Raw genomic sequence first — 60,948 nt, 5'->3', positions numbered from 1 at the left:
TGGTTTTCCTCTTGTTGCAGCAGAAGTACAGTACTGATTTACTACTTCTAGTGCTTGATATAGAAGAGTACTGTGAGACAAGGGGGGCTTTCTTTTCCTGAGGAGATAGATATATTATTATATTATATAGATATTATAATTATAATAAAGGAGATAGATATATTATTATAATTTCCATATTCTCCAGGCAACTTTTGGCAAATAAATAGAAGGAAAGAGCAAATTAGCTGGGTGGAAATAAAACTGTTTACTCCGCAAAGGTACAATAAGTGTTGGTGCAGAAGAAGCGTTTTGGAGCATGAGTGTTGTGTGGATGCTAAGATTTACTGCTCTCCCCATGTTTTAGCAGCTCAGTCTCTATTTGCAAGTTATTTGGATGCTCTGTTAAGAATAATCCATTGAAATAAAAAAAAAATACAGAAAATATTCCAGCTGTAAGCAGCAGGTGTTTTAGATACTCCTTAGTGGAATATTAGATACTCTGTGGTAGGATATTGGATTGGCTGCAGACCTGGTTGTGTGGGCTTTGTTTATACAGCAAGTTTAGACAAATTATCTGAACCTATCATGAGCTAGATGCTGATGCTGTAAGTGAGAGGAACCACATGGTGATCTGGCTCTGCCACCACTTACCTCACAGCCTCCTTTAATTCAGCCAAGCTTTCCTGAGCAGCCCTGTGCAGGTAAGTTTTTGCTATATTTGTGGCTATATACATATGTGAACTGCCACAAATTAGCTGTAGTTAAAAAAAACCAACAACAACGTTATTCTCATTTTTTTCTTCAAGTGGTCAGTTACTGAATAAAAGCTGCAAGAAGAGTAAGCTATTGAAGAGTGGTTTCTGAGACAAGGGAAAATAAATCCCCTTACCCTCATAAGCACCATTTCTTTTAAACCAACATACTGTTAATGTAGTGATCACACCTCTTGGTCTCTCTGTTTCATCTAAATGCTCAGAGTGTTTACTTCTTTCACAAGACTTCTTTACAGCCAAATCTCTTTAAATATTCCACTGCACTTAGTTCTTTTTCACCCATTATTTTTATCAGCAGTTTTGCATCTCTTCTTTTCTTACTGCCTAAGTATCCAGAAAAAAAAAAATCACTGAATGGCTTAAAAATACCTGTGCTCTTAGAAACATCTGAGTACAAAGTGTTGAGTAAAGCCCTGTAAGCTAATATTTGTTCTGTCCTACAGAGGACCTGGCTACTAAATGTTTACACCCATTCCATTGTATTTAGTCTTGCTTTATATGTTTAATTTAAAAGCTGTTAAAATGCTATCATTACTGCCTTGTGCATTTTGTCTTCCACAATGTTCTGTCAGTAGCAGAAGTCAGAGGATGTGTTGGTTGAGTGTGTGCATTGCTTCAGCTTTGGTAAAGCTGCTCTGGATGTTTGAGGTTGAGTCAGGATCAGACCAGAGCCGAAGAGAATAAAGATTTTTCTCTTCTTTTTTTAACCCCTGTCAGTATTGGATGATGTTGTCTTTAGAGAAATACTTTAGATAACATCATTAGGTGCTTTAGAGGGTGGTAGATATGAAGATGTGACAGTGAATTTGATGTGGAAGAGCTAGGCGTTCATTATTCCCTGTAACGGACTTTGCAGTGTGATGAGAGAACGTAAGAGATGTTGGGCTCTGTGTCCACAGGTTCTTCTTGAAGGGAGCAGGACGTTCCTTTCAAGTATAGTTGTGCTGGGCCACATCTGAGCAGTGCAGAACCGGGCACTTTCTTGGCAGAAACAAATTCTGCCAAGGAGAGCAAGGACAAATGGCAAAAGTGCTGATGGGCATAGAGTGACTCTGACAGATGAGTGGGAGGCACAGCCACAGGGATGAATGTAAAGGGCATAAATGGAAGTGTTTAGGGAGGGAGACAGAACTGTTTATTAGAAGTTGCAGAGTGGCAAAAACAAAGGTGTTTTGGATTGGCAACCAGGAAAGAAGACTACTGAGGCCCAGATCTGAGGTGGTAGAAGCATTAGCTGACAGGGCTTCCAGCAGCACTGTAACAGAAAGGGTGCACAGCAGGGTGAGAATGTGAAGCTAGCTGAGCAGAGAGACTGCAGGGTTGGTCTGGCCTTTCAGGCCTTTCCTCTGAAGCAAGCAGCTTCCAGCCTTAGGAAAAATCATGTAGCATGGTCCTGAAGAAGCAGTCTCTAATTTTTGCCATTGGACTGTGAGCCTCATGCAGACTTTTGCCCAATGTCAGCTCGCCCAGACACCAAGTCTCATGCTCTGTTTGGTACATAAGGGTGTATCCGTGTCATTATTTCTGTGGGCCAGTCTCCATTATCTGGTGTCTCAGCCAGGCCTGTTGTGATTGTATCCAGATGTGTAACTAATGTAATAATAGGTTGTTGTCTTCCACTGCTTGCTCAAATCATTGGACTTTTAAAATTCTTGTTTTTATCACAATGCAGCCAAGCGTCGTTTTGATGATCCATCTGCACTGAAATCCTGTATTCCAAGCCCTTTAAATAGCTTTCCTTTGCATAACATGTTGGCTCTCCATAGCACCTTTTCTGTGGCTAAGCAGGACAGTTTTATTAACATCAGCTTGAAATAAGCCTTTTCCCCATGTCTCCATCAGAACATCCTTTTTGGTAGGGTCCTGGCGGTCGCATCTGGCATATGCCCTCAGTAAAACATCCAGAGCACAGATTTCTGCAGCTTAACACCACAGCATTTGCTGACAGCAGTAATAAAATATACCAGCTGTTGGACTGTGTTACACTTACTCCCTTCTGACATGCTTCAGATTCACTTTTACCAAAGAATAATATACAATTTATTCACTGTAGCCCTCTTTACTTTTTGATTTTGCCTGCATTTATATTCTGCAGCTAACTGGTGATGCAAGCTTGGACTGAGGGCAGAACTTATAAAATGTGAAGCTAATTAGAAGGCCAAATTAATTGTTTTTCCAAAATATTCTATATGCTTATGGGCATATATCTGCAGATTGGAGTATATCCTAAACTGGGATGCTAACAAAGAAGATTATCTTAAGTCTTTTCACCCTCAGTCTGTGAAGTTTGGGCCAAGTGTGGCACTCTACAGGTATTTACTAATTAAATGTCCAAAGTATTTTTCCATTTGGAAGGGACCCATCTCTTCCTGATGTTATACAATCCAATCAGTTTGGTTTGGGTATGCTGCAGCTGCAGAAGCCTTTCACAGCTGGTTTCCTTAGAGTCAGCGTTCCAACACTTATTTCACTGGGTCTTAGACCTCTGACACTCTGAACTTCCTTCACAGAGATCAGAAATACCAGTAAGACTAAAACATTGTTTTCATCAGCTGTTTTAGTTTGAGAATTTCCAGTTAAATTTTTAAAGGTACAATAATTAAACCAGAGTGTGACAGTCCAAACCAAAATGCATTAGCTTGGACAGCAGAGTGTTCTAATGAGAGAGGGTAAAAAAATATTCTTGTGGAGAGCAAAGAAAGCACAGGCAAAATGGATCTGAGCTTTCCCTCATGAAAATTTTGCTGTGGACTTGTAGGGGTGGAGGATTCGGCCCCCTTATTTAAGCGCCTTTTGAGAGGTTCTGCAAGTGAGAACCTCATACTGCCAATAATTCATCCCTGGGTGCTTTAAGGGAAAAGAGTAACCAGCAGCACAACCACACATGGGCATCAGTTATGTTCCTTCTAGCATTCTTGTTTGGCTTTCCAGGATATTCATAGCCACATTCCAGAGAGCCCATCTGAGGCAGGCTCTACATGTCCCTTGGGCACTGTTTGGCAGATGCTGTATCACAGGCACTGCTCTGGCACCTCCAGGAGCGTTTCACCCTCTGGGAAGAGTGTAGGGCTGCTCTGTTACTGGAGTGGCACATTGGCTGCACAGTTCACTTACTGCAAACACTTGGAAAATGTGATAGATTGGTTTTCTGAAGTGTGAGATGGTTGGAAGAGCGAGCTCTTCAGTGGTGGTTGATACAATCAGCCATACTGTGCTGTAATTCCATTTTTTGATGGCTAGTTTGATGGCTCTTTTTTGATGTCCGTTATATTCCTGTCACAGAGTCTTGCTACACCCTCAATCAGTTTGGTTGTGAAATTGCTGATCTGTCTCTTCTTGTGTCACCTACCAGACTACTAATGTCCTTTGGCTAAGGCATGAGATAAGATACATCGGTCCACTTCAAACCCTTCCAGAGTGTACTATTCTGATAGTAGCTCATGTGGAGGTTGCATTCAAGCACAGGACACACAGCACATGCTGAATTTTGCATCTTGCTCCCCTGACAGGTTCAGAGATGGGGATGTATCCCTTCCATCCTCAGGTTGCTCATTTGTATCCTCTCAGTGCTTCTCTGTTCTCAGCTCCAAAATCTTTCTCTGCAGCTCCTGCAATTTGGAACAGCCTGCCTGTTCCTCTGTGTCTCATCAACTTTCCATTTATTTGCAGTTTTCAGCGGACAAAATGTTGCCTCTGTTGCTGATGTCTCTTAATTTCTTCCTCTCTGGTTGGCCTTACGACTAGATCTTGGCTTGTTTGAGCGTAATCGCACTGTTGGCTGTAATTGATAACATGTTGTCTTGAGTTATTGCCTGCTGGGATTAAGTGTCTGTAAGCGGCTGAAGGAGTCTCTCAGACTTCCAAGAGGACTGTTTGCACAAACATGTTACGCCCCTGTATTGCTGAGGGGGTGGGTGTGTTTGTCCCTGATAAAAGGTTGGCTTCTGCAGTTCAGCTTCACCAGCAGCGGGAGGAGGAGGGAGCTGGGACTCCCAGCAGCTTCTCCAGAACAAGGGAGAGGCCCATTTGCTGTTAGAAATGGGCAAACTGGACTTCAATTACATTTTTCTCACCATTTTTTGCACAATGGCTCTGAAGCTGAACTGTGTTAGCTCCATGACTGTGGCAGGGCTTGGATATGTTGTTACAGCAGCTGTTGTGCTTTCAGCTGTGGTAAGTGATTAACATTGTCATTAAACTTTGGAAACCTTTTGGGTTTTTAACTACTTGCAGGAGTCACTCTCTTTTTAACTCTCTGGAAGGAGATGGTCTGATTTTTTTAGTGGGCATTTGGGAGAAACTAAGTCAGGCTGACAGGAATCATGATGATTAAAGTAGTTATTTTGCATTTTTGATCTCTGATTGCAACTTCAGGATCAGCTCGGGAGCTAACTTGCTATTTTGCTTTCTAGTTTGTAACATTCTTTATTTCTGCCTTGAAAGCTGAGCTGTACTTCTGTCCATCGGCTCCTGTGAACTGTCTTCTTTGTCAAAATACTGACTTCTTGCAATGTAACATTTAATTTTTCCTTCCCTGTTATCTGATACAACTCAAAGGCATGCTGTGATACAGACAAATTTCCTTTGCCTATACAACAGAAATGTTTTATTTCTTTTCAGCATTTCCAAGGTGAATTCTTTTATAATACAGTTAAAGTGTTCTGTTTATTAAGAGAATGATTTGCATGTTGTGAATCCATTGCATAAGTATGACAATGCACATATTAAACCAAAATTGCTGTGTCTTTAGGTTGGGATGTTGTATGTATTATACAATGGTTTGTAAGGGAGCACTTACACAGAAGCACTGAAGTACAGACCAGATGAGTTGTAAGAAACTTGTTCATTATCTAACTCTTTAATGATATTCATAACATTTCCAGAAGAAGCTGGGTAAGATCACACAGGTTTTTAGGAACACTGTGAATAATGTATGTGCAAGATGTACAGCATGTATAGTTAAAAGAGGTTTATTTTCTGGAGTCATGAACATCATGCAGCATTTATAGGAAAGAACAGTCAGCAAGGGATTAGTCTTTCACTTTGAAAAGTTATAAATTAGTAAAGTGTTTAGTAGAGTAAAACTTGGAGAGGTAGACAGAGAACAGAGAAAAGAGGTTGTAGGACAGAGCAGGTTAGGAATAAACCAGAAAGTTGATTGGAAGTGAAAATTAACAGTGATCACTTCAAAGACATTTCTTCCCCCACCTCCTTTTTGTTTTTCTTTTTTTTTTTTTTTTTTAGTTTCCTCCTTCAAAAGTCACTGCAAAAGAAAAAAAGGAAGTTTTCCACTTGTGCCTGGAACAGGAGTTAAGATCAGAAGCAATATAATATAAACATGTGCTTCCTTGTGCTGTGCATATTGAACAACATTCTGTGTCTCACCCCTAGCCTGTCAGCATGGTGGAACACGCCGAGTTTTCGAAGGCTGGGAAGGAGCCTGGCCTTCAGATTTGGAGGGTCGAGAAATTTGATTTGGTCCCGGTGCCAAAAAATCTGTATGGAGACTTCTTCACAGGAGATTCCTATCTGGTGCTGAACACCATCAAACAGCGGAGTGGGAACCTGCAGTACGACCTGCACTTCTGGTTGGGTAAGTATGATGGGAGTGCCTCTGCTGAACTGGGAGCCCAGAGTGATCTCTGTTCCTCTCACTGCACCAGTCTTGTCCATAAGTGTTACCTAAGGAAATAAAAAGCAGAACTGGCAGCACTCTGAGAATGCAATTTTGGGTGCATATAGTGCTCTGTACCTTAAATATTGATGTGTTTTTTTGTAAACAGTGAGTACAGCCATCTCTGATACCTAGAAATAGCTTTTTTTCTGGTCAACAGAGGAAGTCCATGTTCTCTAGAGGCTTTTATCAGGCCTACAGAGAAGATGGAAGGGGCAGCTGAAATCCTTTCTGTTTGAACAGGTGGAGGTCTGTTATCCTCCTGAATCATGACTGGGTTTTTTCTTCCTGAAGTTCAGATCTCCTAGCTGGCCTTCTGCAATAAATGTCCCCAAGTAACATGGCAAGGCTTTCTCCACATCCTGCAAAACCAGAATTCTTAGACAATGCCGTAGTTAAAGCTATGCAAGATACTCACACAGTGACTTCTTGTATCTGCTATTTCTCAATAGATTTTCCACACCAGAGCTCCAGAGAGGCAAGCTCCTATGGAATTGGTGCTCCGCTAGTATCTATAGCCTTCATCCTGCAGATTCATCTCTTTGCTCCTTAGAAAGTGTCCTTCCAGGACAGGGGGAAGTGGCAAAAGTGAATGATAGCTATAAAGAGAGAGCTGTGAAGCAGTGGGGCTGCAGCAGTAAGGATGCTACTGTGAGCCTGCCACAAAAATAGACAATTTATACTGATGTTAGGAGTTATTAAGGGAAGTGTTTGGAATGGCTCTTCTGTAGACCTGGAAACTGAACTTCCTACTAATCTGCTTTCTCCCCAGTGTTTTTGCACAGTTAAATGCTGCAGAGAAAAAATGCATTCCCTACCAGTTGTTGCCTTTTCCTCTTTTAGGAGATGAAAGCTCTCAAGATGAGCGTGGGGCAGCTGCCATATTCACTGTCCAGATGGATGACCACCTTCAAGGGAAGGCTGTTCAGCATCGTGAAGTGCAAGGCCATGAGTCCCCAACTTTCCTGGGGTACTTCAAATCAGGCATCAAGTACAAGGTAGGTGATGACTAGGTTGTAGTACTACCAGGCTGAATGAAGCTAGGAAGAAATGTTGTCCTGCCCTCTGCCCAATTCTCAGAAGAATGAGAATTGCTGTTTTTCCAGCTGCTTATAAACCATTCTCAACCAGATGTTTTCAATGAGTTGGATCTGGCAGGGTGGAGAACAGCAGATCCCAGTGGAAGAGCTTTGGCTGAATGAATAATACACAAGCAAAGCCCCAGGAAATTTTAGGAATCAAGATTTTGTTTTTCTTTGAGAAGCAGAGGAAAGAACAGTCCCGAGATGTCTGGAATGAATTTAAGGAACATCATTCTGAGCTCATGGGAAATGCCTACCCAGTAGATTTGATTTCTCCTCACTTACATAACAGAGTTTGACTTTTCCAGTCTTTTTCTGTGCTTAGCCCACCTTGTTAGCACACATATTGTTTTGGTAGATGAATGGTAGTGGGATTTACTTTTCAGTGCCATTGCAGTAAAGTGGGATAGAAGAAGTAAAAACATACAGTCAAGAGCAGTTATGGTTGTTAGGAATCCAATGGCACAAGGGAAACAACATCAGGTCAAGTGCTTGCAAAGTGCTTACATTTCCTCTTGTCTTAAGACTTTCCTGGTCTTTGTGGTTTGCTTATTTCCCACTCTTGTTATTTTCATTCATTTTAATGTGGTTGTGTTTAATTGAAGATAAGTGATACTAGTCCTGTTGCCTACACTGATGAGTAATTCCAAGTATCTCTTTGCCAGCAGAGAAGGTCAGTCCTGAGGTTGGGATAATTGTCGGTAGGCAAGGACATATAACACACATGGAAACACACTCTTCATTCCACCAGTCAATATCCTTTTAATACCTCACTTACTGTGATCTTCAGAGCTGGAGATCTCCAGGTGTATAGTATCAGTGTCCTTGGATGCTATGATAGTGGAGCTGGGATGTATTGATAGATGCTGCAGAAAAGCCCATCCTGGGCAAGCTAAGTCTCTCTGCAAGCTGCTGCTGACCCTCTTTCCTGTGAGAGACAAAACCCACTGACTGATAGCAAATCAGCAGGATCTTCATGTTTTCTTGAAGCAACAGCACAAGTGAGTTGTTTTTCCCTTGTTTCCCTGCAGGCTGGTGGTGTGGCTTCTGGCTTCAAGCACGTGGTTCCCAATGAAGTTACTGTGCAGAGGCTTCTGCAGGTCAAAGGCAGGCGAACAGTCCGTGCAACAGAGGTTCCTGTGACCTGGGAGAGCTTCAACACAGGGGACTGCTTCATCCTTGACCTTGGCAGTGTAAGTTTAGCAGACTTCCAGGGGCAGGAGATGTCTGATCAGCTCACATAAGGGTTTTTCTCCTCCCCACTCTGTTGAAGGCATCTCAAGTGTTGAACATTCTGAATTAGCCAGTCTTTTAACAGTTTTCAATCCCAGCTGTACTGCTGTCCCAGCTAGAGAGCGGGTTGTGACACTGACAGCTGCATGGTCTTTCTGTCTCCCTCCAGAACATCTTCCAGTGGTGTGGCTCCAATAGCAACCGCCAAGAACGGCTGAAGGCCACTGTGCTGGCCAAGGGGATTCGGGACAATGAGCGTAATGGTCGTGCCAGGGTCTATGTTTCAGAGGAAGGAGCAGAGCGTGAGGAAATGCTTCAGGTTATTCACTTCATCCATTTCTCTGTGCTGGACTTGGGAGGAATGGATGGGATGGGTGCCTAGGCTCAGTAGTGTGTGTCTTGACTTATGAAGTATTAATGGTATCAACATATGATTCAGTGCAAACCTAGTCCTCCGCATCGCTGGGACCCCAGTGTATTTCCGCTGGGACCCCAGGGACCCCAGTGTATTTCTGCTGGGACCCCAGGGACCCCAGTGTATTTCCTCCAGGACACCACGGACCCTGTTGTATTTCCTCTGGGCCCCTGGTGTATTTCTGCCAGGGCTCCGGTGTATTCTCACTGTTGTTGGTCTAGAAGTTTCTTCTACTTGTTCTTGAGGCTGGAGCATCTGGGGAACAGAGATCCTCTTGGCCTGGCTAGTAATGTGTTTTTTGCTCTCTCTCACAGGTCCTGGGACCAAAGCCCAGTTTACCACCAGGAGTTTCTGATGAGACCAAAACTGATACAGCCAACAGAAAGCTGGCTAAGCTCTACAAGGTAACAAGAAACAGATGGACACTGACAAATAACCTCATGGGGAACAGAAAGATCTTTGCGCAATTAGATGAAGCTGGAATAGCAGAGAGGAGCTGAACTGATCCCAATCTTGCTTCTGCCTCACTCTGCAGTTAGCTGTGAACCTTGGTTGCTCACATTGCATACCCACATGCTTTACCACTTTTGACCATAGTGAAGCAGATGGGTCTTTCTGGGAATTTTTGAGGGAAAGGCAGAGTGTGAAATGAGTAGGGGAAAAAGCGATTTTTTTCTTTGTGTTATCAGGCATTGTGTTAGGAAGGTGACAGGAAAGAACTAGAAACAGGGAGCCTGAGAACCAGGATCTGCCCCTTTCAACATCCAGTGAGCAGTGTTTTAGAAGGTAACATTGTCCATCAGCTAGTATTACTGGGGAAAAATGTCCAAGACTTTTTGGGAGGAATCTTCTCTCCATCAGTCTCTGTAAATGATATGGTGAATGTCTGACAAGGTGGTTTCTTACTTGATACAGGAAGGCCAATTCACACATTCACAGTTACCAAGACTGTTCCCTCCAGTTCTTGAGTGCAGTTGGTGTGCTTCAGAAGCTATTTCTCAGCTGCTTGTCCACCAAGGATATTTACCATTTTGGATCAATCTTTCTTTGGTCCTAGCAGTATCTGCTTTGCTAGAAGCACTTGAGATCTTGAGAGTAAATATTACATTTTTGTCATACTCTTGCTGTGTCAAAGGTATCCTGTTTGAAAAACAATAGTGCCAGAAGCAGCCAATGCATTCTAAGTGATTTCCCTTCCACTCCCTGAGTTCTGGAGTATTGCCATGAACCTGGAGGGGAACAGGCAGTGCCTTATCTAATATCTGCACTGTGTTATCACAGGTCTCCAATGGGGCTGGGAACATGGCAGTCTCCATGGTGGCAGATGAGAACCCCTTCTCCCAGGCAGCCCTGAATACAGATGACTGCTTCATTCTGGACCATGGCACAGATGGAAAGATCTTTGTTTGGAAAGGTGAAGCTGATTATGTGTGCCTACAATCCTCATCCTGTTACGAGTCCCTTTTTCTTTCAAGCTGGGTAGGGGATGAAAACACCTAATGGTGATGGTGTTTTTCAGGGCATGAACAATCTCAGAAAAGCACTCATCTGAAATGTCAGGGTGTTTAGAGAATTGAAGGTAGGGTCCTGGGAACCAGGAAGAAAAAACTAAATATCATTAGTAGAGAGGCAGCTGTGTTCTCAGTCATCATGAAAGGCATAAAAGAAATCAAACAGCTGTCATTTGCTATTTGGCATCATCCAGCTGGTGGAAGGCTGGGCCCTTCTGCTGTGGGAAAAGGTGGAAGTACCTGAGACAGTTTCTTCTTGGGTATGCAGAATATTTTAAAGGTTGACCTCTTATTTTTTTGTTAAAGGCAAGAGTGCCAACTCTGAAGAGAAAAAGGCAGCACTGAAAACTGCTTCTGATTTCATTGATAAGATGGGTTATCCAAAACATACCCAGGTAAGGACGTGCAGCATGCCTGTGGCCAACCCCTGCACACCGCTGGGGTTACACAAGTCACTGTCTTCAGAGCACGGCTCATGCAAAGTGTCACTTGCAAGTGGCTCATGCAAAGTGTCACTTGCAAGTAGCTCATGCTTCAGGTGATCTGCTCTTCTGCAGGGAGATGCTGCTAACACTGGGCTAGCACTGCCCTTAAAATAGCATTTACCCCAACACAGCTAGGATTTAGCATCTCCTCAGGTACTTTCTTTACCCTTTCCATGACCTCTCTCCAAGGAGGTGTAGGTACACAGAGACTTGAAGATTCAATAGCACTGACTTGAAAGAAACAAATCCTGTCAAACTAGTGGTCACAAGCAGCAAACAGTTTATGATGTGTATTTTTTCTCCTGAAAAAGGCAGAAGTATGGTAATAGCTGGAGGTGCTCCTGATGGCTTTCTCTCTCTTTATGGTGTCAGTGAGGCCCAGCATTGCTCTTGGTACCACATCTTAGCACCAAGTGTTTCACTGCTCTCAGAGTTTTACCAGGCAATCCTGTGTCAGCCTGAAACCAAGGCCTAGATGAAGTAAGGAACAGCTGGAGCAGTGTGGGATATGGGACAAGGCTGCTCCTGACTCTTGCTCATTTGTTTCAGATCCAAGTCCTCCCTGAGAGTGGTGAGACACCATTGTTTAAGCAATTCTTCAAGAACTGGCGGGACAAGGACCAGACAGAAGGACTGGGACAGGCTTACATTTCTGGTCACATTGCCAAGATTGAGAAGGTGCCTTTTGATGCTGCCACTCTGCACACCTCCAGGGCCATGGCTGCCCAGCATGGTATGGAGGATGATGGCTCCGGCAAGAAACAGGTGAGCACTGGTCAGAATTCCTTTGGGAAGGGTTCCAGATTTTTTTTTTTTTTTTGCTACTTGATGGCATTCCTGCAAGAGCAGTGAGACAAATGGATGCCTGAGAGTCATCAACACTGGATACTGTAAATGCTAGAGGAATTTTTAACACCAGAAATACCAAGAGGGTCTGGTATCTCAGCAGTATAGATGAACTATTAATTTTGTTCCCCTGAGGGCAGTGCTTCACCCAGCATTGTGGACTCAAACTCCTTCCTTGTTTCTCCTCGTTATTGTAGCTGTTGTCATCACACATGATGGGTGACTGTCTCCTAGCACCTATCTCATGCACATGTACATTTATGCATAGAAGCAGTGGTAGAGGTGGGCTTGAAAGAGCCCACAGGGTCCCAAGCAAACCTTGGACCTTTTGAAAATTCCTAGTAAAGCCTAAAAGCTCTATTCCTGACAGAGAAATGGAAATGATCATGTCAGGTTTAAGATGGACACCTGTGCTGACAGTGCTAATAGTCTGACTTCTTCTTTCTCCAGTGCTTCTAGTTAAATCCGATCAAGGCTTGGGATAAGCTGCTACCTGTTCCTTGCTTACAGGCCTGGCTGCAGGCTCTGTGGAGTGCCAGGCTCTGAGCAGCGGTGCCCAGCAGGTGGAGCTGCAGGACTGCTAGTTCTGCCTCACATGAGGAAGGAAACGTACAGGCACCCTCGAGAAAGCCTGCTTGTGCTGCTGTCACCCTGATCTGAGAACATTTCCACTCCTCTCCTTTTCTAGATTTGGAGAATAGAAGGCTCAGAGAAGGTGCCAGTGAATCCTTCAATGTATGGCCAGTTCTACGGAGGGGACAGCTATATTATCCTGTACAACTACCAGCATGCTGGAAAACAGGGACAGATTATTTACATTTGGTAAGAAAATTTTCCTGGTACAGGTCAGGAAACACTGGGGCTTTGAGTCCACCTCTTAGAAAATGGATCACTGCTGGTTCTTACTTAGAGGATCTTGGTACATAAAATGTCACCTTGGATACCCTTCTATTGCAAACAAAACAATACCAAAGGTCTGGAATGTTTTGTTTGAAGTAGGAAGGTGAGGGCAATTATTGTGCTTGTTTTGTGGGTTTTTTTCCTCCCCTTCTTTGGATCAACCAGCATTTTATTGCAGAGTGCTTGCATCTTTTGAGACCACTGTAAGGTCCCCTCAGCTGGTGGCTTGTGACTGTCAGAGGTAACACACCATGCCCTTAGAGTGGAGTTTTTTCAGCAGGCAGTTTCACAGTGGTCTTCTTCCTGCTTGTCAGCAAGTGGAGAGGGTGCAGGCAAGGTAACTGTGATAGGGTGCTGCATGTGTAGTTCCTGATAACAGTACCAACAAGCATGTTTTTAAGTAGCTGCTAGACAGATAATGGGAGATAGGCAAGAAGATACTAAAGAATCTGTGCTTATCATCTAGAAAACATTATCTCCCTCTGTCATCACTGTTTTACAGTATAGCATAGTGAATTTCTCCTTTGTGTTGAGGTGCTGCAGAGATTTGGTAGCAAAGGTTTTCCTTGCCTCTCCATCTTTATAAGGGATGGGGAGGGGTGGGGGAAAGAGCTGAAAATAAACCTCTGGTTTTGCCTTGTCTTTCAGGCAGGGTGCTGATTCCACTCAAGATGAGATTGCAACCTCTGCATTTCTTGCAGTACAGCTGGATGAGGAGCTGGGTGGCAGCCCTGTGCAGGTAAAAAAACTAATCAACCAAACCCAACACTGCTGGAATAAATGAAATACGTGCAGTGGAAAAGTCCAGTCATGTAGCGTAGCCTCCAGGAGCTATGAAGAGGTTCTTGCCTAACCTACTCTCCAGTTATTTCACAGGAAAGTTTCACAAGCAGCCTGTTGAGATAGGAGGGATTTTACAACTGTTACTTGTTACCCTGTGCCAGCAGATCACTCACCAATCACAATGAAATGGCAGTTGTGAGAGCTCAGTTTAAGCACTGCTCTGGTTTTGTGCAGGAGGTGTTAGCTCAGCTCCTGTGACCAGCTGCAAAGAAATTGTTAAGGCTGTTTCTAGAATGCCTTGTGCTACTCTTCAGCAGCAGCTGAAAACTAACAGGTTTTGTATTTCTGCAGAAACGAGTAGTGCAAGGAAAAGAGCCACCTCACCTGATGAGTATGTTTGGTGGAAAGCCCTTGGTGGTTTACAAGGGTGGAACCTCTAGGGAAGGAGGCCAGACGGCACCTGCAGAAACACGGCTGTTCCAGGTCCGATCCAGCACCTCAGGAGCTACCAGAGCAGTAGAGGTATGTGGAAAGAGCCAACATTTGTGCTGTGTGCACAGGCTCTGATGGGAACATCAACCCTGGGAACAGAACTGAGTCAAACTGAGCTTTCTGATGTAAACTGAAACACACATTGGCCCTTAACAAGCTGTTAAAAGACTTCTCTTCTTCCAGGGATAGTTTATAACTAGCACCTTGAACACATCTAAACCACTTTTCCTTAAGTCCCCACTAGATGCAGCACCCTGTGTCAAACTGTTGAAAACAGGATCTGGCCATTGTGACTTGTTCTAAGCCTGTGTGAGGACAGTGCTGAAGGCAGAAAGTGCTAAATTCCATTGGTGCAAACAGAACTTGTGCCAGGACCTAGGTCAAGAGGGCCACTCCTTTGAAAGAAAATGCATACAAAGGAACCCCAGGTACAACAAAAGAGAGACTAAATCCTGGTCAATAGCTGCAGGTGAGGCAAGAGCACTGCTTTATGTCTGCAGAAACATCCCCAGTTTCTAGTTTCAAGCTGGACTGTCCTTGTTGACATAGAGCAAATTGTGTTAATGATCAGACTCTGCAGCAGGGATACTGCTGTGCAGTGGTGTCCCCAGCAAGTCCTTACATCCCCTGTCATAAAGAGTGGCACAATGACAGACTCCTGCCAAAGGTCATTACTTATCTATAGATCACACACATTTACTTACTCCTCTCATAAGACTAAATCCAACTTGTAGCTCAGACACAATGAATACCCAAGAGACTTTCCAGCCCTACATGCCTGTGTGGAAGCTCTTGTTTGCACTTCTTTCAACCTGCTGATTTTTACTGATTTCTTTTTTTTTTCTTTTTCAAGATGCTGATTTTTATTTTGAAGGCATGGGCCCTGTGTAGAGGGTAAATCCATCTGACATGTGTAATGTTCTTTCTTTTCAGTTGGATCCTACTGCCAGTCAGCTGAACTCCAATGATGCCTTTGTCCTGAAAACTCCCTCTGCTGCTTTCCTTTGGGTTGGTCAAGGAGCCAGTGATGCTGAGAAATCAGGAGCACAAGAGGTGCTGAAGATACTGGGAGCTCGCCCAGTCCAGGTTTCTGAGGGCAGAGAGCCAGGTGAGGAGGAGGCACAGTGGAGTCTGAGATCATTTCTGTGTTGCTGCACATTCCCAGTAATTATTTCATTGGTATTTTGTCTCCCAGAACTTGGAAATGTGGACACAGGCACAGAGGGGCTTCTCTGAAGTATCTTCCTTAGGTTTAACAGCACACTGATGTTCTCAGGCCTTTGAGACTTTCTGACACAGAGTGCTTCAAGTCCTACCCAACCCATGCTGCTCCTGTGCTTTCCCTGTGAGCTGAAGCATCAGTATCTCTCTGTCTTTCTCAGATAATTTCTGGGCAGCTCTGGGTGGCAAAGCTCCCTACCGCACCTCTCCCCGGCTGAAGGACAGGAAGATGGACATTCACCCCCCGCGGCTCTTTGCGTGCTCCAACAAGAGTGGACGCTTCACCGTGAGTGTCTAAGAAGAGTCAAATGAGTTCAGTATCCATCTGACAGAGCTGGGAGAAACTCAGTCCCAGCCTGCTCTGAGCCAGCCAACAGGCTGTTACACCTCTTCCTTGGTGGTGTTGCCTGCAGGAGGCTTTCAAAGCACCAGCAGCATTTTTCTGCGGACAGCACTCATTCTACTGCGCTGTTGTGTCCGCAAAGCAACTTTCTGGGGCATCAAAATGGTCCTCCCCAGGTTAACAACTAGCATTCAGACTCCTCCATTTGTAACTCATGGACCTTTCAAGTGAAAAGAGGCTGCATTACAAGTCTTGGGCGTGAGTGAGACAGCTTCTCTAGGCAGAGAGATTGATTTGTTTGGTTTTGTGTTCTGTGGTCTGACAGAGTGTGTGCTGCATGGTCAAATACCATGTCAGTGTCTAGCATAATGCATCTCACTGATGCATTATGAACCTGTGTGAGTAGGGTTTCTTCTGTAAATGGTGTTTGAAGTATGTGCTCATCTAATGTTTTCCAGATTGAAGAAGTTCCTGGAGATCTGACTCAGGATGACCTTGCTACAGATGATGTTATGCTCCTTGACACATGGGATCAGGTATGCACCATTTGCCTGGTGAAGAGAAGAGCAAAGAGCAGGCACAAGCTGACTTTAGATGGAAACTCAAATTACAGTAGCTGAAGAGCTGTTTAATGTGTTAGAATCCTTTCATGTTCAGGCCTGAGAACAAATCACCTCACTAGTGCTACTGAAGAGAACTTACACCTGGAATCTGAGAAAAGAGTTAGTGTCCTGCTGCTTCTTTGGTTAGCTTAAGGGCTGTTGTATTGTGTGTAGTCCCCAACCTGTTCACTGCTGGAGGCGACTGTGAGCCACCATTAAGATTCAGATACTGACACATTTTCTGTTACTATTCACTAACACACTGAATAAATCAGCCAAAAGGCAATTTACTTGTATGTTTCATGTAAAAATGCTCCAACATCTGATACTTTTTCTGATGTTGAGCTAGTGTACAATTTGCTCATGTATCTAGAATTCATGAGAGGCTTTTTGACTGTTTTATCTATATGATCTTCCAGTAGCTTTAGTCACACAGGTCAACAAGCCAGATATCTTCTTGTTCTGTGTCACACTGTTCACTGAGACTTTGTCTAAGTTACCTTTTTTTCATAAAGAGATTGATTGTTGCTGAAATAATTAATATGGAGTGTTTTTATCTTTAGGTCTTTGTATGGATTGGGAAAGATGCCCAAGAAGAAGAAAAGACTGAGGCACTGAAATCTGGTAATGTCACTATTTTCCCACTACGTGATCACAGGGCAGGCAATCTGATATATTGAGAAATTTATCTTAATAAAATTCAATGTTGTGAGCAACAAGATCTCTCTCTCAAGAAAGAAGGATCCCTAAGATCAGCATGAGGAGCTGGAGTAGTCAGACAGGCTATGATCAGCCCCCAGCAGTGTAGAAGCGTGCTTGTGTGGGTACACAGGTGCAGGCTGCCATGGTGTTACAGTCCTTTGTAATCCTAATGGCAGTCTGTATGAGATGTAGATAAAACCATAGAGTGGAAACTTTTGGGTTTTGTTTAAATGAAGTCTGAAATTGTATGTCTAGCATCCATTTAGCTACCATGAAGCTGTTTCAGCTGCTGCTGGGTAAGACTTGTACTCTATGAAGCTTCCTTTGGCTTGTGTCCTCAGCTAAGCGGTACATCGAAACGGACCCAGCCAGCCGTGACAAGAGAACTCCAGTGACAGTGGTCAAACAGGGCTTTGAGCCACCAACCTTCTCTGGCTGGTTCCTGGGCTGGGATGATGACTACTGGGCTGTGGATCCTCTACAGCGAGCAATGGCAGATGTGGATGTCTGAGTAATGAGTTCTTTTTTTGAGTGGAGCAAGTTTAGTGCCTTCAATGCCTTCAAGAGCTACTTCCTCCTGCAGGATGCATGTTAACAAGGCAATGATGTTAATAGCCAATTAGCTGTGCAATAATTACAGACAACAATCATGACCAGTCATTGACCCTACTCCTTGCTTTGGTTATATTTAATACAATAAAGCTTGTATGAAATATGTGAATAGAAACAGTGTGGTTTGTTACAAGGAAGAAAACATTAAACAGAAGCTGTACCTCCCAGGTTTGACCTTGCTTGAAACAAACGTACCCTTAGAGAACTCCACCTGCCTTGAGCCATCTTTTGCACAAACAGTTTTTTACTAACTGGTTACAGAAATTACTTTTGGGATTTTTTTACCTTCCCCTCCCCAGACCTATTAGGATTAAAGACCCTGACAGTAAAAAAAAACCACTTTCAGAAAGTCACTCAGTACTAAACAGCATGTGTTTTTTATTCAGGATGAGAGCAAAAGCATGTTCTGGATGTTCTGGTGTCAACAAGAATTCCCAGGAGTAGCCATCTACAGCAGCAGCAGTGGGAGTTACAGATTCACCTTCCCCAAGGATTAACCTCGAGCTGTGCAGTTACTGTTTGCCACTGCAAGCCTGAGCACAGCAAAGCTCATGACTGCAGCTTTGTTAACCATGTGTCTCCCCTCTCTCCCAGCAGAAATGGAAGTTCAGCTTACACTGACTGACCAACTGCCAAACACACAGAGAGGTGCATTGCTTTGATGATGTAGAGGAGGGAAAAAGTTCATAGCAAGCATGCAGAAGAGAAACAGCTGCAGTTAGCTCAAACCCCAACAGCACCTGGGTATCTTTCCTAACAGTGAAAAAGGCACAGAGTATCAAGGCACAGGTAAACAATCCTTGTCCTTGCTAAAATACCTGTAAGTACAGAACTGATGGCAGCAGAACAGTGATAAAACACAAGGCAGGAATTTTATGCTGGGGCACTTTTATCAGTGGTCACAGCTTTTTGTTTTTAAGACTAGGTGCCAAACTCAGTGATGGTGGAAGCCTAAAGAGCCTCCCCCCTGTCAGACTCTCAATTTATCTTTTTAATCTGTAATTACATCTTCTGAACAGGTCCAAAATACAAATGCAGTATAACAGACTCACAGCTCAAGGGTACATGAACACAAGATTACATGCTTTTGGTACTGAGTATAAGCTCTTAGTATCACAACAGCTACTACAACTCTGCCCAGAAGCAGCATCAGCAGGTAAATCACTAACTTGTTACAATAGAACTATAAACAGTACAGCACCTGTTAAACATCACCAGCACCTGCTAATTACAGAGATCTTACTTCCTAGAGAAGCAGTTTTTTTAGACCTGCATAGAATGCATGAGTCACTGCTTTGGCTTTTAAAAATCGTTTTTAAGAGAGACAGATAAAGGCAGGCCCAGCAGCTTCCCACTGCCTTGAAGCATAAATCCATACAGGCACAGCACCAGCCCAGCCCCTCAGTGAACACAAGTTATTGTATCCAGAACCACAGCACATTGATGTCATTTCTGTGGGAGAACAGCGATGGAAAGTTCCACTAACACCATGAATGGGGGACTGTTCTTAGATAAGGGCATGATCCTGATTTTCCTCCTCTAAGCTAGAGCTCCAATCCCCATGACAGCAGAAAATACAGTTTGGGCTGTTTCACCTCCCCTGCAGGACTACTGCAGACCCATTTGCTAAAAGGAATACTTGTCTTTGCAAGTATTGGATCATCTCATCTCCACCACAAATGCTTTTATATACTATTTGAAAATGGGAGGCTATTAATTAAAGCTGTCCCCTCCAGGACAGCATAGATACATCCTTAATTAAGATCACAATCTGCTTGTCCTCGTTTCGAGAGGTTTTCAATTTCAAAGATTTTGATCGTCCATACTCACAAACATTACAGAAGTTTTATAACACACTTAGTATAACTGGTAACAGGGCTAGAAGCTCTCACACACAGGTAACTCAGTGTTGCAGATGTTCACTGGAGCAAAAAAGACCCCACCCCAATCTCTCTGCCCCAACCCAGCCTAGCGACTGATGCCTGTGAATCCCTGCAGCATATTGATGGGCAATGGGAAGACGATGGTGGAGTTCTTCTCTGCAGCAATGGTAGTCAAGGTCTGCAAGTAACGAAGCTGAAGAGCAGCAGGGGACTCTGTAATAACCATGGATGCCTCTTTCAGGGCCCTGGAAGCATTCATTTCACCTTCAGCTGCAATTACCTGGGGAAGCAAAATGAAGAAAATTGAATTCATTCTGGCAGAGTAATAAACGAGGAAGCTGTGGGATGACTTCAGCCTTAAGTCATAAACCAGACACTGCTCATCCCTTTGATCAAGTGACTTCTCCATACTGCATTCTTCACCAGTTCTGCCTTTTCTCCTGCTCAGACATAAGCTGCTTCTGTCTACTCTCAAGGCCCTGTGTGTCTGCTCTCCAATTCAGCATCAAGATGTCAGATCACAAAAGCTGGCACCATGTCTTGGAAATGCAGTGAGAGCATTTGTTCTGTTTTCAAAACCTTCTTCTGTGCTTCTTTCAGCACTGCCTCCCAAAACCAGAAGGCACTCCCCATATCTATCTGAAAACACTTTTTACTTAAAAGCTGTAATATTTTGTCCCTACATGGACGTCGCAGGTGAATGGTATGCTTCTTACTGGTCCAGGGTGATAAAACCAAGTATCACAGCTGGTATCTTTCACAGCTGGTTTGTTTCTCATATGAGCTAAACAGGCAAAAAAAAGGATTTGCCTAAAATCAAGGCCAGTCAGGAAAAGTCTGGAACACTGGCGTTTAATTCACTGCAGGGTCCAGCTAATGTCATGAGGAAACAGAGCAAGCAACAAGGCACAAACCTGCAACCCCCCTGCCCTCTTATTTGCTACAACACAGTCTGAGAATCTTCATCTTCACCATGTAATTCACGAAGAAAAAAATGCGAATAAATAAATCCAAACCCCACACGTTGATGTTCTTACCTTAGCTCTTGCCTCCCGGGCAGCTTCTGCCTCTGCAGCCATTGCTCTCTGCAGCTGGACAGGTAATTTCACATCCTTGATCTCCACACGTTCCACCTTAATGCCCCAGTGATCTGTTGCCTCATCAAGTGTGGCCTACATAAGGCAGGACAATTAAGTTAAGCCTGTTAAGTTAACCTGGCTGCAAACAAATGTCCACGTTGAAGAATGACCAATAAACCAAATCAGTTATCTTAGTAAGTATTTGATAATTATACAACAGTTATGGGTTTATAATTACAACTCCCCCCAGGGCTTGATTAATATATTGAAGGAATTCTGTGTCATGATTCCCTTCAACAGCAGAGTACTGACATAATGATCCAGGGAAGGCCTCCTGTCCCAAATCCCTCATTCCCACTGGTCCATTACTTTTATTACACAGAATGCCATCCCAAGAGCTGTTGACTGAGTTCTGCCTAAAGCTCCGTATCACACCTTGGCTTATCACTGAGAAGGCAAAATTAATTCTGACCTGTAAATTAGCCATGGGATTGCTGCTTAATGGATTGTTTGATGGACTGTTTAGGTAAAGCTGCTCATACCTGCATGCTGTGTGCAATCTCTTCACGATCAGAAAGAATCTGAGAAAGGTTTTTGGTCCCCAGGACATTCCTCAAAGTGGTCTGTGCAAGAAGGCGTGTGGCCGAGTCAGCATTTGTGATGTTTGCTACAGCAAGGGTGGCGTTCTGAACGCGGTAATAAACCACTCCATCTACATTAACGGTCACAGAGTCCTTGGTCAGGATCTGCAAAGCAATGGGGAAAGCACAGAATCATTAAACATGTATTTATTACATTGAATGGTAATTCTATGTTTGTTTTACTCGATAAACCCCTGGCTTTTCCAGGTGTGGCAGTTCAGAAAAGAGCTAAACCAGGCAACCTGTTTCTAAAGCAGGCAAGGGAAGAGGCAGCGTATTTCAGCCAGGAAACATCCCCAGTGAGACCCTCCCATATTGCAGGTATGACTGGAGCTGAAGGCAGTTTCTTCCAGATCATAGAAATGGCCAACGCTAGAGGCACAGCAGTGGTGTGGAAGTGACTTTATAGAGATGCAGAAGCTTTGTAAAGAAGGATGTCAGTATAGAGTGAAGCCTAGAGAAACAGACCTTCCCTTTTCTGGAGAAGCTTTCACTGAGGTATGTCTAGCTACTTAGAAAAATGGTTTTGCCTGTCCCAACAGCCTGATGTATTTCAGCTGCATGAGTGTCAGCCTTACTTCACCATTTAATTAGCAATATCTCTGTTACTATGTAGCAGTTCATTGTGCTTCTTGGAGGAACTTGATTGAAATGCCACCTAGTGCTACTAAATGAGTATGTGGTGAATTCTAGACAGGTTGCAGAGGAAATCCAATTTGTGAACATCCTCAGAGCAAGATGCAAGCGATTTACTGAATTTAACACTTGCTTGTTAAGCAAAACATGTACTTGTAAAGATAAAGACATTCTTGAAGATTTAGAAGAGGGTACACTACACAAACATTAATATTCAGTATATTTTAAAGTTGAAAAGAGATTAAAATATGCCCCATGGCCACAAGAAGGGGTGTCCCAATTCCACGTTAGACAATCACTGTTGCGTTATCTGACAAGAAGGAAGTGAGTTACTTAATGTCAAGACCTACCTGCTCTGTCCTTCCTCAAACTACCCATTTCAGCAGGCTTTTCACAATAGCAGAAGACACACAAAGAACAAGAAGCATGCACAGAAATCATGTTGTACAACTGAAAATTTCTGCTTTGATCTGCTGAGGACAAACCAACCTCAATCCATAACTACAATGTAATCAAGCCAAAAGAAAAGCTGTAGAACTGATGGCTTCACTCACTAATGGCCCATCAGCAGCTGCAAGAACATTTTGCCTGCCAGTGATTAGGTTTCTACCAATTACCCTTTAGAATGTAGCATGGCAGTTGCCATTTGTCTAAATCTACAACTAATGATGAGCAATAAAGTGGCTAGCAGATATGACAGGAAACAGATGCACCAGGCAGGCTGCAGAGAGCATCTTTGTCTTGCACAACACAGCAGATACATGAGGGATATTGTTATCGCTGACATACAATTTTTCACTGACTTATTTTTACAGGGGTAGTTGTTTTTTATTCTTTTGTTATCCACTGAGTTGCCATCAGCTTAATGCTGCAGAGAGATTCAGCTGAAAAATTAACATGCCCAAGGAAAAACACACCAGAAATAGAAGTCTTTCCTTGCTGTTGTTCTTTAGGACCTACACACTGAAAGGCATCAGGTGGCATTAGGGGTGGAATACCTTCATAATGCTCCTGTGCACTGCAGGACACAGGAGCAATGTGGACACAATTTTCCCACATAGGGGAGTGGACCGTGACCCTGAGTTCCTATTAATAGCATTTGATGTATGTAAGAATCTAATCCCATTATTTTATATATCATTTATATATCTAGATAAATTGGTTAGGAAAGATCACTGCTGCTTCTGGAAATCTTCCAGATGTCCCAGAAACAATTAGAGAAGAAGAAGAATTACATGAAGCCCAGCAGTCTCCATTCCAACCCCCTCCTATTCTAGCTCTTAGGCAGTATTAAGTTATTTTATTTGGCCCTTAGAGAACAGCATCATTTGTTTTCTTTCAGAAATCTTCTTTTGTTGAATGCTGCTACCAGAGGCTGGCTGTGTTCTTCACAATGCATTGAACCTGCACAAGAAATCTACATTTAAACTCCATGCTACCCAATACTGAGATGGGGGAAGGAAAACAAAGTGCAAAAAAATTCTGCCGACACTTTAGCAGGTAAAGGCAAATACAAACTCACTTCTTGGGGAGGAATATCAAAGGAGATTGTCCTCATATCAACTTTGATGAAGCTGTCTGTGCAGGGCAGGACAAAAAACAAACCTGTAAAAAAAGAGAAAATAAAACAAGAAAATAAAAAAAGAAATCCATAAAAGAAAACCGCATCCAGGATGTGATAATGGGTCACAACCACAGACTGAACTTGCTACTGAAATGAGTTTAAATCCAACCACTGTGGCTGCACAGCCCTATTTGTAACAAGCTCAGCAGCATGTTTGTGACTTTCAAGGCAAGAAGATTTTTGAAAGTGTACACTGAGAAACTTCAATTAATTCAGGTCTAACTTGTTTAGAAATCTTTAATATCTGGGGAAGGAAAAAAAAAAAAACCCAAACAAACAAAAAAAACCCACCAAAAAAACAAACAACCAACAGCCCAGAACTGTTAACAGCTACTTCTACAGATTTGTACCCTACAGTTACTTCTGGGACCTAATTCTGGCCAGCAGAAATGATCAACCTCCTTTTGTTCTGGTGGATTACTGTAATTCTTCAACTCTAAAGCAACGTGGTAAGTATTGTAAATCTGGATGAAAATGAAGGAAGAAGCCATTTCCCCTTCCTGTCACTCTGAGCAGCAGGGGTAACAGCTGATAATAGCATTTATTTGGATCTCATCAAAATTTCTAACATGCACAGGAAACTTTTCAAAGCTATCAAATACTTTAATTGCTTCTATTTCTCCTGTAGAACATCAAGGCTTTCAGACCATCTGGGTGTTAACTGGCATACTGAACTTCTTCAAAATGGCACATTTGATGCCATTGCTCCTTCCTCCACATTCTGTGCTGCTGACCCTATCTGAAGCTCAGGCACTAACTCAGGGGACATGGGTAAAGCTCACAGATAATTTCTTTACTGTCTTCTCCATTTAAAGATATCACAGAATTGCTTAGATTGGAAAAGACCTTTAACATGATCAAGTCCAATCATTAGCCTAACACTTAAGTCCTTGACTAAACCCTATAGACATAAGTATTATGTTTACTGGACTCTCAAATACCTCCAGGGATGGGGAATTCACCACCTCCCTGGGCAGCCTGTCCCAATGCCTGAGAATCCTTTCAGTAAAAAAATTATTCCTAATCAATCTAACCTTCCCTTGGCACAACTTGAGGCCATTTCCTCTTTTCCCATCACTTTTTGCTTGGTTGAACAGAGCGACCTCCACCTCTCTACAGCTTCCTTTTAGATAGTTGTAGAGAGCCTTCTTCTTACTGGAAGTTACAAACTTCTTGAGCAATCCATTTGCCAGTCTGATGCAATGTCTCTAGACAGCCATTATTCTGCTGATGGCTTCATCATAACAACTATTAAGAGTGCTCTCCAGAACATACCTGGTCCCTTTGCTCCTCCTTTTAAGATGCGCCCTAGTCTGAAGATGATGGCTCGCTCATATTCCTTTATAATCTGCAACAAACAGCTGGATGTCAGGCAAGGGTTTCCAGAGCCAGGTGATGGATTCCAAACTATGCATACACAAGTCTAAGACAGTCTGATTTAACATACACTGCATTTTATTTCTATACTGGCTGCTATTGAGAACTTTAGCCTAAACTTCATGGTCAAAAAGCAAACAGCACAAGGAACAATCAGGGCAATACTGCACAAGAAACATTCTCCAGTCTGTGGCACCATCTATCCACAGCAGAAGCAACTGCACAACATCTGGCAGGACCAACACTAGAAGCAGCCATTGGGAATTATCCCAGCAACAACAAAATAAAGTGCAGTAGATGAGACCCAGCAGAGATTTTTCCAGCTCTAATTCTGATGGAGTCTGTTAGCCAAAACAAAGCAGGAGTTGTTTCCTCTGGTCTAGAAACTGAAAACATCAAGCTCAAAGTGATCACAGATAACACAGTCTCTAGAAATCTGTCAGATACAGCCACCCAGATGTATGCACTTAGATATTTACATACACAGAATTTGTATTTACACACATACATATAAAGGGAGAGATCTCCTTAAAAAGAACATAAACATTAAATCCTCGGTCCTCCAAGTATAATTAGCATTCTTGCAATTATTCTGATCTTCCAAACTAGCTTATATACTAATAACATCTGGGTGGATGTAGTAAAGATGACAACATAAATATCATTTTGACCAAATCCTGTAAGTGCTAGAGTTCAAGAAAGAACAGTTAGATTAGAATAAATAGAGAACAATAACCACTAGAAAACACCTGCAGTGCTTAAAGTTTTAAGCCAAATTAGCAGTGAATGATTTTACCTTTATGCACATCCAAATTGATACAGGAAACGTAATAATAGTGAAAAACAGAGAAGTGATCACCAGGATCCATCCACAAAAACCAAGGCCAGAATCAACATTATCTGCAAGAAAAGAGCAGACATCTTCAGGTTTTCAAAGCCACAAGTGCCTGTTAAAGCAAATGCCTACTACGTAGGTTGATTATTCCTTGAAATAAGCCACTGTTAACACCACTTATCTGGCCAAACTCATCAGATTTAGAAGAGAAGTCAAATTAAAAGCCAAATTCTGCTTTCATTTTCACTAGTCTCCAGAAGATGCCCCAGCTGAGGGCAGGATGCAGTTCAAGTACCATTTGTACAGAATCAAGTATGGTAACATTCAAGTACAGTCTCTCAGGCACCTCCTTCTTCTCCAGTTTTCTCTAGTAGAATGATCAATTTGCAGCAGCAGAAATCCTGTTCTGTTATTGTCTGAGGAAGTTAGAGCAACAAGTGCTTAAGGAGTGAAATGCAAAGGCCCCACAACTTATCAACTCCAGTGCCAGGATATTGAGAATTTAGGTTATGTCCCAGCTGCCATAGGTGCAGATCTAAGAAAAGCACAGTTCTCAGAACTGTTGTATCTAGGAAGTAGGTTAAGATGCAGTGCAAGATTTAGCTGGACATGAAATAAAGTCTCTATAAAGCAGTTCTTGGCCAAAGACTCTTCATGCTTAGAAAACAAACCTGATGGTTCTCTGTCACAGAACAACATCAAGTGAAGGTATTTCCAGAATCAGCAAATAACAAGAGGTAGTGGTTTCAAATACTACACAGCTAAAAACAACCATGCACCATGATGAGCTGTGGACGTGCTGGGAAGCATTCAGAAAGCTACAGGAAGTTTCTGATCCTGCCAGCTAAGCCTCCTTAATGGGCTGCCAGGAGCCCACTGCCAAGTGGGGATATCCTAGAGTGAAACCCAGCACTCACAACCACCATCTTCCTGCTGTGGAGCTACTGATTCAACTTTCTCATTCCATCCTGTAAAAAGCCAAAAGCACCCACTGCCAAAAGTACTCAGAAAGCTGAGAAAAACACAGTTCTCACAGGTAAAAGGATGTTGCTTTGGGGCCACACTTCCCAATTTTGCTAACTGTAAAAACCCTTACAGTGATGCAAATACACAAAACTTGTCCTAACTTGGTCAGTGCTCCAGAAACTTGAAGGACTTGAGTCCTCTTATCTCACGGACTGCACTCAGCAGCTTGTTTTGAAAGAAAAAACATAGAAGCTTTAGTTTAGTTCTACCTGGAATTATACAATAAATTGTCTGTGTTCACCAAACACAACTACAACATAATTTCTACAACTGGCCAGTTACAAGAAGTCAGTCTCCAAGCCTCTACCACAACAGTTATTTTAAGTAGAACCCATTTTATTATAAAGCAAAATCTTGATTTTGAAAATGACACATTGATTTTAACAACTCCAGATACATGAGTAAGGATTTTATTGTGCCCACAAGTGAGATCTGCATTGGGAGGATATGCAATGGGTAGAGGGAAGTGAGACAGATCAGTCATTAGGTACCACTAGCCTTGGACACCAGGAAGAGCAAGTACAGTATATGCTTTACATTTTTAGACCCATATTTGACTGAAGTCACAGAAGTCAGCAAAATCCCTGGGAACCAATATTGACATTTCCAGTCTCTTTTCACTGGCTGTACATCTCAGCACTACACCTTCAAGGTGAGATGGAATATAGAGGTGGTGGAAACTAAGGCCATTTTTGTCTCACACATTTTTGTCTCGAGCTTTATGAAGTTACTCAAAGCTTCTGAAGCCATTGCCCATCTTATCTATAATTTGTATCCCTGTCACATGCCAGTGCAATAACCCTCAAGGATGAGTCATTTACATGTGTCACTTTAAAGTTCATCTATGGAAAATTATCTAAAGGTATCCCCACTCCCAGGTTTATTACTAGAGAAATAGCAGATAAAATGAGTAATTTCCAGGCTGCCTGTGAAAGTCAAGGAAATGCATTACTTGCACGTGTCACTATGAAGCAACATCTGTAAACTCATTAGTGACAGGAACATTACCTTTCATTTCCCAACATGGTATTAGTCAACCTAAAACCGTAAGAAGCATTCACAATCTACACTGACAGGGATAAAAAAAGGCTCCCTCTCTTTTACATAGTAACTTAAAGGAGCTGAGGGTCCTGCTTCAGCCCTGCTCAACAGTTTACCATCAAGTCTTTGCTACCAACCAGCTATCTGCTCTTACCAGAGCTACAGCGTGGGCAAAAAAATTATACATTTTGACATGGATAATTCATGTTTAATTTCCCTGTTGAATGTGAAGGCAGAAGTCACAACCCGGTGTAAAATTCCAAGATTGAGTGAGATCACACTTCATTTAGCAACACCAATTGTCCCATCATGTGGTGTATTTCACAATGGAAAAAGCCAGAGAGATGCTGTCCTGTGAAGAGCTGTAGGAAATCCAAGAAACATCCTTGGCATTTATGGAAAGAACTTCCTTACTGCAAGTTTTGAACATCTCATTTAAGGGACTTGGATAACTTCATTAACAGGCCATTCTTGCCAGGTTTCTCAGCCAGGCTCACTGATAACTGGATTCTAAACAGCAGCCAGTTCCACAGCACTGTAATGACACTGACAGAGGGGGGTACAGGTGGAACAAGCAGCCTCAGATGCAGCTCTTGCAGATGAGGTACAACCCTGCCTACCCAATGGGCTGAAAAAAAGATTTTACACCACACTAAGTGCTGGCTACAGCAGACCACCTCCCAGCCCTCCTCACCCATCACATATGTGCACTTTTTAACACAGATAAAACTTATCTTTGGGCAGGCAGCATCAAGGAACAGCTCTAGAAGATATTATTTTCACTAGCTCTCCACAAAACAACTGCAGGACTACCTAAAAGAGACTTCCACTGTATTTTGTGATCTAGATGCAAAGTGAGAAGTTTGTTTTTTCTTAGCTGCATCTGCAGCATTTAAGATTAGCTAAAGAGAATATAATATTAAGAAATAATGCAAAATGGTTTTGTAGTGCAGAGTTCTGCCTGGGAGAAACCAGAGTTTGCTTCTCTCTAAGTCAGACCCCCCCATGTGACATTTCTGACTCTTGTATGAACAAACTCAAAAAGGAGAAAAGCAATTTACTGCTCCCAAACCAAAACCAAAACAAAATCTTGCTCATCCCACAGATGCCTGATCATTAACTGCTGGGAATTTATATTTAAATAATAATATACTTTAATGTACACAGCTGCTGGAAAAGCAACGAGAAAAACAATGTAATGGCTTGAAAAAGGGATGCCACCAACAACTCTGAGGACATTGAAAACACACAGGAAATGCTGCATTTTGTCCACTGTTATTGCTGTTGAGGCCTGACCATCATTTTACAGGCGCTGTGACCTGCAGAGACAAAGCCTAGAAGATACAGTCATGAAAGCAAGACAATTGAATAACAGCTGTAAGAATGAACTGTAGGGCAGTTATTAATCATAGGACTAATTTACATTAAGAAATAATATTATTTAATGACTAAGACATGACCTCCACTTCAGTTACTCTGTTAGCCATGAAAAAGTTGCCCCACATGCCAGAACAAGCTCAACACCACCATCTTTACCCATTCCATCAGAATTTTCATATAAGGTAAAGGAGAGCTAAGCCCACACCTTGAATTCTATCAGACTGTTGGTGTGCAAATCAAGGCAACCTATCAAAAATGAAACAATTCTTGAGCTGTTGTGCAACTTGAAGGTTTCTTCACTGCAGCACAGTTGCTTCTTTAGCACTTCTGCTTAACTTCTTGTGTGACCTTTGGTATTTAAAGCTGTATGTATCAATTTAAAAAGAAAGACATTTCCTGGTTTATTTCCTTCCCTTGTAGAAAAACATCTATTGTTTCATTACAAGATGGACCTCCACCCATCTTGTTCCTTCAGCAGCTCACACATGTTCTGTGGCACTGACTGCCATATGCAGTAACTCCAGATACTCCTCTTTGTTCCCTCTCCATTGATTTCCTAAAGAACCAAACTCTTTAGAATCTCTCTTATATCTCTCAGTCTCTCTTCTTGAGATATTCTTGTTCATTTAGTATCACACTATTAACACCTCACACCTGGAATTTAATTAGAGTAGTCTCACTTGGGGACAGTCGCCAACAGATTGCATACCTCTTTAAGAAATAAACATGGAGAAAGAACATTAAAAAAACATCTAATTGAATCAGCCTTCCATCCCTTTAAGGGATGGACTGGAATTCAGCAAGAAATTATCATTTAAATCCTCAAACACTATTAACAATTCATAAACAGTGCTGGAGGGAAAGCTCTCATTACTGCTTGGGGTGCGGCATGCACTTCACTTACGATTTATTTTCTTCTGCAAAGCCTACACAACCTGAACAAGGACATCACTGTCAAAGTGCAAAACCATGTCAGACTCCTTGGTACCACGAGAGAAGGGGATATGCCTCCCTAGCTGTGCCAACAACCTGCCAGATTTGAACCAAAATGCATGTGGGAGATCAACTGGACTGAGCATAAGGCAAGCAGTCCGGAGATCTCCACTTTCACACTACTTGGTCAAATTGGACAGTCTGAAAATGACTAAAGGGTGTTACTCTACCACAGTTATTCAACTGCTTGCTAATTAGCAAACAATCAAGGATAAACAGGAATACTATTTTCAGGGAGAACTCAATGTCTTTTTAGACGCCTCTGAAAGCATTTCACATGGGAAACAGCCAAATTTATTAGATCTAATAACCAAAAATCATGTCTAATGCCATTTACTCTGTAAATACTTTATTATGAAATACATAGCCAGGTTTAGCCTCCAAATCAACACATCTCAAAGAAAGTACAGAAGAAACAACCTCCTGGGCATGTAGAGTGAAAGGCTCACTAAGTCCCAGAGAAGGTTAATGCTGGAGTGAGCACTGTAAAGTATTAATGACTAACACAGAATGAAATGGAGATCCTCTCCAAGGATATAAGATTTAGCATGTGCCATGAGGCCCAAATAGATCTACAGTTATTTATACTCCCACTCCAATTACCTAGCCAAAGCCTTTGTATATAGTGATCGTATAAATACATTGCCTTCTCAAGTTGCAAATGATGAAAACCTAAAATAAATCATGGCTTTTCTGCAGCCTGCTTCTGAACAACACAGTTCAGAGCAAAGCACTCCAGCTCCCTGGGACAGAATATCAGTTTCAGGGCATCACCTCCTAAGCTTGCTGATCCGGGTTACACTCACACCTCCCAAAAAGGCCAAAACGATACCAAGGAGTGAAACTAACTACAACTTCCTTGTCCCATTCGAAGAAATACTGCTGATATTGGTCACTTCCTCCAGTCGCACCTATCTAAGCTCAAAAGCACCAGTAGGGCAAACAACCAGTCCCCAGCTTCGCTTTGTTCTCCTTTACTGATGCGGTGCCTCCGGCATTACTTCTGTTGACTGCTCGTAACTACTGATGTAGCTTTCCCCTTAGCGACCCAAGTTACCGCACAGGGAAACAAAACACACATAAAAACCCCAAGTTACGCAAGCGGGGCCAGCTCCCAGCGCCGTTCTCATGTCCCCGAGCACGGTTTTCCCGAGCTACGAAGAGGGACAGGCGGCTGCGGGGCTACGCCACCTCCCACTCCCCTTCTCGCCGCCCTTAGCCTGGGACGCCGCCGAGGGGCTGGCTGGGGCCGCACCGGGGGTAAAGGGTGTGGGGGGGCGGGACTCGCGGTGCTGCTGGGGGCTGCGGGAGGCGGCAAGATAGAACCGCATCCCGCTCCTTCCGACGGACTGACTTTGGTGAAGGATCCGCAAACTTTCCTCAGCGACTAAATACAAGAATGATCAAAACCGAAAGAGAAAACCGGAGAGCGGCAGGGAAACGCCCCGGGCTCGGAACCGGTGGGGAGCGACCGCCTGAGGGGCCACATCCCAGCTGTCACTTGAGGAAAGGCCCCTCCGCTCCCCCAGTCTCCCGTACCGCGGTTACCTTGGGCCCGCCGGTCCTTCGCCGGCATCCCCGCTTCGTGATCCGCCATGGTCGCTGCCGCCGTGCCCTGGCTACTGCCTGCCCACCAGCCCGCGGCCCTCAGCCCCGCGCGCCCGCCCCGCCCCGCCCCGCCCCGCCCCGCCCAGCCCAGCCCCTCGAGGCTCCGCCCCGCGCGGCCGGGTTACGCCCGCGGCCCTCGCGTGCTCCCCTCGCCCTCAGGGGTTCGCGGACTGGTTTAGACTGGAAGGGGCTCTAAAGATCATCTGGTTCCAACCCCCCTGCCATGAGCAGGGGCACTTTCCACTAGCCCAGGTTGCTCAAAGCCTCATGCAACCTGGCCTTGAACACCTCCAGGGAGAGGGCATCCACAGCCTCCCTGGGTAACCCGTTCCAGTGTCTTACCACCCTCGCTATAAAGAATTTCTTCCTAATCTCCAGTCTAAATCTCCCCTCTTCAAGCTTAAAGCAGTTCCCTCTTGTCCTGTCACTACAAGACCTTGCAAAAAGTCCCTTTAGAGAGCAGAGCAGAGGGGCAGAATCAGCTCCCTCGTCCTGCTGGGTCGCTCTTCTTTTGATGCAGCCCTGCACACAGCTGCCTTCTTTGCTGCCAGCAACCATTGCCAGAACACGGTGAGTTTTTTATCAACTGAGACCCCCAAGTCCTCCTTTTCAAGACTGCTCTTGAACCACTCCTTGCCCAGCCTATATTTGTGCTTGGGGTTGCCCTGACCCAGGTTCTGGACCTTTCACTTGGCCTTGCTTCAACATGGCATGGCCCCACCTCACAAGTCTGTCCAAGTACCTCTGGATAAATCCCTTCACTCCAGCATGTCAACCAGACCATCCAGCTTGATGTCATCCACAGACTTGCTGAGGGTGCCTCAATCCCACTGTCCATATCACTGACAAAGATGTTAAGCAGCACTGGTCCCAGTGCTGACCCCTGAGGGATGCCACTTGTCACTGGTCTGCACTGGGACATTGAACTATTGATCTCAAGTCTCTGAGTGCAGCCATCCAGCCAATTCCTTATCCAGAAAGTGGATAAGGAATCCTGAAGGAAAAAGCCCTGCTGTTCAGAAATTCCTCAACAGTTTCAGCAAAGTTTCACTTTGCTTCCTGACCTGTTGCAGGACACTCAAGCCTTTTTGAGGATACCAAAGCTGTGATCTCTGCTGCTTTTCTACAAGGTTCATCCCTCAGAAACAAGGTGTGCGTAGAAGCATATCCTTACATGTGCAGTCATTACATACCAGGTGTCCTAAGGATTGCCATATCTGAATAAAGTTCCAAGGTTGAATTCCATGTGAGGCTGGATTAGGAGGATTAGAGATGATTTATGGCTGTTCTTTTATTAGTGCAGGAGGGGTTAGTAATTAATGAGCAGGTAAAGAGGCACATGCAAACTCATTTACCATGTTAAATTGCTGTGCTGATAGTGTGCAATTGCTGGCTTCTTTGTAAAACGTATTGCAGCCCATGAATGAAAAATGGTATCAGACTGGTAGAATACACAGGGACTTACTTTCAATGTTGGTATTATTCTGTGGTTAGACTCCTCCTTGGAGATAGTCTGAATTTTGCTTTTCATTATGTACCAAGAGGAGCAAACTTTTTGATGAAGCAGCATGATCCAACCTGGTTGATTCTATGATTCTATGATTGACTGAGAAGAATATATGTGTGAGTGGAGTGCTGAATGTTGAAATGTAGACCTGTTTCTTGAAGTCTCCAAGCGATATGAGGAACATAAGCTGCTATTAATACATTTATGAGGACTGAGACCTGATTTTAGTAACTCCTCAATATGTTTTGTTCTAATTTTGTGTGAATTTACCCATACTCTTGCATAGTGAATCTAAACATCTTTGTAGGCCATGTCTTTATTGACTGAGCAGGTACAGTGGTCCCACCAGCAGCAGTTTTACTACCCTGCTTGAAATGTCTTAAGCATGAGCAGTTCAATTGATAATGGGTATAAAGTGATTTGATTGATAGCTTCTCTGAAACTCATCATGTCTCTTTCCATTTCCCTACCAGGCAAAACATTCGTAAGAAAGGCAGAAGAAAATACAGTAGTGTCCAAAACTGCTGTGTAAATTTCACAGGAGGGGCTACTCTGAAACATGTAAGTGGAAGTGAGAACCTTTGAGCTCTCCAAATGAGAACTGATGAGGAAATGTTCTTACACAGGCTCAAGCTGTCATCCCAGTACAGTTCTCCAATACCATGAGGCAGCTTGCAAGGTAACTCTGAGTAGCAAATATCATGATGTAATTAAATTAAAATTAATGGGATTCCAGACCTTAGGGTCTTCTGGAAGTTACACTGCTTAGAAAGCTTGGTGGAAGGAAGCATGTGCTTATAAATGGGAGCAAGAGGTTCTGTGAAATCAAGGGTGGATAAGCTATAGTGAACCCTTGTCACCCATAAGAAATTTGGCACTAGAAAAACCTAAGATGGTGCCAATAATGAGTGCTTTAAAAATGAATATGAATCGAGCATTCAAAAAGGTACTGCATTGGTTTACCTTTTTTCAGCAAAGAGGAAGAGGAACCTGTTTATTTAAGTAAAAAAATAAGGCAGTCAAGACCTTTATCATCCAAAGCTGCAGTATCTCAGCTGTGTACTTCTGTACAAATGTATGATGTATGATGGCATTTTACTGAAAAAGGAGGCGGCCTTCTATCTAATTTTAGATGGGCCCTCATTCCATTTATTTTTCCGGGTTTGGGTATTTGCCAGTAGAGCTGGAAAAGCCCCGGGGCAGGGTGGGCAGGGAGCTCCTTCTGCGGATTCTTGCTGCCATCTACTGTTCCCTATTGGGTGCTTCGCACAGGTCATTCCGAGGACGTCAACCAGCCCCTTCTCCTTTCAACTACGTGAACTGAGTGATGGTATCGTATTATTTTAGTACAATTTTACTTTTTCCTTAAATACTGACATTAAGAAAGGCGTCGGAATTAGTAAGAGGTCGCTGTTATAACTCAGAAATTGCCACCCAGCGTGCCCTGCCTCTGTGAGTCTGAGTTAATTAAGTCAGATGCATTCTGCAGTCTGTGAAGGCTTCAGAAACACTAACAGATTGAGTATGAAAGGAGAAAAAATTAATATATAATTTTTATTGAATAATAATATCTGAGTGTCCTCTCATTCTAATCTTAGTTTAATAAAAAGGAATGAAAATTTTATTTTTGTCTGGCTAGATGATAACAGTGAGTTTGAAAATTGATTTATTAACCTCTAGGCCCTATGAAGAGAAACAACTCATTGGGTTTTGCCTTTATCGCTTACATAAGTCAGTTTGATTTTAAATATTTAAGCTCTGGTCGACAAGAACTCCTCAGTATCACTCTGTAGTAAAGCCTGAGTTTATTTCCTTAACTTCTGATGTGTCTGGTAGGCAGTTTTGGAGATTTGTGTGAAGTGTATCAGCCCTGAAAACTGCTGTTCTGTTTCTTTTGTGGGCAGTAGCTTCCTGTTACCTCTTAAAAGGCAACCAGTTTACTGCCAACGTAGTTATTTCCTATGTGTTCCTATCAACCTGTGGTATTTTAATGTGAAGTAGCTGTGAGTAGTATCCAGCGCTGCCATTAGATGTCAGCACGATGTTAACCACGAGGACTAGCAGGGACAGTCTCGTTTGAGGCATACGATTTTTGTCACCTCAGTCTTTGTTTGAAACCCCTTTCTCATACATAATTACTTTGCAGTCCATAATGATTATAGAATAATATCAAGGCTATTCCTGAAACTGTCTTTGCCTTAAACTGCTGTTCCCTTAAAAAGTGCTGGGTGTGGACTGTTTGGTTTCTGAATCCTGTTTGGAGCTGCTTGTAGTGTACTGAATTTGATGTGGAACTTCAGCTGCACACAAGCTCTTCTAAACTCCCACTCAGTCAGCTTCCCACAGGAGTTCAGTGTGACAGTTTGGTCACAAGATGTGTTATTGTGCTTTATTTTATTGTGCTTTTCACAATTTACAATAAACTTCAAGAGACTCTTACAGACCAGAGAAGACTCAAGGGTGACATTAGAGCTGCTTTCCAGTACCTGAAGAGATACCCCAGGAAGGCTGCAGAGGGATTTTTCGTAGGGATGTCTAGCAGTAGGACAAGGGTGAATGGTTTGAAGCTGAGGGAGAGAAGGGTTAGACTGGATCTTAGGAAAAAGTTCTTCAGTACGAGGGTGGTGAGACTCTGGAATAGGCTGCCCAGGGAGGTTGTGGATGCTTTCTCACTGGGGGTGTTTAAGGCCAGGTTGGATGAGGCCTTGAGCAGCCAAATCTGGTTGAGAGGCATCCCTGCCCATAGTGGGGAGGTTGGAGTAGATGATCTCTGAGGTCCCTTCCAACCTAAGCCATTCTGATTCTATTTTCCAGTGCAGTTTACCATCCAGAACTTTAAGGGTGAACTTAATTTTGTTAGGACATCCACTATATTCTTACTATATATATATATGTATATTTTGTTGAATTTTGAACTGGAGCTAGGTCTCTGGAGGACTGGCTTACTTAACATTATACATTTGCAGTAGGTCTGTCTGTATATTTTTTAGTTTTAGTCTGAAAAACAGGGCTTTGAATCAGTTTCTCCTAAAACATCTCAGAGTAATCAAAACCAGAATGCTAGTTCAGCAAACATTTCCCACGTTAGGGAAGTCTGCATTTCATTGAGTTGCCTATTTTTATTTCATGGGATTATTTGCTTTCAGTGGAAAAAAGAAGTATTGGAATTGGTAATCCCCAAAATGGGAATGTTTTAAAAGCAGGTTTCTTTGCATCCTTTACAGAATAGTTTCTCCCACATTAAGATGCATTGTTTAAAATGTCTTTGAGTCTGGGAGGTTCATTATTTTTAAGTTGTTTACACTTACAAAAAACATATAAAAGACCTGTCAGAGCAAAGCCTGTCCTAATGGAAGCCCAAGTCCTTGTGTTTGCTGTATAAGGAGCAGGGCTCCACAGCAGGCTCTCTCTCCAGTGGGTTGCTGCTGCTGGGGATATCTGAGCTTTGAATCAAATAAGTATGTAAGATAATATACATACTGTTTTTTCCCCCCCTGACCTAGCATGCTTCTGATATTAAAAATAGAAAGAAAATCTGGTCCAATTTTCAGCAAATTATTTTACTGCCAACTCTGTACAAGCATTGGATGTATTTTTAAAATCTAGCAAATTCTACAGAACTAACTCCTTTAAATTCTCCCATACATGCTGTTAGGGGATATTAAGGTCCACAAACACAAATCAAAGTCAAATTAAACTGTCTTTGCTGCTGATATTTGCCTATAAGCAATATTTTTCTGAAGTATTTCTTATGATTCAGGGAGGGAGAGGAGTGGGTTCTCAGGACTTGTTAGCAGTCTAAGATCTCCTGTCAGGGCCCTGGAACCAAGTTAGGGCAATCTGGTGCTTCTCATGCCACACTCTTCCTTTGGCTGGATGTTGTGGGGAGAGGGATGCGGGAAGCAGCTTGGTTGGCGTTGTGTTGAACTTCCCCTTCAGAAGGAGCTGCCAGGAAAAAAAAAAAAAGAAAAACAGCAAATGGAGAAATGGATGTAACAGTTGCAAATTTCCCAGTGCTCTCAGATAAGTTTCTCATGAACCCTTTTTGCTATTCCCTCTGCCATTTCATATGCTAGTCATGTGCACAAAGGTTTTACTTGCTGTTCCTGGTCTTACCCAGAATCCATCTGGCCAGGCAGTGCTCTTTTTGATTTTTCAATATAATGATTTCCTTGCTTCTGTAGATTTGGCAGAAGAGAAAATTTGTGTTTAACAAAACAGAATAAGCCTTGGGTAATGATAAAAAAAAAAATAGACCTACTAGAACAAGTCAAAGTCATCAAGGTGATTTAAAGCAGCAAGGGAATGTCACTTTACTGTTCTAGAAGAAATCCTCCTGTCCTGTTGTCACAGAAATTACAAGTTTGTTTCACTCCTGGGTAGCCTGGAGGTTTTAGCACTTGTAATGACTGCATTCCAAGAATCTAGGAGCAGAATGGCATTCCAGAACAGTGGCATGCTTGAGAAAATTAGTTGCAGAATAAGAGATTACATTACTGGAGGAAAAAACCAAACCAAACCAAAAAACCATATATATTAAAATGCTGCAGATTTCTCTGTATTTGTGTATTTAATAGTTCTGCATTTTCAAATAGAATAACTGTGTAAGATACTGAAAGCATCACAGGACAAACAGTGTAATCTAAATCTGATGACAAAAATGACAAAGCCTCTGAGGATGTTTTCTGATGCAAATACATTTCTGGCAGCAGTGATTTGACTACACTGAATTCATGAAAGAGCTAAAGGAAACTCTAAGGAAATAAAGACAAACATTTGTATTGTTTCACGTGTTACTGACAACGAAATTGACTCTGAGCTGGGGGTGCCTGGTAGCAGAGTGTGGCAAGTGGCATTAGTCACATTAATAGCCTGCAAAGCAGTGCTCGTGGTGGGATTTATCTTCCATGCTGCCACAAGCCTCACCACTGACATGCAGGGAAAGTGCCAGGTCAGCTGTGGAGCTCATTCAGTGTTGTTGTTATTATTATTTCTGAGCCTGTTGCCTGCTGGAAGGTGGCCTGTGAAATGCTTGTAAATCATCCATGGATCATGCAGGTGCCCATGGATATGCAGAATGAGAGAACTGTGGTGAGCCAAAACATGGATTCCATAATATTTGTGTGCTTTTCTAGAAGGAAACACCTGTGGCAACAGCAAGGAAAATGGAGTTTTGCAAAGGTTAGGTAGTCCTTGGGTTTAAAATGCAGATTGGGTTTATAGCTTTGGTAAACACAGCGTCGTTCTTTGTTTATGTATAAACATATATCTTCAGAAATATATTCTAACTATGTTTTTAACCCAACTATGCTTGTGTCAGAATGTTAATGAAATGTCCCACACCTGTGTCATCATTTGCATGGCTTTGTTTTTTCACAGTCAGGGTTCATGTAAGGCTCAGATATCTATAAGAACTTTTGACAAGACATTTGAAGTGCAATCGGAACTTGACTGACAGATTTTACTAGATTACCAAAAATGTTATTTTCCCTGATGCTCCCCCATCCCTTGCAGCTTTTGTTCTTCTCTTGCCCTTTTCTTTTCTCAGTCTGTTTCAATCAGTGAGGCTAACCTGTGCCTTGGAGTCATCTTGCAATTAGAAATAGTCACACAGGTTTTCACAAAAAAAAAAAAAAAAAAAAAAAGCCTGCATCTCACTAAGATGATGACAAAGTTCAAATGCTGTCCTTTGACTTCAGGGAACATTAATTTTGCTGTGACAGGCTGCGTGTGGGCGAAGGAAATCACTGCCCCTTTTCTCTTTCTTTACCACTTTTCCACCTTGGAGATGCACTGTAATGACGAAGTTGAAAGCAAGATGCTCCATGTAACAGCAACACGTCTAGCTGGGCTTCCTTTATTTAACACAAGCACAAAAGACTGGAAGAGCAGTCAGTAATCAAAGAGCTAATTGATGGTTTTGATAATCTAGCATTAAGTAAAGCTGAAAGTTTATGAACAGGTTTGATAGAGAAACGGAGAGACCCATGATGTGTTTCTATGGAAACTACAGTTTAAGGTTTTATCTGATGAGATTCTAAAACAGTATAATCTGCCTCTTTTTTTTTTCTTTTCTTCTTTTTTATTCTTCTTTTTTTCTGATTTGGGTAGGCAGAGGATAAATACAGCAAAGTCAGGATTGCAGAGCGATCTTTGGAAAGATAGTTAATGAAGTGCTTCAGGATGAAAACTGCTGTAGAAATGTAAGGTGACATTTCTGTCTTAGTCACTGCCTTTAAAGATGAGATTTTTAGGACAGATTGCTGGTAAGAAGCTGCGGCTCAGCAATCAGTGTATGGGTACGTGTTTCCATTCAGCTGCTGCTGGAATATTTAGTTATTTGTACTTATTCTGAATGTGAGAGTGTGACACCTTGCTTGGAGCTGGTCAGAAGTTGTGAAAATCTCCTGTGCACACCTCTAGTGATTTCCAGTCCTGACTCATCCTATTTCTGCTTTCCTCATTCTGCCTGGTCACCTGCTGGTAGGTATCTCTCCTGCCTTCCTGATCCATGTTTCCCCAGTCCCAAATTCCCACAGCTCTGGCAGTGGCCTCCAGAGCGTCTGCAGAGCTGAGGCTGGTTTGTGTGCTGAGCTGTGCTTTGTGTGGATGCTGTGGTGTGGCTGCAGAGCTGTGATGATGAGGCAGGGTCTGCAGGATTTATTCCTCATAGCACAAGTGAAACGTGCAGGTCAGAGATGAAAGCCACGATTCACTGAGCCACTGTGCTATTTCTGTCCCTGCTTTTATTCACTTTGATTTCACTTTCTTAATCAACATAGATCAGTTCACAGCCTCAGAATTCATTATGTACAATCTATTCAGCCTCACTTTCTACCAGATCTTTCAGCAGTTCACAACAGAGACTGATCCTCACTTCATCAAGTTTTTGTTCAGAAGTCAGTGGCACCTCATGCTAGCTGTGATTAATTCCTTCACAACTCCATGGGCCATACAAATCACTTCATTATGAAAGTAGCACATGGTCATGTTTAAAATTGGTAGAGGCTGAGACATTTTCATCTTTGACAGTCCCTAATATTGACTGTCAGAGGAAATGAAATAGCATACATATTTCTACTTTCATTCCAAGGAGGAAAAATACTGAATTAAGGCTACCTGAATAGTAATAAATGCTGGCTCTCTTCTCACACAAAAGGAATCACATCCTCTGCACAATGGTGGTTCCTCACAAAGCAACAGATGGCTCCAGCAGTCATGAACAAAAGCTCTGGGACTTGACTCTCACCTTTTATATATGTTGCACCTTCTGTATGTACTGTAAGAGCTCAGTACAGCAAGGTGTTTGTAGAGATTACAGCAGTGGAATAAAGACCTTTGGCATGCAGTCTGGGTGTCCAGAAAACAGCTTGCTTCACTGTATTCCCCTTGTATAGATATGGATAAATTATAAAAAAAATAACAGCCTGACCCAAAATGTGAGAGAAACCTTTTTAAATAAAGCATAAATTTAACGTGTACCCCCCCTCAAATAAAGAAATAAGAACATACTACACACACAACAAGATTATGTTTGTCTGTAGGCAAATGGAATACTCAGAATTTTAGAAGAACTCTTCTTGAGACCATTGTTACCAATCTGGAATGCTGTAGGGAGTTTTGGAAGGCACTTTCAGAGGCTGTGTGTCCGTGATTTGTCATTTGTTTATTACTGAGATAATTAAAGTCACTATTGTACCCACACACCGGGTCAGTAACCACTTAGACTGTCTCACACTAAGTATAGATTCTCTTCTGAATTGGTGCTAAAAGCAATATAGAAAACAGTAGAAATTTGTTTCAAATTTAAGGATTTTTTTTTCTTCCCACCTCTTCAGAAAACTCAGAGGTACCTGCAGAATATTTCCCTACTGCTTTGGCTCTTCATCTTTTATTGAACTATTTCACATTTGCTGCTAGTTTCCTGTGGGGGATGCATGAAATACTGTTTCACAAGTATAATGTGGAAAATAATGTAGAGAGCACTGTTTCCAGCAGCAGCTACCAAGCAACTATGAAGTTCAGGATTTTTCATTCTGACACAACTTCTTGATACTAGAAATGAAATACTTTTGCTTTGACTAGTCTGATGTGTTATTTGAAATGGATTGAGGACCATGTACTAGGTGTTTAGAGCTCTAGCACAAAAGAAAAGGAGTCGTTTAAATGAGTTTAGATCATCTTAAAAATAGCGACAGTGATTTAATAGGAGAGAAATTTACTGTCCCCATTGCACAAAATCAAACAGAAATAAGCTGGTGCCAGCAGTTAAGTAATTATAAAATAATGACATCACTTTAGCTCTATGAGACTGTTTAAGATAACTGACTGGAAGTGTCCCAGTGGCATATTCACAGTTCAGAAGGGGAAAATGAACCCGCAAGTATCCTGCATTTGTGCCCTTCACAATTCCCCTCTCGTTTCACTTCTGTATGCATTCTCCCCAGAATTTTGAATACAATGCAGAATTCTAGAAAGCTAAATTGCTGGTAGAGGGCTTGAAAAGGATTAATTATCACCATGCCAAGTTTTTCTTTCCCTGATTTGTAACCTGATTGCAGAGACAGAGAGCTTAATCAGGACAGCATCCGATACGGTCGTGATGCCACTGAAGACTCCAGTAATTCTCAGGAAAGAAGAAAGCCAATTGCTAAGCTAGAAAGTATTGAAATCTGACCTAGCTAGACCATGGACAGTCCCCAAAATGTTTGTATTCTGCCACCCTCCTTTTCTTCCCATATCCTGTACCTACAAGAAACTGTACCAGTTTATAAACATTCCCCTTTCCAGAGTCTGTCTGCTAAGTCTTTCTCTGCAAGGTTAATGTCCTTGATATGTTAAGATAGAGGGAAAAATCTGTCCCGTGAGGCAGTTGCTTTTCCAAAGTAATTTGCTCCATTACTTCTGCCAAATCAGTGAAAAAACTTAATTAGACCAGAAGTGAGTTATTTCATGGGAACTGGAGGAAGCATGAAGGCAAATGGACAAGAGCAGCAAACAGCAGAACAGCTGATTGAGGTACAGTGAGATGTTTCAAAGAGCAACAAATCTCTTTAATTGAGCTTTATCCAGCCTGCATGAGGATACATCCTGTATCAGAGGATGCACACCTGTTGAGAGAACCTGAGCAGGAAACCTGACATTTGTAGGAAAAGGACTTTTCTGTTAAATAAGAATTTGGAAGCTAGTCACTAAGGGCTTTTTCTTCTGGCAGTTCCAAGGGCTTTGTAGCTCTCCTATGGAAGAGAAGCCAGTGACAGATTGCTTAAGGGGAAAAGAAAAATGGGGAGTCCTAAAACTCATTAAAATGCTGTGGCTCATTCCAGCATTTAAATAATCATTGAAGCAAATTTAAATTACTTTAAGCAAGAGGAAATGCTCTGAATAATTATCTTTGACCTCCTAACTTGGTAGGGGAGAAAAGGGAGTGGATGCTTCTAGGCAAAGTACAGATACAAAATGAAGAGCCTCCCTCAAAGTCCTGCAGAGTTATGACTTTTGCAAAAGTCTGAGTTACCTGCATCCACTGTTCAGTCACTGCTGGGGAGGCTGCCCACTGATTTAGGCAGTGGGAAGGGAGACAGTCCAAAGGGGGCTGAAGATATCACCTGTTTTATACATACCTGTTCATTTTACAGCTTCATCTGAACTAGGAAAGGAGCAGAATGTGCCTGTTTGTTGCGGTGGCAGTGGTTCTCCCCACCCAGGTTGAGCCAGCAAGGCATGGATGCAGCAGTGTGGAACAAAGCCCTTTTCAGTCAGGGAGTGGAGCTTTTTGCTTTGGTCATTATTCACCATGTTCTGGGATTTCTGAGGCTAAGCAAAGTCTCCTGCATCCCCAGAGAGGTCAGCTTTATTATGCCCATTTTACAGGTGGTTAAAGAAGGAATTTGCATCGATTTCAGGCACGTACTACAAATTACTACCAAGGTTGAATTAAGAGGAGGGTCACTGATTTTAATGATCCCTCGTGCTTTACAACTAGCACCTCAGAGTCTGCCTTGGGAGGGAGGATGGGATTCCTTAACATGTAAATCTTCTGGTTTTACCTCTATGTTTTAGGAATTGTATCCACACTATCAATATGGTTAACTACAAGTCCTGACTGAGCTGAAATTGCGACAGTAATTCCAAGTATATTATGTGCAGTATTACATAGTACAACAGGAGAGTTAGAAGACAATGCTTAACCCCATAGGGCCAGCAGTAACAGTATTTAGAAGGAAAACAGAAATAATTAAACCATTAGGGCCTCTGACTATCTAACTTGGTTGACAAGGTCTAACTGGTTGGAAGATTAGATCGATTTGATGGCTATGTTTAAATTCCTACATACAGTGATAAACTTTTTAAGAGGATGTTGATATATTTCATAAACTTCTCTAATAAAGCTTTTACTCAAGCTTTCTTTAGAGCTGTCAAGACAGCTCTTTAGTCAATGACTTTTATTGCTTGCCTCTCTGCAATGTTTGTTGAGCAGCTGATTGTCTATAATAGAACAGTTTCTGGTATGCCATGCAAAAGAACTATTTTACTTTTATTTTTACTGCTTTAGCTTCCTATTGGATGTATCTATTCTTATTAGTCATAGCTAAAGTAACATGAGGGAGCCCCAAGAAGCTATATAGATTTTGTTTTGAAGTTTTTGACAGATCTATTGCTTTACGACTTCCCACTGGCCTGATATTTGCCATATTTTGAAACTGAGTTAGCAGGAAGCATCTTTTAGGATTATTACTGTTAATTATTTTATTTACAGTAACAAGATATTTTTTCATTTACAACATGAGAGAATTCTGGTGTATACATAAACCACAACAGTCTGACTTCAGTGCTATTTTGGTATCTCATTTAGTTTATTTTTCAGTTGAACTAGATGAAATAGGAGCAATTATTTTGTGTATAACATGCAGTGTGGATGTTCCTGGTTTTCTGTGTATGGTCTCTTTCCTTGTATTTAACTTGCATCAGTTTCCTCTTACTGGGCAAGACCTGATTGCAGGAAGACATCTCTAAGGACCAGCAGAGGCCAGGAGGGAATGGGGCTGTGATTTCCATAACTGCAAGTGTAGTAGTCAATATAGAGCCACAGTTGAAATAATCAGAGTGGAAGCATAAAATAATCCCTGACACCTTCAACATCCTGTGACATCTCTTTCTAAACCACTGGCCTTTGTCTTGCCTGTGTTCTAGTCATGAATGGTTCCACTGTGCCTCACTGAGTTATCTTCTTGTTTCAAAGGTTTGATCTGCCTGTGCTCTGGGTAGGAATATGACTCTCAGTGACATGCCTGTGCCCAGAACACAGAATCTTGAGTTAATAGTGAGATATATTAAGTTAATATGACTAACAGGGGCAATAGAGCTCTCTTAATGCATTTGGGTTTATCAGTGCCTCATGTCCCTTGGATAGAGTGATTTTACTACAGGCATTGTTACTACTTGCTAAGCAGTTGCTGCAGTGTGCCCTAGAGGTGGATGAAATTATTCCACTGGAGCTCCTGTGTTGCAATAAATCTGCAAAATACTGCTGTGTTCTCTGGCTGGCAGTGTGCTACTACATCAGGTTGTATATTTACTTTACTATGTGCATACCCACTGGAATGGTGGTGTCATTGGCAGTATGGCATCTCACCAGCTCACTGCTTCTCTACCAGGCTGCACACAGAAACCTGCATGCTCCTAGCAAAAGTCCATTCAGTTGCTAAATGGTCATCCCTTACTGATGTTCCACTTACTTTTGTTCTGTTTTGATGCCCTGTATTTAGGGAGTGGACTCTGCTATGAACATCTCTTACACAGCAGCTAAAAATTCATTGCCTTCTAAGCCTGCAATCTATTTCCTAAATGACTGTTTTTGTTTAATTTGCAAAAGACCTGAGGCCTTGTTCCTTGTTGTTAGTAAAGCTCCCTCTGACTTTGGTTAGAAGGAAATCAGCAGGGACAATGGATGAAATACCACTGCTTGTCTCTCCTTTCATCTAAAGGACTGTGCCTTAATGGGTTCCAAGCTTTCTCAGCCGAAGTCATCTAGCATTTGGAAGGGATTTATGTTTCTATTTCTTGCTGTATAGATTTCTTTCTTTGACTTTTTCATGTAAGTTTAAAATACCCTAGAAGTGGCTGAACAGTCTGTCCACAGAGATGCCTGCTACACTGAAGTAATTAAAGCTGTGCCAGTGTTTCCACTATAAAATGCATTTCTCCCAAGTTTTATTACACAGCTTCAGTAGTTTGTTCTTGTAAACAAAATGTACATTCAGACACAAATTGTTTTGAAACGTGTTTTAAGTGTCTGTTTGCAAATTTTTGAGCTATAAGACACCGGGGAGAGACCCGAGCAGTCATCTGGCTTCTGGCTTTCATAAATCACCAAGAAATGTACTATTTTTCTTAGTCAAATGGTGCAACTTGTACCTAATGAGCCTCACTGCCAGTGGGGATGTTAGGCTTAATATCTCTTTCTATTGTGATTGCAGAGAAACATAAAAAATGAGAAACCTTCACGTGGACTTTCAGCCCTTGTGCCTCCTGAAGCGATAGACGTACCAGGAGGTACTTTGAACTACCTTATGAGTTTCTTTCCCTTAACATACTCAAAATCAGAGTTCAATACACGTTTTCCAGTTCAGATTTTGCAGCTGATGTTTTTTGCTTTGCTGATGGTGCAATCAAATTTTCAACTACTTCCTTCCAGCAATCTGCAGAAGGTCTAACAATCCCCACCCAGGATTAAATGTGCCCAATTCCTATTCAGTAAAGCGCTTACAAGGAACATATTCCTACCACTATGAAAAGCTCTCTTGGCTCTGGGCATTTCTGCAGGGAGCTATTTTGCCCTGCTTGAGTGAGAGCAGTTCCTCTTTACCACTGGCTACACACATCTGTGCTCCAAACTGTACTGGCAGTCTCCTTATATGGTTTGTCAAGTACTCTAACCTATGACAAGAAATCACTGTGTACTTATTCCTTCTTTGCTGGAGTTCCACAACAGTTTGGTTCCATTCATGCATTCAACTTTTACTGTTATGCAATGGTTAAAAATTATATCTAGGCTTAGTCCCTGTGGAGCATGGGACCAGCTGATCAGAAGTTAGACAGATCTGATATAATTTTCAAATGGAGAGTTCAGCATTTCTTTAGTTATTTAAAAGAAGCATAAAATAGATGCTCCATGTTTGCATCTGGCATTCAGCAGTTCCAGTCTTCAAGTTTTCATTACTCACATGTTGTGAGACAAGGTTTTCACCTGTGGCACAGGCAGACTGCTGGGACACACTGATAAGCTGCTGTTCCCCAGGACTGCAGGACACACTTCCATGTGAATTTCTCACATTCTGTCCAACACCACTAGCTCCTCAGAGGCAGACATTGGGTTTGACTGTAGTGGCAGTAGGTGGATTCCTCCTCTGCTGAATGTTCAGTGATCTGTAGATCAAGGAGAGGGACTTTTCATAAGGGTGTCTAGCAATAGGACAAGGGTGAATGGTTTGAAGCTGAGGGAGAGCAGAGTTAGATTGGATCTTAGGAAGAAGTTCTTCAGTACGAGGGTGGTGAGACACTGGAATAGGCTGCTCAGGGAGGTTGTGGATGCTTTCTCTCTGGGGGTGTTTAAGGCCAGGTTGGATGAGGCCTTGAGCAGCCAAATCTAATTGAGAGGCATCCCTGCCCATAGTGGGGAGGTTGGAGTAGATGACCTCTAAGGTTATTTCAACCTAAGCTGTTCTATGATTCTATGAAGAAGGAAATTGAGATAAAATGCAAGAGCAAAACACATTAACAGCAGAAGGAATCAAAGCAGGGGTAAGAATAATCTAAAGTTTGAGTGGGTGGTACAAAAAGAGAGAGAAGATATTTCAGTCTACTCTATACACACATACTTAGCTTTCTAAAATATTTTAAGTGTACCTAATCTAAGCCTATTAATTAGTATAGAAAAATCCCAAAATGTTTCACACGGAAAGGAAAATATTTCCCCTACTGTTCCCATTCCGTGGCCGCTTTGGTCTACTCTAATATATACTGCCACAACAAAAAGCTGTTTGTCAGGAAAATGCTCTTCTTTTCACCAGTTATGAGCCCTGTTTCTCTGGTCATCATTGATAAAATTATTTAATTAAAACTTAAAAAAAAAAAAGAAAAAAAAAAAGGGGGGGGGAATAGGTAAGGACATTCTGTAGTTTACTTGAGAACATTTTACTTTAAATTAGATCATATAACTGTCTCTGGCAGAATAAGGGGGTAGAGGAGAAGTCTTGCCCTTTGCTATATATTATTTTATTACTTCCTTCTCCCAATTTTGTTCTGTGTCCTTTTGCTTTCTCCCTCTAATGTGGCAAAGCTTGGCAATAAGCCTAATGTCAGTTCCTCTCTCATAGCTGGAAATGTCTAATGAGGCAGCACATCTTTGCATTAGCTGCTTTCCTCCCCTCTACTCCAGGCAATTTCTTCAGGGTTGGCAGAGTCCAAAATCTGAACAGGTCCATCTTTGGCTCTTGAGGGACATACTTCTCTGGGGGTTTAATTACCAGTGAAAAGAGCTGTTGACAAGGAATGAGAAGTTCAGTTTTTCACCTAGGATGCTGTTTATACTGAACTTCAGTCTTTGCAGGCTCATTTCTTTTCGCCTTAACAGCTGCCCCTGTGCCCACAGTACTCTGTCAGCTGCTTTAGTGCTGTGCTGAAAATTCAGAGGAGGCTCAGTTGCATGCAGTGCTCAGAACAACTCTGGTACAAAGTTTTCAAGCAGAGATTCCTTTCATCACCCTATCTCCAGGCAGCTTCTAACCCATCAGGATGGAGGTGCAGTCAGAGGGGCCCCCTATTGTTAGCACATTCACTGCAGATTTTTCATCCTTTTATTCCCTCTGGAACCAAAACGTCTCAAGCTGTTACTCAGCTTAAGTGCAAATGACACATTAACTAATTTTCCCTTCGAAAACAGAAGCCAGAAGACAAAGTCTTCATCCAATAGGGCTTCTGTCCTTCTGGATAGGTATCAGGAGGCAGCTTCCAACACTCAGCAGTCTTAAAGGGTGTTTGCTCTACAGAGAGGATGACAGCTTCCTACTCTACAATTTGATGTGTCACCATCAGTATCTTCATATTTCCTAGGGCCAAAAAAGCAGCATGTCTTTATGCCATGACATGCTGTAAGCAGGTGCTTCTTGAGCTGTGGCACACATCCACCTCATGAAATGAAATAGCTTCAGGTGTCAGTGTGGAGTGCAGTGTGGGATCCCTTGTGCTAACACACTAGTGTTCAGTCTCAGGTCTTGTAATGAACTTGGAGTGCCATCAGACCTAGCCAAAAGTCATTACCTCTGAAAAACAACAACAGAAATCCCTTTATGACACCAGAGAAGTCAGAAGGAGTTGAAGGAGAAAATTTAGATGTTAAAGACTATAATGCTAATAATAAATATATCCCAATTGAAATGAGTCAGACAAACTTTTACAGCAGGTTCTATCCTGCTTTGATGGCTGGGATTTGCTGTCAGCAAACTCCATCTCCTTGAGACTGATACAAATACAGACATAAAATGTCAAGCTTTGCAAGTAGCATTTCATATCAAGCACTGCCGTGCTCATTGTATTCTCCAGTCACTACCAAATTGTAAATCCTTCTTTTCAGTCAGTTTCAAGCCACATTGAAGAAATTTAATGAATTCAAAGACCTGTGTGAAAATCAGTATTCTAATTATTTTGCAAACCAAGACAAGCCAGTGATTCTTCTGTGGGACTTAACCTCTTCTAACTGTCTTGGGAGGCAGGAATGGTGGAATGGAAGTGGCTTTATGTTGCTCATGTTTTACAATAACATCTGAAAATGACATGGTTCATTCAGGAAAAGCTTTCAAACATAAGATGGAATTTCTGTTCTGGGTCTAGCCACTGTGTGGACTGTGCTGTGTTCATTACCAAAGTGAATTTTGCAAACAACTAGAGACGGAGGAAGTGCTTCTTGATGTGTTTAACCTCCACAGGGACCAATGCACCTACTGCCAGAGGTTTTACAAAAGGAGGGTCATTTCCTGGCTGCTAATGGCATGTTTCTACTAGTCAGAACTCATCAGCTGTCTGTCTTGTGTCTGATGGTGTTATGTGGGTGCATTATTAGTTGTCAAAAGTGGCCTTAATGCTGTGTGATCATCAGAGCTGAAAAGAAAGTGTATTGCATGTCCCAGGAGGTCACGTTGTTGTTTTCTCAGGAAGATTTTCTCACTCTGACATGAGCAGCTTGGTCTGTTTAGTGTGTTTCTAACATCTGTACTAAAGACTGAATGGGGACAGGGAGACATTAGGAGCCATCATTGCATTGTATTATCTAAGCAGTTCTGAAGCAGGAATAAGATCTTGCCTTGCTCTAATGTTTTATGATGCAAGCCTTTTTATTAATAGTGTTTTTGATGATGGAAAAAGAACAATATTTTAAAACAAATTTCTTCCATTTTGTGTGAGTGAAAAGTCCAGCAAAGGGATGCTTCTTGCAGGTAACTGGGTTTTTCCATTTAAGATTCAACTAAAGACTTGGTTATTCCTGTCCAATCGACTCACCTTTCATAGATACTGGAAATAAAAGGAAGAAAACCCTAGACAGCTGGACAAACATGCTGCTGATTTAGGGAGTGAAAGAATTTATCAACAAAAGGAGTCCAAGGCAATCGAAATAGAACACCTCACATGGCTGGAAGGACAAACAGATATTAGAAGCAGGATATAAGGTCGTTTCATATGAGAAAGAATATAAATGCCATGAAGATGCAAGTTATTTGCACAGGAATAGATTAGATGACTAAATTGCCATAGAAGGTTTGACAATATGAACGAAGTTGAACAGAAGGTTAGAGCATTATCTAGACACTCTGCAGAGTAAAGCAAGGAGAGGGAGCTGCAAAATCCAAATCTGCCAAGAGGGCAGTGAAATACATCTCCATGTTTCCTGTCATGATTTGCCTAAAGATGATGATGTCAACTACTGGAACTAATGAAATAAAGAGTTCCTAATATGCTTCCATACTTCTTTTTCTTCTTCTGTATCAGTTGTTGGGTTCTCTTTAGAGTGTGCTCTTTTTTGTGTAGAGGGTCATAAGACATAGGCTATAATACCTGTTGCAGTGGACTTCAAGAGGTCTTCAATCCAATTTCCTGTTCAAGCAGGGTCAGCTGTAAGGTCCAATTAGGTTGCTCAAGGCTCCATCTTGTCTGGTATTGAATGACAGAATCATAGTATGGCTTAGGCTGGAAAGGACCTTAGAGATCATCTACTCCAACCTCCCTGCTATGGGCAGGGATGCCTCTCAACTGGACTCAGCTGCTCAAGGCCTCGTCCAACCTGTCCTTGAAACCTTCCAAGGATGGAGACTGGACAACCTGTGTTGGAATGGTCAAGGGTCGTGGTATGGGAAAATCGACAACTTTAAAAGAGAGAAATTGTTACCTTGCAAACCCTGCTGCGGCTGCTGTTACCGCCTGGATTTTCTCCAGTCACCCACAAGAGGGAGTTTAAAGCCTTGGCTATGGGGAGGACAAAAGGCAGCAGGAATGCGCCATCAACCAGCGGTGCTGAAACTGCCTTCTTCAGGGAATCAGGTGTGCATCAAAGGTGGTGAGCTCGGCTTCCTGCTCTGCAGGCACGGAGCCTTTGGAACTGCAGGCAAGGAGCCCATGGGTGCCATTCTTTCATCCCTTAGCTCCAGGTTTGCTGTAACCTTTGGGTTCTGTGGTGGACAGGTTACTACACGCCAGGCATCTGCTGCATGTCAACTCAGCACTTATTTTGTCATCTGGTTGGTGAAAGGAGTGTTGCCATCCTCATCCTCTTCTCCGAGGAGAATCAGAATTAACTCCTTCACTGCTGATCCTCCCACTGCAACTGCTCTGCTGCTCCTCTTCCACTGAGGCCAGCTCGGTTCTGCTTTCAAAAAGACAAAAATGAATCCCATCACACCAGTTAGCTAAACTGGTTCCTTTGAGGAATTGTGTGTCTCCACAGAAAACCACTTCAAATTCTTTTTATTTGTGAAAATTCATTCCAAACTAGTAATGACTAGGATTTTTTGGTAAGTTTCAGAAAATTCTGAAAACAATGTAAGCCTCATGGCTATCTTTCAGAAAAGGTGGTGGCCATTTCACAAGGTAAATCATCATGGTTTTGGGGGTTGTACTAGATGACCTTTGGAGGTCACTTCCAACCCCGATCATTCTATGCTAAACACTAACATGCCTCAGCAAATTCATCTGAGGGGCCCCCAGCCCAGGTGGAGTCTGGAATGTTTCTACTAGCTTCAGAGCACTGTTTCACTGTCTGAAACTGATCTTGGTTACACTGAGGAGCTGTGGAAAGCTGTTTCTTCTGACTGTCCTGGTGACATATTTCCCCCTGCCATTTTATCTAGAAATAAAATGAAAGGTTAAAGTGCCTGCAGCAATTCTGTAGACTCCCTGCCTTTTCCTGCATTGTTAAACTTTTTGATAGACACATGCAAAATGCTATCAGCTAAATCATCCTTGATCAGTCTCATTGTGTGTAACTCTGTAGTCACTCTCTTAGGAAATGCAGTGTGAGGAAAGGTCTTTTGGTCAGAGAGATGGTCTGCAAATGCTAAGAAGCCTCACCTAACATTGGTCACTTCTGAACTCTTACATTGGAGGCAGATGCCTGTACCATCTGTTGTTCAGGTGTGGTTTTCATCCTCTGACTAGAGGGAATTAGTCCAAAGGCTTAGCTTAGTCAGAGGGAAGTACAAGGATGAATATCAGATGGGTTTATGGCCTTGAACTGACAAGGTGAATAAATGATACTGATTGATACTGAAAAGCTCAGCTGTAAAGAAGCCAGGAATGGTCTCACTCTTCACCCTTCAACTGCAGCTATTCCCCACTTCTGGGTGCTTCCAGAACACAGTGTGCTTGGGAAGGTGAAAAATAAAGGGTCAGACTTTAAAAGTTATTCTGAGCAATTGATTATGATAATAAGGATGCTATTCTCCTTGCTGAAGTTATTTATACAGAGAACAAGTCAGAGCACAGTTGTATCATGCCAGCCAGCTTCTCCAGTTCTGAGCTGCAAATTGTTATAAATAAAATAAGAAAATTAAAGAGCCTTGAATTTAGTGAATTTGAAAAACTTCTCCTCAGATGAAAGTAAGGCATAAAGGAAGTAGTCTGTCTCTGCTGAACTTCTCTGAAGCATGAGATCCAACAAGGGGCTTGCATTAATAAAAGCTAACTGCTTTTAATCCATTGTAATGCTGCACTGTTATGAAAAACCTTCTGGCTGAATTACACATTCACTTATGTTTAACCAGAAAATCCATTAGAGGCACAGAGGCCACAGAAAAAGATCTTAATTTCAGATTGGATAAAAGAAGGCCAAGGTTGAACCACCAAGAATATGTGGCAGAGGCTTAAAAAACGAAAAGAATCAAATTAAGGAACTCAAAGGAACATGAGATGCTTCAAAGGCCAAAGGAAGGCTGTGATGAAAACATTGTATTTTTGATGCCAGTGAAGAGAGATGACCCATACACTGGTCTGCATTAATGACTTTAAATTATCAAATGTTTTCTTTTCAGTTAATGAGTATGATTTTGGGAACACTGCCCAGTGATTAGTTTTGACCTGTGTAAACTTCCCTGCCTTTTTTTTTTTTTCTTCCCCTAGACAGGAAATTCTGCCTGCTTGGACCACTAACACATGGGGAAAGGCTCCTTCTGTGGGCCTTCCTCCAGTGCAGTCTCTCTGGAAATCCTACATGAGGGGAGATTTATGTCCTTAACACTGCCTATAGTGTGGGCAGTTTGACACAAGTGGTAGCTGTGTGTTCAGGAAGGTCCCCACAACAAGCATTTCTGTTTTCATATGGAGACAAATGCAATTACTTCCAGCTAAGTGCCCTTCCTGCTTAAAAAGCTCAATGTTGATTTAGGAGAATGGTTATTAGATGTCAAATGCATACTCCTTCAGATCAAAATCATATTCCTCTTGGCTGAAGATGAGTGGGGTTTACTAGAGGGGAAATCTCACCATTGATAATCCTGTATTTACATGGGGTTCTGCTCTGTGGGGAGGAATTGGGTCCTCCTCTGAAGAAATACATTCTCCATGTGGCTATTCAGTTGGCATATTAGAAGGGTATGGCATGCCTGAAACTTCTGCTTCTGTGATATGGTTTCTTTTAACAGCATATCTTTTATTCTGTCCATCTCTTCTTGTTTAATAAAGGCAAATAACTTCCCCTGTATATTGGTGATACAAATAGCAGCAAAAAAATGTATATGTTCTAAACCAAATTTAGGAATTATCATTTTAAAATATGAGGCATCTCTGCCTGTGAGTTTAGAGACAAGTCAGCACAGATTCTGTGGTAAATCAGTTTATGAGCTTCATCCAAAGCACTCTGTAACCCTGCAGCCAGTGTAACTCAACATCTTTTTCCTTTGTTAAAGAGAATGCTCAAATCCATTAGTTAATTCAAGCTGAATAAACTCTGTGGTGTTTTTCTGCCAAATACTATAAAAGGGAATATTGAATTGTTCCTTGGAAAAGCCTGTAGGACCTGTCATGTCTGTTCAGTACTTTTTTACTAAGATGCAGATATGCTCCTGTGTTCTATGAACCATCATAATCTGAGGTTTGTTCCATATGACAAAGTAAGAATATGAGCCTGATGCTTCCACAAATGACAAACTTCAAGCATGGTGAATCCAATGGCAGTGCACGTGAACAGCAAAGTACTGGAGTTGAGGTTCCACCTGATGGTGGTTATTCCTGGGTACAGATTTAGTTTTGTCTAATTTGCCTTATTAGCTTCTCCTTCAGGTTCCTGGCAGCAGCTGCTTTGCCAAGAAGGTAGAAGTGACGATGAAGGAAACTTACTGAATGATACTGGTGGATGACCCATGATACAATTGTGCTCATCTCTTCATGGTAATGCTGGGTCAAAATACTTGCCCTCCTTCAGCAGGTCTCTGGCAAGAGCAGCATAAGGTGGGCTAACATCTTATGGAGAAACCTCTCACTGCAGCAGTCCAGAGGAATTCATTACCATTTGAGTTATCAATGACACCACCACACTAACTCATGCCATCTCATTTCAGCATCCTTTCCAGGGAAAGGGAAGCATAAGAGAAATTAGAGAATAGGAGAGAAGAGAGGATCACTGGAAATGCTGAAGTTTTAGAGTGTTACAACACTAGGCAGTGAAGCAGCACTCTTATGTGCTTCAATACACAGCACTTGGCATTTGCTACGAAGGTCAGAAAACAGATTACCCAAGCTGTTTTCTCTAGCTAGTTAAAATATGGTGAATGGCTGGAAAATTGGCCAAAGAAATATTACAGGGCATAGATGAAGGCAGATCTTGGCAGAGGCTGTTACACTGAGGCTGTCAAAAGCAATCAAGCAAAAGCAGACTGACACTTCTCTGTGCAAAAGGCACCAGAGAAAAAGCAAGTGCAGTGTATACAGGAGGATGTGCCTGAAACCTCTGGTGTACTGTGAAAGCACAGAAGGTGAATATTCACATTTGTCTGACTGCTCACAGACCCTGTCATGTCATCTGTTTGTAGAGCAAATCCATCTTTGCTTAGTGCTCCTCCTTTTGTCCATATTCTGCTTGGCCTGACTAATCAGTACATCAGAGCACAAAACTTTTCCTCCAAAGCAAAACATCTGAACAATAAACAAGAGATCTCCTTTATATGGCAGTAATGTAGAGGCACTGGCACATACATGGACTTGGAGCTGCTCAGCTGTTGGCAAGCAGTTGCTCTACAGTGCAGTCTACCATTTGTAAGCATGGCTGTAATGAGATTTTACAGATATGATTTCTCCATATTTAATTTATGTTGCATGCATTCAGATAGTGAAAGATCATCCAGGGAGACCTTTTTGCCATTGGAATAACAATGCCTTTTGCTTTATGGCCTTCTTCTTCTTTGTCCTGGTTTGAAAGTTGATGCCATTTTTCTATGACTCTATGCTATCTTTATATAACCCAGGTAATATTTCACAAGCATTTCAATGGACAATGGTGCTGTCAAGGACTGTGGTGCTGCTTCCCACATCACATTGCTAAGCAACATACAATATAACAGCATGATACCCTCCTGCAGTTGGTAAGAAGTCAAGCTCCAATATTCAGTGAAATTATTCTGATCTGCTTTTCCATCACAAAGAATCCACTTGTTTCAGCACATAAAGATTGGTATTAATAGTAACAAAATCATACAAAGTTGGAGGTTTCTTCTCTTAGATTCCTAAGTGCTAAATGCATCTACATTATTTTTTTTTCCTAATAAACCCCCAAGAAGTTATAGTCTTTGCTATTCTGCCACTTGTGTAGCTTTCACTGACTTTGACAAGACTTGCTTTTAACAAAGCATCAGTTAAGTACAATGCTCCAACTTTGAAGCAATTTCGTTTGCTTACTGCTTAAAATTACAGGTGTCTGAATATCTTTCATACCATCTGCCTGAAACAAACTGTGAGGTGAAATCTCAGTTATCTCATTTATTCCAAGCTCCCTTGTTTAGAGTCAAGGTAATTATGAGCTTGAAAAAAATCTGATCTGTAATCCAATTTATAACTTCACATCTGACATTTCGTAGTGGAGACCACTTTTGCCAACTGATCTCATCTCTATAGAAACAGATGCACATTCACGTCAGTTTTTCTTTATATGTGTATTTTTAATGAGTCAATAGGATCACCTCTCAAAATGTTACCTCCTTTGTAAAATATAGCATCTCTTTCAAACACTTCAGTAGGTCATGAGGGGAGAATTCTGGCATTTGCAGACTGGATAAAGCATTTCCTACTAGTTGTTTCTCACTGGCTTTTAAAAGCCATCAATACCAGTTATTCTTACAGTACCTAAGTATGCAAAACTTTCACAATGTTGCTATCAAGAACCGTTTTAGCACTTTACTATTAGCATTAGCCACTCTGATAGGGATGAAAGAACTTCGCATTATTAATCTTGTATCTTAAAAGAGCTGGAGCTTGAGGTCAGAATCAGTGTTATTTTCATTATTTTAGTCATTATTTTAGTAATGAAATCAGGAACTGTGTAATATTGTGCAAGACAGTATTGGCAAAACCAGCAATGTGGAACAGGAATTATTTAGGGTGCTTCAGGGAGTTCTGCTAAGAATGACTGGGCTGAGGTGAGGGACTCTGGCCCAGTGAGGAGTTGTTTCTCAAGAGGAAGCTTGTGCTGCACAAAGGTGGACTCCCTTGGCTGGGTGTGGAGTCTGAGGTTTTGAATGCTGCTCCTCTGATAGCCAGAATGGTGCCAGGACCTCCTCTTTTCCTTCATGTGTGCCAGTGTACCTGTTGTTACATGACTGCAACATGAGAGAAGCCCTAAATCTGGACCTCTTGCTTCTTCCCCATCCTTCTCTATTTCCATATCTTAATTTTGAAAAGAGAGACAAAATTTGGGGAAGATCTGTGCCTCTGGCAGGGTAGTCAGCTCTCTAGGTGGCATAGGAAAGAAAACAGGGCCTTTGAGGATAATAATAGTGTGTATGGGGTGAGACAGAGCAGCTCAGTGTGTGAGAAATGGTCTTCATTTGAACAAGGGCAGAGTAAACAGATTGGCTGATAATGCTGAATACCATGCAATTTCCTTTTAAATTAGCAGATGGGGAGGGAAAGGAGTATAAAAGGAAGTGAGAGATAAAAAAGAAGCTAATGATGAATGTTGAAAGGGAACAAAATGTTGCCAAGACATCACGAGAGAATGAAGAATTGATGAAGAAAGGGAAATTAAATTGTTGCTTCATACGGAAGCTCAAAGAGCTTTGGACTCTGGCTCCAATGTCTAAGATGGACTTTATATAATCCTGTGAGAGACTGGTTTTACTGACATGCCCATTGTGGCTGGAGAATGGGATGTGGGGAGGATTTGTTTTGATGATGGAAGAGACCCGCAGCAGAAGAGAAGCCCGACAGGATATCAGCCTATGCAGGCTGAAGGGCATTTCCTAGAGTCAGGCAAAGCTCTTTTCATCTGATGCTAAAATTACTCTATGAAGTGATGGGAAGCGATTACAGAAATTTGTTGTATCTCCTAGTTAGAATAAGAAGGCAAACCAGGACACTCTTAAATCAGATAAAAATAGACTGCCAAAGAGGAGGCAAAAATGTGCTTTAGATTCTTCCTACCGTTCTAATAATTTTCAGTTACTCTGATAAACCTAGAAGAGAGAGCTGGAGAGTCTGAGGATGATAATATTGCACAGGGAGAGGAGTACACATATGGCTGCAGATGATGTTGAACAGTAAGTAGGATCAGCAGCTGAATCTTAATGCAGTTATATACTGCAGTAAGTCAGACATGGTAATTCCAGTTAGACACCCCCCAGTTACTGCACATGTGGTGTTCACAGGGCTGTGTGTTCATGCAAGTAGAACAGAAAAGCCGATTGGAAGGGGTTTGGTTTTGAATATGCTTGAAAACATGCACTGTGTAATAGGTGTTTACTTAAAACTAAGCCACCTGGAGCAGCATTTCCTAACCTGTGTGGTCTGTGGACTGCTCATGTCTCTAAACTAGCAGAAAATGGTGTGGGAAATAGTAATAAAAGCTAAAATGCACAGAAAAAGCAACACATACCTTCTGCTGCATGCCAGTTTGGAAACTGACATATGAGAGGGAAAATCAAACAATAAATAAGCTTTGAAAGTTTATAGAGAGTTTTTCTTGTTTGTATAGGAAAGTTGTGTTGGTTAGATAGAGGATAGAGTCCACAGGTTTGTCTAGAAAGGCTTCATGTTCCTTAAATCTCAGACAGATTGTGAAACAGTGACCTGGGGACTGCTTATGTAACTAACCACTGAAGTTATTCTTTTGGCTGAAATGTTAGCAATCTGTGTTTTCAGTGTCTCAGGTTACTTACATGAGGGGTACATAGGTGTGCATAAATCTGTAGGTGTGCATGGCCATCCTATGAGGCCAGCAGTCCCTGGTGGGTAGGTTAAGCTTGTTTCCATAAAGGCAAAAAAGCAGGCACAGATAGACCCTGGTGCAGAACAGAAAAATCATAGCTCTGTTTCAGCTCTACCTCATGCTCCTTGGGCCCTTGGGGTGACAGGAGGACATGCCAGTCCCAAAGTGAGGTAGGCTGCTCCTTCCCATCTGCTTTGTTGCTGTGTGTGGCCCCTGTACTGGCCTTTGCATAGGTCTGTTACCTGTTTGCATGCTCACAGGAGGTCCTTTGTAGAGGAAGAGTTGACATAAAGTAATAGAAAAATGAATGAGGAAAATTAACTGGAATCAGTTGAATGGAAAATTTTTTCTTCTCTTAAAAAAAAAAAAAAGAGGCAATTTTGAAAATAAACCCCCAGATGGGGATGATACACTCTATTATCATTGAAACAAAATTAAATTGTCAAAACAAGAGGAGCTTCTGCAGCTTCACCAGGAACCATATGGGAAAAAAAACAAAGGGAAACCACAGATAAGCAAATTATTAAACAAAGGTGGATACAACTTGAGAAAAAATACATTTAAAGTGAGCAATAAGCAAAGCAAGAGTTAGTAGAGTCTTACATTTGAAATGATTGTTCAAGAACTGCAGGAATGTTGCATCTGTAAGTTAGGCTGGAAGGGCTGAAATCCATATAGCTTCATCAAGGAACATCTGATTCCCCTGCATCGTGTTGTAGTCCATGGCTTTAAATGATAGTTGTGTTCATTACCAAGGCAGGGACCTCTCTGCAGTGAGCACTTGGCAGTTTACAGAGCAAGACAGCTTGAAGGTTGGGGAACAGAAGGTAGCAGAAGTTTAAGTAGATTAAACTGTTTTCCTTTGATTTATTGTCTTTGTGGCTGTGTTGCCCCAAATGCTCTAAATAAATGTTGGTTCTATTTTACCTGTGTTAAGAAATAGTTCAGGGTAAATGGAGGAAGCATCCCTCATCTGAGGGCAAATCTGTGGTGTGTCTGTAGATCAAGATGCTGTGAATCCTAGACAACCGTTCCTGCTTCCCAACCTATGCTGTAGAAAAAGCAAAGGATAACCCTCACAATAGCAGCATGGACTATTGGAGAGCTCAGGAAAGGAAGAGCATGATAGATGATTGATTATTCAGGATTTCTTATTCATCAGGGTAATGAATAGCAGGTCTGAACCTTGCAGTCTCTTGTCACATGCCAAGATGAGTATTTATTTTCTGTCTTTTCACCTTACCCTTCCTGCTGTTTTCATTGAGGTTTCTCATCTCCTGGCCAAGTCTGAAATTAGATTTGCTGTATGTACTTCATACCCACATCAATATCTCAAAAATTCTATAGAAACCTTGGGTTAAAAAATGGTTTATCTGTGTCAGATAGTTAGATCTATTGCTGAAGTCTTAGCTCAGGTAAAACTAATTGAGTAGGAAGGAGACTGTATTCTCATACTTTCATACTGCCTAAAGCAAGAAAGAGTATTGGAAAAGTGATGTGAAATCCAAAGTTACTGGACAACCAAAAGGAAGAATGGTGGTAATATTCCAAAAAGAGACATTCTAAGCCTTTTTTAATCTGAAATAGATTAGAAACACGAGGAAAGAATAAGGCATCATTTATCTTGTTTTTCACTTTTCGAGTGACAGCAACAAACAAAAGTTAGTTCAAAATCTTTGCTTTTTGACTGTGTGAATTTCACACAAAGCAAGAGACCATATGGATAATTTAGCCTAAAAAAGCTACTAAAATGAAGAGACTGCTTGATCTGGAAAGACAACAATTGTCTGAATCTGTAAACAAAAAAGGAAAGAGGGAGGGAAAGACAGGAAACAATAAATGAAGGCAAGAAAAGAATGTGCAGGCTCAGAGCAAGGAGACTGACAGCCTTGAGGATTCAGGATATGTTTCTTTCTCAGTGCAGCAACTTTGCTCATGTGCCTAAATATTGTCTGGAATTTTTTCTCTGTCACATGTATGTCTGAAAGAACTTGCACACGGAAAGAAACACAGATATATAGACCATATTTCTATGCTCTAGCTATGAATGTATGGGAGTAATCTGTGGATTTGTGGAAGCCAGGATTACAGGGGAAGAGAACAGGGTGTCAGTTTTCTTTCCCATTTATACTGCACAGGTCCATTTCCATACAAAATGCAAGGCCTTACTCATGTCCTTTACCTTGCTTCCATCTGCTTCGTAATCACAGACATTAAAGAATCCCAGGCGCATCTGAACCTCATATTTACTTTTTATAACCTTTCTTAGTTTTGTAGAATTTTCCAAATGCAGAAGGATTTACTAGAAGCCCTCTTTGTCCTGATCCAGGCTGGAGAAACAAATAACAGTCTTGGTCCCAACATGTCCCTCAGCGTTGTCCAGAACAGCCCATATGGGGTAGAAAAGATGATTTTCAATCTACGAAAAGAGATCTATAAATACTCCACTAGGGCTATTTTCCCAGCTGATGTAGTCAAGGATGTATTAGTTTATTTGGATAGTATCATGTTATTTTAGCCTGAACCTGCAGAGAAGTGTCAGATGGGACTTCTGTCCATATTTCAAGAAACTGCACTTGATTTTCCCCACTTTGCTGTTCAGTAAGATACCCTTCAGAAACCATGCATTATTAATTTAGTTTGATGCAAGAAGGAAGTGTGTCAAACTTCTCAACATCTAGTCTACGCTTGTAAGATTATCAAT

At 42.0% G+C, this 60,948-nt stretch overlaps 2 protein-coding genes across 3 annotated transcripts; one reads left to right on the top strand and one right to left on the bottom strand.

The window, feature by feature from the left end:
- The first annotated feature begins 2,209 nt into the window (after positions 1-2,209).
- Positions 2,210-17,760, top strand: GSN (gelsolin). 2 transcript variants are annotated; one of them, XM_054393543.1, is made up of 17 exons: positions 2,210-2,232; positions 6,155-6,348; positions 7,273-7,427; positions 8,543-8,704; positions 8,914-9,063; positions 9,474-9,563; positions 10,441-10,573; positions 10,977-11,065; positions 11,705-11,920; positions 12,690-12,823; positions 13,550-13,640; positions 14,036-14,206; positions 15,110-15,284; positions 15,559-15,683; positions 16,199-16,276; positions 16,906-16,966; positions 17,386-17,760. In XM_054393543.1, the coding sequence occupies exons 1-17, from the start codon at positions 2,210-2,212 to the stop codon at positions 17,553-17,555; spliced, it is 2,217 nt and encodes a 738-aa protein (XP_054249518.1). In that variant the 3' UTR covers positions 17,556-17,760. The 2 variants fall into 2 exon arrangements, with proteins under 2 accessions (XP_054249518.1, XP_054249517.1); XM_054393542.1 differs by lacking the exon at positions 2,210-2,232 and adding an exon at positions 4,740-4,928 and having other exon boundaries at positions 6,147-6,348.
- Positions 17,761-18,035: 275 nt separating this feature from the next.
- STOM (stomatin) lies at positions 18,036-31,768 on the bottom strand. The gene is made up of 7 exons (XM_054393275.1): positions 31,720-31,768; positions 25,693-25,796; positions 24,795-24,867; positions 23,418-23,500; positions 21,161-21,364; positions 20,577-20,711; positions 18,036-19,819 (listed from the first exon to the last, which is right to left on the bottom strand). Exons 1-7 carry the CDS (start codon positions 31,766-31,768, stop codon positions 19,625-19,627), a joined length of 843 nt encoding a protein of 280 aa, XP_054249250.1. The 3' UTR covers positions 18,036-19,624.
- Between the last annotated feature and the right edge of the window lie 29,180 nt (positions 31,769-60,948).

The sequence above is a fragment of the Indicator indicator genome, chromosome 28 (assembly GCF_027791375.1).
Source record: "Indicator indicator isolate 239-I01 chromosome 28, UM_Iind_1.1, whole genome shotgun sequence".
In the NCBI taxonomy this organism is placed as follows: domain Eukaryota; kingdom Metazoa; phylum Chordata; class Aves; order Piciformes; family Indicatoridae; genus Indicator; species Indicator indicator.
This window is presented reverse-complemented; position numbering and strand designations above follow the sequence as displayed.

What these genes read in the sequence shown, in the direction of transcription:
- GSN (XM_054393542.1), top strand. Translation starts at nt 4,794, where the DNA reads ATGGGCAAACTGGACTTCAATTACATTTTTCTCACCATTTTTTGCACA. An exon ending in AAAGATCTTTGTTTGGAAAG is followed by an intron (nt 10,574 to 10,976) that starts GTGAAGCTGATT and finishes TTTTTGTTAAAG; the next exon opens with GCAAGAGTGCCAACTCTGAA. An exon ending in TGGGTGGCAGCCCTGTGCAG is followed by an intron (nt 13,641 to 14,035) that starts GTAAAAAAACTA and finishes GTATTTCTGCAG; the next exon opens with AAACGAGTAGTGCAAGGAAA.
- STOM (XM_054393275.1), bottom strand. Translation starts at nt 31,768, where the DNA reads ATGGCGGATCACGAAGCGGGGATGCCGGCGAAGGACCGGCGGGCCCAA. An exon ending in CAATTTGGATGTGCATAAAG is followed by an intron (nt 24,868 to 25,692) that starts GTAAAATCATTC and finishes TGTTTGTTGCAG; the next exon opens with ATTATAAAGGAATATGAGCG. An exon ending in AGGAGGAGCAAAGGGACCAG is followed by an intron (nt 23,501 to 24,794) that starts GTATGTTCTGGA and finishes CTTTTTTTACAG; the next exon opens with GTTTGTTTTTTGTCCTGCCC.